The sequence below is a fragment of the Salmo trutta genome, chromosome 7, assembly GCF_901001165.1.
Source record: "Salmo trutta chromosome 7, fSalTru1.1, whole genome shotgun sequence".
Classification (NCBI taxonomy): Eukaryota; Metazoa; Chordata; class Actinopteri; order Salmoniformes; family Salmonidae; genus Salmo; species Salmo trutta.
In genome coordinates this window covers 56,865,979-56,926,926 of record NC_042963.1, presented here as the reverse complement: position 1 = coordinate 56,926,926, position 60,948 = coordinate 56,865,979, and the positions used below count along the sequence as shown (strand labels likewise).

The window sequence follows — 60,948 nt, the reverse complement described above, 5'->3', positions numbered from 1 at the left end:
ATTTTGACCTAGTTCGGCCAAAGGAACATCGATGAAGCCTTTGGCTCTGCATTCTACTTCCTTAGGTTGGCTACAAATATCAGTTCTATTTTTCCTTATATTTTCGATGGTTTCATAATCTCCTCCTGTTTCTATAGTAGGATAGTGACTGTCAATCCAGCCTGACCAATCACAGACAGTCTTGATCAGGCAGTGTGGAGTAGTAGTGGGTGAAGTGGTTGTTGGTGAAGTAGGAGTTGTTGTGGGGGTAGTGGTAGGGGTTGTTGTGGGGGTAGTGGTAGGAGTTGTTGTGGGGGTAGTGGTAGGGGTTGTTGTGGGGGTAGGGGTTGTTGTGGGGGTAGTGGTAGGGGTTGTTGTGGGGGTAGGGGTTGTTGTGGGGGTAGTGGTAGGGGTTGTTGTGGGGGTAGTGGTTGTTGTGGGGGTAGTGGTAGGGGTTGTTGTGGGGGTAGGGGTTGTTGTGGGGGTAGTGGTAGGGGTTGTTGTGGGGGTAGTGGTAGGGGTTGTGTAGGTGGTAGGGGTTGTTGTGGGGGTAGTGGTAGGAGTTGAGAAAACAAATACTGTTGTGCTCGGTGCTTGGGTGGATATCTGTTTTGTTGTAACACTTGGTGTAGTTGGTGGAGTTGTGGTGCTGGGACAGTGGTTCATAATCCGGACAATGGTTCCGTTCTCTTTGCAGGTGGCAGTAATACAGGTTTCATCACCGTCAGATGTGTGATATATGGTCGCTCCATACGGGTATGTTCTGCCGTTGAATGAACAATAGCAAGCTGCAATAGGATTTTCACACGGAACACAAGTTATTATCATGTAATCATCTTGTCATGTTACCTTCTTGGTAATAATGTAGGCTAATGTTTCAGTTTGTAGTGGTTTTCCTTACCTTGGACATCATAGCTGCATCTGACCTTAGTTGATGAGCAACGACTAGAAAAAGAAAGAAGGTTACAGTACCTTTCAAAGTCAAATAAAATATTAAGAGCTATTTGTTATGAAGTACATAACAATGTTATATGTTATATTCACAATTAGGTATTAACAGGTCAAATCCCAATAAGGTTTTAACAGGTCAAATCCCAATAAGGTTTTAACAGGTCAAATCCCAATAAGGTTTTAACAGGTCAAATCCCAATAAGGTATTAACAGGTCAAATCCCAATAAGGTATAAACAGGTCAAATCCCAATAAGGTTTTAACAGGTCAAATCACAATCTTTGAAAAGCAAAATGAATTGAATGGTAGGAAAACCTCTTTGTAAGGGGACTATTGACTTTGCCTTATCTCACCAGAAATACAGGCTACCTTAAGGCTTATACCAACCATATTAAATCCTATGTAATGTAAATACAGTATCTATGTATATATCAAAATGTTGATCTGAAAACATACCATCTCTGACAGTTCTCCTTGGAAGGTATAACCTCTCCCTCGCTGTAATGAGTTCCATCTCCATCGTAGCAACCACAGTCCACGATAGGGACACACGTCATGGAACTTTCTTCCAAATAAGGCTTGGCCGAAGGACATTTTGGATAGCAACCTTTAAGATATAAACAGTCAATTTAATCCAGAACACCTGCACAGATTAGATCATCCTCATGGTATCTAGTTCACCAAAGCTGTAATGGATATGATATTTCAATATTTGTATTTAGTTTTCAGTATAGATGGACAAGGGAGGTCATTACATATTTTATACTGTACATTTGTTTAACAACTTGGAATGTAAATTGTCTAAATCAAATGGCCAAGCTGTTACAAAGTGAGGGGGTGGCAGGGTAGCCTTATGGTTAGAGCGTTAGACTAGCAACCGAAAGGTTGCAAGATCGAATCCCTGAGCTGACAAATTAAAAATCTGTTGCTCTGCCCCTGAACAAGACAGTTAAACCACTGTTCCTAGGCTATCATTGTAAATAAGATTTGTTCTTAGTTGCCTAGTTAAATCAAGGTAAAAAAAGGGCTATTAGTTACCTTCCAGTGCAGGGATCTGACTGGAGCATGTTCCTGAGGGATTCTTGCAGGTCTTCATACAGGGATATCCACACGGATTATAATGCCACTCACACTCACCAATAGGGTTGTAGAAATCACAGAACAGAGCTGGTGAAATTAAAACAAGTCACATTTTAACCGGGGTCCCAAAAGAGGATTGATTGAACAGTTACACATACAAATCATAAATTGGTATTTTGTCCCTATAGCAAAACAATCCCATCAATCAATTGTCCCACTCAAAGCAAATGACTCACGGCAGATATCTGGTGTTCTCCACTTGATACAAGCCCCTGCCTCGTTACAGGCCTGGGCGTAGGCTGCTACAGCTGTACAGAAACACTCGCAGTCTCCCCCAGTGTCACAGGCACACGAGTCCCTCACACAGGCATCATGGAATGGCGTGGGGTCCACCTTTTAGGAAGATGCATTAAGCCATCATTTCATTATTTCTCAGCTTGTTGAACAGACTACAGATGAACTATTGACGATGATTATTATTGGGTTGGATGGTTGACTTTATGTTCTTGTTATCAGTTAATTATTACTTTTGTTGTTGGTTGTTTTTGGTGACATTCACATGATTATTGACAAACCAATTTTATTAGAAAGTTTGCCATGTACCATCATGCAACTCTGCTTGTCATTGTGTGACCTTATAGAAAACCTGTTAGCCCAAGCTGTGAGGTAAATTAACTCTTGTTGAAGCATTAACCTTACTGACCCTGAGTTAACTATTGTTGAAGCCTTGACCATATTATTGTACTCATGCAGTGGCACTTTGGCTGCGTTTACACAGGCAGTCCAATTCAGATCATTCACCAATTTTTTGCATATTTGATACCAATTGATCTTGTCCTTAATGTGTAAACAGCAAAAAAAAAAAAAAAAATGGAATCTGATCTTTTGAGCTCTGATTTATACACCTTCCATATCTGGATCTCAATCCTCATTCAAACCCAATTCTTCATGCGACCTCTGTATGGACGCTCAGATCTGATGTTTTTGCTCTAAAGTGTGTTTTTTGCACATTGCCTGCTATTACCATGACAACCTGCCATCACCATGACAATCACCCAAAAATGTAAAGGACAGGAAATGAACATTGCATCTGTGTGTTACTTCAGAGCCTACATCAGTGTTAATGTGCCAATCTGATATAGGCTACATGTAAAACTACAGTCAGGCCCATAAATATTTGCACATTGACCAAGTTATTATTATTTTAGCTGTCTACCACAGCATATTGGAGTTGACATTAAATAATAAATATGAGCTGAAAGTGCAGACTTCAGCTTTAATTTGAGGGTATTTACATCCAAATTGGGTGAACGGTGTAGGAATTACAGTACCTTTTATATGTGGTCCCCCACCCTTTTTTTAAGGGACCAAAAGTAATTGGACAACTGTCTGCTCAGCTGTTCCAAGGCCAGATGTGTGCTATTCCCTCATTAGTTCATTTACAGGTAAGCAGATAAAATGTCTAGAATTAATTTCAAGTGTGGCATTTGCATTTTGGAATCTGTTGCTGTTAACCCTGAATATGAAGTCCAAAGAGCTGAAACTGCCAGTGAAGCAAGCCATCATCATCTTTCTTAACTTGTTATGGATAGGGGGCAGTATTTTCACGGCCGGATAAAAAACGTACCCGATTTAATTTGATTATTACTCCTGCCCAGAAACTACAATATGCATATAATTATTAGCTTTGGATAGAAAACACTCCAAAGTTTCTAAAACTGTTTGAATGGTGTCTGTGAGTATAACAGAACTCATTTGGCAGGCCAAAACCTGAGAAGTTTCCAAACAGGAAGCGCCCTCTCTGACCATTTCTTGGCCTTCTTGATCATCTCTATCCAAAACAGGGGATCTCTGTTATATAAAAATTGATTTTAAACAGCGTTTGACATGCTTCGAAGTACGGTAATGGAATATTTAAATAAAAATTGTCACGAAACGCGCCGGGCGCATCACCCTTCGTTACCCTTCGGATAGTGTCTTGAACGCACAACAAAACACCGCTATTTGGATATAATGGATTATTTGGAACCAAAACAACATTTATTATTGAAGTAGAAGTCCTGGGAGTGCATTCTGATGAAGAACAGCAAAGGTAATCCAATTTTTCTTATAGTAAATCTGAGTTTGGTGAGTACCAAACTTGGTGGGTGTCAAAATAGCTAGCCATGATGGCCGGGCTATCTACTCAGAATATTGCAAAATGTGCTTTCACCGAAAAGCTATTTTAAAATCGGACACTGCTCTTGAATAAAGGAGTTCTGTATCTATAATTCTTAAAACAATTGTTATGTTTTTTGTGAACGTTTATCGTGAGTAATTTAGTAAATTCACCGGAAGTGTTCGGTGGGAATGCTAGTTCTTAACGTCACATGCTAATATAAAAAGCTGTTTTTTGATATAAATATGAACTTGATTGAACAAAATATGCATGTATTGTATAACATAATGTCCTAGGAGTGTCATCTGATGAAGATCATCAAAGGTTAGTGCTGCATTTAGCTGTGGTTTTGTTTTTTGTGACATTATATGCTAGCTTGAAAAATGGGTGTCTGATTATTTCTGGCTGGGTACTCTGCTGACATAATCTAATGTTTTGCTTTCGCTGTAAAGCCTTTTTGAAATCAGACAGTGTGGTTAGATAAAGGAGAGTCTTGTCTTTAAAATGCTGTAAAATAGTCATATGTTTGTAAAATGGAAGTTTTCGGATTTTCGAGGACTTTGTATTTCGCGCCACGCCCATCATTGGATATTGGAGCAGGTGTTCCGCTAGCGGAACGTCTAGATGTAAGAGGTTTTAAATCTCCTAGATATACGACAGACACTTCGAAACCTTATTCCTTATGATTTATTTTTGTTGTTATGGGCTATAGTAGTAAAGGCCAAATTCAATATTTTATCAAATATTTTTTGGGGATATATTTTTGAAACCTAAAGGGGTCCTAAAATTCCAAATTAAAAAGCTAAATGTTCAATGATAGCTTGTTTTAACCTGCCTACCCTGACCGCATGTATCTGCTGTACTGTCTATTGAATGTATAGGCTATTCAAATTAATGTATCTGCTGTACTGTCTTTTGAATGTATCTGCTGTATATGTGTGTCTTTCTGTCTTTGATTATATCAGCTGCACTACGTCAACTTCCTAACAACGTCGGTTGGTATGGCAATAAAGTATTGAATCTATCTTGAATAGTATCTGCTGTGTACTGTACCTGTGAGTGGCAGGCTGAGAAAACCTTACTGGTGATGATGCTGCAGCGTTTTAGAGACCAGGACTGCCTGTATGATTTTAAAGTGCATGGGTTTGTTATGACATCAGCGTTGGGGCAACTGGGTGACACTTTCCAGCTGTTCCCAAACTCCAGAGCTTCAACAACCACTTCCTGGTTTCTGGACGTGAAGTCGTTCTTTCCATTACCGTCGTAGTTTCCACACAGACCACACACTTTGCCCTGGAAGAAAATTAACAATTAAAAATAATAACTTGAAGTAGCTAATAAAACATCAAATTGTTTTGTATGCAATTGCTAAACAAAGATACAGTGCAATCACTGGTTCAAAATGTCCTATTCTAGTCACTCACCTGGAAGGTAGAGCTGAGTTTGATGAACAGGCTTTTCTTCTTATCCCACATGAGGATCAGGCCATTTTCAGCCTCAACAACAACATAGAGACCGATAGAGTGGACCTGGTATGGCACGTCTACCCCTTTCTCTTGTTTGATCACTTTTACAGATTCATCTGCTAGTATGATCTCATTTCTCTGAAAGAAAGAAACAGAAAGTGTTCATTGCTAATGTAGTACTAGTAGACAGGTTTACACTGTGGTGGTGCTGGGTTTTACACTGTGGTGGTGCTGGGTTTATACTGTGGTGGTGCTGGGTGTTACACTGTGGTGGTGCTGGGTTTATACTGTGGTGGTGCTGGGTTTTACACTGTGGTGGTGCTGGGTTTTACACTATTCAGTTTGTACACAGATACAACATGTCGATTTGAAATTCTACTGTCCAAGTACATAGCTAACCCTAACCCTAATACATAGCTAACCCTAACCCTAATACATAGCTAACCCTAACCCTAATACATAGCTAACCCTAACCCAAATACATAGCTAACCCTAACCCTAATACATAGCTAACCCAAATACATAGCTAACGCTAACCCTAACCCAAATACATAGCTAACGCTAACCCAAATACATATCTAACGCTAACCCTAACCCAAATACATAGCTAACCCTAACCCAAATACATAGCTAACCCTAACCCAAATACATAGCTAACGCTAACCCTAACCCAAATACATAGCTAACGCTAACCCTAACCCAAATACATAGCTAACGCTAACCCAAATACATATCTAACGCTAACCCTAACCCAAATACATAGCTAACCCTAACCCAAATACATAGCTAACCCTAACCCTAATACATAGCTAACCCTAACCATAATACATAGCTTACCCTAACCCTAATACATAGCTAACACTAACCCTAATACATAGCTAACCCTAACCCTAATACATAGCTAACCCTAACCCTAATACATACCTAACACTAACCCTAATACATAGCTAACACTAACCCTAATACATAGCTAACCCTAACCCTAATACAAAGCTAACCCTAACCCTAATACATAGCTAACCCTAACCCTAATACATAGCTAACCCTAACCCTAATACATACCTAACACTAACCCTAATACATAGCTAACACTAACCCTAATACATAGCTAACCCTAACCCTAATACAAAGCTAACCCTAACCCTAATACATAGCTAACCCTAACCCTAACCCTAACCCAAATACATAGCTAACCCTAACCCTAATACATAGCTAACCCTAACCCAAATACATAACTAATCCTAACCAAAATACATAGCTAACGCTAACCCTAACCCTAATACATAGCTAACACTAACCCTAACACATAGCTAACCCTAACCCAAATACATATCTAACGCTAACCCTAATACATAACTAACCCTAGCCCAAATACATAGCTAACCCTAACCCAAATACATAGCTAACCCTAACCCTAATACATTTAAGCCAGCAGCATACCACCCTGCATCCAACTGCTGGCTTGCTTCTGATGCTGAGCAGGGTTGGTCCTGGTCAGTCCCTGGATGGGAGACCAGATGCTGCTGGAAGTGGTATTGGAGGGCCAGTAGGAGGCACTCTTTCCTCTGGTCTAAAAAATATCCCAATGCCCCAGGACACTGCCCTGTGTAGGGTGCCGTCTTTCGGATGGGACGTTAAACGGGTGTCCTGACTCTCTGAGGTCATTAAAGATCCCATGGTGCTTATTGTAAGAGTAGGGGTGTTAACCCTGGTGTCCTGGCTAAATTCCCAATCTGCCCCTCATACCATCATGGCTGTCTAATCATCCCCAGTTTACAATTGGCTCATTCATCCCCCTCATCTCCCCTGTAACTATTCCCCAGGTTGTTGCTGTAAATGAGAATGTATTCTCAGTCAACTTACCTGGTAAAATAACGGTAAAAAAAATAAATAAAAACATAGCTAACCCTAATACATAGCTAACACTAACCCAAAAGAGAATTCTAAGCAGGCATTCCATCAGACATTACTGTTAATCTAGCTACAGTGGTTGCTCCACTTAAGGTTTTGCGATTATACTGCATGACTTAGAGGTAATTTGTTGTTTAGTACGGTACCCTGTGTCACCACTTCATTGCTCCAGACCAGCGCAAGGGGGAGTTAGAGCACTGATTATGCTTTTAGGTCCTACTGTGTCTCTAACTGACAATGAATGGGCAACATAAACTTAAATAGAAACTGATAATTGTGAACAACTTCAGTATTACTTACTAAAACTGTTGTTTCACTAAGGTTTTTATTATTTTATTTTGTTAGGATTATTTTGGTCTTACTGTAGTACTGTAGGCCACTCTCGATCATGTTATAGTGGTGGCGCAACGGTCTAAGACTACTGCTTAGCAGTGCAAGCTACAGATGCTGGTTCAATACCCGTAGCAGTCTCTACTGGGTGACCCATGAGATGCTTCTAGGATTTATAGCTAAATGCATAGGGGGACGAGATAAGCGCATTCCAGAATTCAGCATGCAATTGCACTCACAGCCACCGGCGTCGACATTGAGTCAAATGTCCAGACTTGTCCATTGTACCTTTAATGCATTTATGAAGCCGTTTATGAACAGTAGTTCCTACCCCCAAGAAGAGCTTGATGGCCTTGGAACAGGTGGTGCCAGTGGTTCCACAGGGAATGTTCTCTGTGATCACTCTAAAGGTACCGTTTGGATTGTTGCTGCAGTAGTCCTGCAGGATGTATTAAAATACACAGTCAGAAAACCTTGGCCTCTTAGTTGTCTTTACTTCATCTTAAATCATAAATAGAAAATATGTGCATCATACTTAAAGTAGGGGTTTTATTAAAATACAAATAAAATCATAAATACAAATGATTATTTCCCTACCTGAGTAAGAGTGTATTCACAATCTCCATTGAAAGTGAACCTTTCCTCATCAAAAGTGATGAAATGCCCATCTCCATATATGGCACACCTCCCATCACACTCCTTATTGGTACACTGCCATTTTCTGCCTTCGCAGGTGCTACAATGATGCAAACATAATCACATGGCAAGATTTTAGAAGGAAGCATTTGACATATCCAAAGAAGAAGAAGAGTGATAGAAGTTGATTTTACCAGGTATTGCAGTCTACTTTGAGCACATGTCCAGGTTGGTAGTAGACTCCATTGTGAGAACAGGGACATAGGTCTTCCTTGATGCATCCTCCGTTTCCATCAGACAGCAGACCATCAGGACATACACAGCCCGACACACACTCTGCACTGATCTATAAAACACAATGAAATAGGGAAGGACTGACATGAATTTATTAAGTTGGGCATTATGTGCCTGTATGTCCCTCCACCCTCCAGGGTATAAGGTGTGGACATTAATTGTCAAATGGATCAATTGATCAAGTGTTTGAAAAGACACAAGGACGACTTTTAACGATGATCTCCTTGAGGTTCATGGAGATCAGGTTCTCTGTAAACGTTACAGATGTCTGCTCAAACAGAAACCCTCTAAAAAGTCAATCTCATCGGAGGACATCATTTGGATCCTGGGCCTAGCTATGTCTAAGGTAATAAACAATTTAAAAACGTGATGTAAGGCATGTTTTTATTAACGTGTTATAAGGCATGTTTTAATCAACGTGTTGTAAGGCATGTTTTTATTAACGTGATGTAAGGCATGTTTTTATTAACGTGTTGTAAGGCATGTTTTTATTAACGTGTTGTAAGGCATGTTTTTATTAACGTGATGTAAGGCATGTTTTTATTAGCGTGTTGTAAGGCATGTTTTTATTAACGTGTTGTAAGGCATGTTTTTATTAGCATGTTGTAAGGCATGTTTTTATTAACGTGTTGTAATGCATGTTTTTATTAACGTGTTGTAAGGCATGTTTTTATTAACGTGATGTAAGGCATGTTTTTATTAACGTGATGTAAGGCATGTTTTTATTAACGTGTTGTAAAGCATGTTTTTATTAACATGTTGTAAGGCATGTTTTTATTAGCGTGTTGTAAGGCATGTTTTTATTAACGTGTTGTAAGGCATGTTTTTATTAACGTGTTGTAAGGCATGTTTTTATTAACGTGTTGTAAGGCATGTTTTTATTAACGTGTTGTAAAGCATGTTTTTATTAACATGTTGTAAGGCATGTTCCATTGTAGACTTACACAGTGACTGTCTAGTGTTTGACAGCTCTTCTGACACTCTGAGCCCTTGGCTCCGGGCCCTGCACTTGAACAGTTGAAGAAACCCATTGGTTTTTCACAGGCTGTAGGGAACAAAAGTAGGCTTTATAGGTTTGTAGGGACTAAAGTACAGAGTCTTGGTTATGAAGTGATTTGCTGTATTTAGCAAATAAAGATGTATTCTGAATTTCAGAGTACTCACATAAATGTTTTGGATCTCCAGCACAGCTTAATTTCCCTTGTCTGCATGAGCTGGGTGGTTAAGAGGGGTACAAGAGGAAGGGGTTAAGGATGGTTTAGCAGGCCTCTTGCAGTAAACCAAGACTTCAGAAGAAGACAGACAATTTTTAAGTATTTTAATAGAGCCACAACAAAGAAGACAATCAGATTTTAAGAGATTTTCTTTCACATGCCAACAGAGTCCTCACCAAGTAGCCCCATAGATCCTGGTGACCTCTCCAGGGGGTACTACTGTGCCTCCATGGTAGCAGGAGCAGCGTGAGGCAGGGACACACTCTCCCTGGTCGTTCAGGTAGGTTCCCTCGGCACAGCCACAGCCGTCCACAGACACATGGTCTAACTGTTCAATTAAATTAAAAATGTTTTATCCATGATGGGAAATTACTTTGGGCTTGCCTCCAACAACAGAAACATCCACAACAAGACAACGACAACAGCAAGACAACAACAATATATTGGGGTGGCATGTTGCCTAGTGGTTAGAGCGTTGTGCCAGTAACCGAAAGGTTGATGGATCGAATGCCTGCGCTGACAACATAAAAATATGTCGTTCTGCCCCTGAGCAAGGCAGTTAACCCACTGTTCCCAGGGCGCCGAAGACGTGAATGTCGATTATTATTATTATCTCTGATTCAGAGGGCTTGGGTTAAACACGGAAGACACATTTCAGTTTTAGGCATTCAGTTTTACAACTCTCTAGGTATCCCCCTTACACAACAACAAGACAACAACAAAACACACAACCATATCACAATGACAATACCACACACAACCATTCACGTCATCATAAACTCGTCATAGACCACAAGACATTGATAAAACTAATAATAATAACAATAATAAATAAATAACATTAATAGAAATGAGATGTCCATGTAAATGTACCTGGCAGGTAAAGTCTGTCTGGCTCAGTGAACGACAGGTGCGGTCACAGCTGGTCATGGTGTAGTCATAGACCATCGTGTCAGGGCAGCTAGAGGAGTACTTCCCTGTGGAAAACAGTATGGTGATTCAACATTTAATTACATGTTTGGGGTTTTTTGTTTTTAAATAAGAGGGTAAACCCTGAACACCATGGGTAAATAGGAGGGTAAACCCTGAACACCATGGGTTAATAGGAGGGTAAACCCTGGACACCGTGGGTAAATAGGAGGGTAAACCCTGAACACCATGGGTTAATAGGAGGGTAAACCCTGGACACCGTGGGTAAATAGGAGGGTAAACCCTGAACACCATGGGTTAATAGGAGGGTAAACCCTGGACACCGTGGGTTAATAGGAGGGTAAACCCTGGACACCGTGGGTAAATAGGAGGGTAAACCCTGGACACCGTGGGTTAATAGGAGGGTAAACCCTGAACACCGTGGGTTAATAGGAGGGTAAACCCTGGACACCGTGGGTTAATAGGAGGGTAAACCCTGGACACCGTGGGTAAATAGGAGGGCGAACCCTGAACACCGTGGGTTAATAGAAGGGGAAACCCTGGAGACTGTGGGTTAATAGGAGGGTAAACCCTTCTTTAATTAATAAATAAATAAATATATTCAGTATCTGATGTTTATCTTACCACAGGTGGTGTTTCTCCATCCACTGAGCAGGACGCCTGCAGCAGCACATGCATGGACGTAGGAGGAGACCGCAGCACACATGCACTCCTCGCTCTTCTCACAGTTACAGCTGTCAAATAGGCAGATCTATAGGGAGAGAAGAAGAAACAGAAGAAGAAGAAGGTTCAGTTATGAGATGTGTTAATGAAGAAAACTACTGTTTTCTGAAATCACACACAAGCACAGGACAATAGTATTTGAAAAATCTGATTAGATAAATAGATAATTTTGATATAGAACTTCTTAAATTATTGTTTAAATATATATTCTTAGAGCTTTTGGAAAACACTGTAATTAACTTTTTACGGTATAGGGTGCAGTATTTTCGATTTCGGATGAAAAGCGTGTCCAGAGTAAACTGCCTAATACTCGGGCCCAGAGTCAAATATTTGCATATTATTAGTCGATTTGGATAGAAAACACTCTGTTTGAATGATGTCTGTGAGTATAACAGAACTCATATGGCAGGCAAAAACCTGAGACAAATCCAACCAGGAAGTGGGAAATCTGATGCTTGTAGTCTTTTCAAGTCATTGCCTATCTAACACACAGTGACTTAGGGTTAATTTTGCACATCCTAAGGCTTCCACTAGTTGTCAACAGTCTTTAGAACCTTGTTTCAGGCTTTTGCAGTGAACAGAGAGCGAACAAGAAGGCCGGGAAGTTGGTGAATAAGAAATGACATGAGATCAGTGGCGCGCATTCACGTGATGAGGTAGCTGTGTTCCATAATGTTTTTCAAGACATTGGAATCGTCCGATTGGAATATTATTGAACTTTTATGTTAAAAAGGCCCTAAAGATAGATTGATGCTATACAACGTTTGACATGTTTCTACGAACGTAAATCAAACTTTTTTTGACTTTTTGTCGTGAAATTTTCGGCGCGCTTCCTACAGCTTACTGAACGCGCAAACAACAAGGAGGTATTTGGAAATAAATTATGGACTTTATCGAACAACAACAACATTTATTGTGGACCTGGATTCCTGGAAGTGCCTTCTGATGGTCATCAAAGGTAAGTGAATATTTATAATGCTATTTATGATTTTAGATGACTCCAAAATGGCGGGTATCTGTATTGCCTGATAAATTTTTCTGAGCGTCGTACTCAGATTATTGCAAAGTGTGCTTTCCCCGTGAAGCTTTTTTGAAATCTGTCACAGCGGTTGCATTAAGGAGAAGCTTATCTATAATTCTTTGAATAACAGTTTAATATTTTATCAACGTTTATGATGAGTATTTTTGTAAATTGTTGTGCTGATTCACCGACAGTTTTGGAGGCAAAATATTTTCTGAACATCATGCGCCAATGTAAAATGGGGTTTTTGTATATAAGTATGAACTTTATCGAACAAAACATACATGTATTGTGTAACATTGAGTCCTAGGAGTGTCATCTGATGAAGATCTTCAAAGGTTAGTGCTTAATTTTAGCTGTATTTCTGTTTTTTGTGACGCCTCTCCTGCTTGGAAAATGGCTGTGTGGTTTTTCTTGTGTTGGCACTGTCCTAACATAATCTAACTTTATGCTTTCGCCGTAAAGCCTTTTTGAAATAGGACAATGTGGCTGGATTAAGGAGAGGTGTATCTTTAAAATGGTGTAAAATAGTTGTATGCTTGAGAAATTTGAATTATGACATTTTGTTGTTTTGAATTTGCCTCCCTGATAATTCACAGGCTGTGTCCGCTAGTGTCCCACATAGCCCATAGAAGTTAAAGAGCATTTGACTAATTAACATCATCATACTTACTTCCTTGTAGGAATTTGGGTTGATCTCAGTGTGGCATTGGGAAAATATTCCTGCATGATCTGACAGCATCGAGCACCAGTGCTTGGCATATCTCTCTGTAAAACATATGGGATATTAGCAACATTTCACAAAGTACAAAGAGTTTTTATCTAGGCTTTATTGTGCATCTCAGTAGACATACGTAAATGTAATCTCCAAAAAGTATTCAAAGGCTCTGATAAAGGCTCTCTACACCGAAACATAATGAAACAGTTTAAATGGTTAGTTAGAAAATCAACTCAGATCTATGCACAGAGTGATCCTTTATCTACGACTAGTAAGGAATCCTTTTGTATTATCAAGTCCCTCAGTTGAGCACCTGATTCCCTTTTTGTTCAAGCTGGGCTTAAGCGCATTTGGGTATTGTTTTATTAGACTAGGGGTTCCCAAACCTTTTTGGCCCACGACCCCATTTTGACTAGAGTGAAGAGGCCTGCCCGCTGTCCCACCATAGATTTTCCACATTTGTGCAAGAGTCCACCTTTCAATCACATGGAATCTGTTTTTGTCAATATAGTCATGCAGCACACAGAACATCCCCTGTGCCATGTCATGCTCAGAAATTGTGAGACAGATCAATATGAATAGCATCCCCTGACATGTATAGTGAACAAAATTCAATGCATGGGCATCTCGGCCCTCACAGCTAACGTCCATTTGGAGAGCATAAGCTGGGGAGTTTGTGATTCGTTTAATCAGAGTTTCCTCTTGATTGCGAGAAATAAATTATTTGTTTAACATGTGCCTCTATCCCCGACATCGATTGCAGACGGTAATATCAAAGTCTCTGCAATAGTGTGTGGTTTCATACCGTAGTGGAACTAGCATTTCAACGTGGGAATGATTCAAGTGCAACGGTGCAGCCATGGAAGAACTGGGCCATTTTCAGGTTCCAGGAATTGTTTACAGATCCTTGCGACATGGGGCCGTACATTATCATGTTGAAACATGAGGTGATGGTGGTGGATGAATGGCACGACAATAGGCCTCAGGATCTCGTCACGGTATCTCTGTGTATTCAAATTGCCATTGATAAAATGCAAGAGTGTCACCATGGGGCATTTTGTTCACAACACTGACATCAGCAGTGGTTGTGAGGCCGGATGGATGTACTGCCAAATTCTCTAAAATTACGTTGAAGGCGGCTTATGGTAGAGAAATGAACATTCAATTATCTGGCCACAGCTCTGGTGGATCCTGCAGTCAGCATGCCAATTGCACGCTCCCTCAAAACTTAAGACATCTGTGGCATTGAGTTGTGTGACAAAAACCTCACATTTTAGAGTGGCCTTTTTTTCCCTAGCACCTGTGTAATTGTCATGCTGTTTAATCAGCTTCTTGATCTGCCACACCTGTCAGATAGATGGATTGTCTTGGCAAAGGAGAAATGCTCACTGACAGGGATGTAAATAAATTTGTATAAATATTATTTGGTATTTTGGAAATTCTGCTGTGACCTCATTTTCATATAAAGTGACCCCACATGGGGTCGTGACCCCTAGTTTGAGAACCGCTGCATTAGACACATGTTAGTGTTTATAAAGAGGTCGAAGGAGTACCGTTCTCTACACTCAGACTGCATGGGATCTCAAAGCTCTGTGTCACATCAGGACAGCTTGCTTTGGTCTTCCACGTGTTGGCGAATGTCACAGCGGTTCCTTCCACCAGTCCATTGATGGTTCTGAAGTCATCAGCTTGGACGCTGTTAAAGTCTCCGCAAAGACCTGGATAAGAGGTACAAAACATTATAACAGGTGGTTTGAACTAACATTGACTGAAGATGCAATGCATCAAGTATCATTAGTTTATTAATAATTGTTTCAGGTGAGGTTTGACCGAACCCCTCAAACAAGTGGTATAGTGACATATGTTACAATAACAATAGTTTGATAACCAATCTGCTTTTATAATAATAATAATAATAATAATAATGCATGAGATTTATATAGCGCTTTTCAAAGACCAAAAAACGCTATTCTTTTCACAAAGACGTTAAATGAACAGAGAGAAACATACCCTGGGTTTTTTCTTTGTGTGAACTGCTAGCTACGATGTAGACCTGCATTATAGGTGTTATCTGCACCTCTAGTCGGAGCCCATAAGAGGTATGCACAACGATGTAGAACGTAGAGGGCTGAAAGATCTTTACATCCGCTGTGAAAATATACACAAGTTCTAGTCACAATCTAGTTTAGCATGAACTTTTAGCTCCCACTTCCCTATTGTGGGATGCTTATGGTGTTACATGCTGCTAGACAAGGAAAGAAAGACGATAAAAAGAGACAACTTCTGGTACAGTACGTTCTACACGGGAAGGGTTACAAACATACGTTTATACTGATTATTAACTACAAAAAAATAGACAGATATCACATTTCTGTATCCCTTTTCTCAAGCAGCCATCAATCAGTCACTCACCCATGAAAAGCGGCAACTGAGAAAACATCTTGTCGACAAAGACCCTTCCACTGGCCTCGATGACGATAATCTGCAAGTGACAAATTACAACTTGAATAAAAGCGACTCCCCAGGTGATAAGGAGTGTGGAACAGGTTTGCAGTCAATTCCAGTCAATTCAGAGAGTAAACCTAATTCCAATTCCAAATGTTCCTCACTGAAAAAACAATGAAGAGCATTGGAATTGGAATTTCAGTGGACTGCCTGAACTGACTGGAATTTAAATGGAATTTACTCCAACCCTGAAGTGGTGATACGAGTCACTGACAGCAGCAGAAGTCTCAACATTGAGCTTTTTTCCCCTGAACATATACAACATGGTTTGATGTTGATATATTTTAATATGACACTATCAGGTGGGTGTGTCACTGCAGAAAGGCTAACTTACCATGGACTCTGGAGTCACCAGGGTTACAGATCTTAGGCAGGTCTCAATGTCTGTCTTCCCACATTTCACTATGTCACCCAGGACTGTGAAAGCAGTCTTGTTGGTTTGCTGGGGACAATTGGTACACGGTATGACAGAAAAAGTTATGGAATGATAGTAAAGTTAAGGCATGATAGTAAGGATAAGGGAACACGTTTTTTGTAACACACTACTTACTACTTGCCTACTTTCGGTTCTAGGGAATTACAGTTCCTTCAGGAAGTATTCACACCCCTTTACTTATTCCACATGTTGTTGTGTTACAGCCTGAATTTAAAATGTATTAAATATATGTTTTTTCACCCACCTACACACAGTACCCAATAATGACAGTGAAAACATGTTTTTAGAAATGTTTGCTAATTTATTGAAATTGAAGTTCACACCCCTGAGTCAATACATGTTTCTGTATTTATTTATCTGTACATGTTATGCATGTATTAATGATGTGTGTAAATACAGTGTGTGTGTATGTTTGTATATTATTGTACTGCTCTAGGAATGTATGTATATTATTGTACTGCTCTAGGGATATATGTATATTATTGTACTGCTCTAGCAATGTATGTATATTATTGTACTGCTCTAGGGATGTATATATATTATTGTACTGCTCTAGGGATGTATATATATTATTGTACTGCTCTAGGGATGTATATATATTATTGTACTGCTCTAGGGATGTATATATATTATTGTACTGCTCTAGGGATGTATGTATATATATATTATTGTACTGCTCTAGGGATGTATATATATATATATATATTATTGTACTGCTCTAGGGATGTATGTATATTATTGTACTGCTCTAGGGATGTATATATATTATTGTACTGCTCTAGAGATGTATATATATTTTTGTAATGCTCTAGGGATGTATATATATATATTATTGTACTCCTCCAGGGATGTATATATATTATTGTACTGCTCTAGGGATGTATATATATTTTTGTACTGCTCTAGGGATGTATATATATATATATATATTAGTGTACTGCTCTAGGGATGTATATATATATATATATATATATATATATATTATTGTACTGCTCTAGGGATGTATATATATTATTGTACTGCTCTAGGGATGTATATATATATTATTGTACTGCTCTAGGGATGTATATATATATATATATATATATATATATATTATTGTACTGCTCTAGGGATGTATATATGTACATTACTGTATTGCAATGTTTGTTTATGTGTCAATTAACCCCATAAGGGATAGGTTGCCAATTGACGATTTGACACAAATATTCAATTTTATTCATTCATTCATTTTCATTCAATTTTAGAATCAACTTTGGCAGTGATTACAGCTGTGAGTCTTTCTGGGTAAGTCTCTAAGAGCTGTGAGTCTTTCTGGGTAAATCTCTAAGAGCTGTGAGTCTTTCTGGGTAAATCTCTAAGAGCTGTGAGTCTTTCTGGGTAAATCTCTAAGAGCTGTGAGTCTTTCTGGGTAAATCTCTAAGAGCTGTGAGTCTTTCTGGGTAAATATCTAAGAGCTGTGAGTCTTTCTGGGTAAACCTCTAAGAGCTGTGAGTCTTTCTGGGTAAACCTCTAAGAGCTGTGAGTCTTTCTGGGTAAATCTCTAAGAACTGTGAGTCTTTCTGGGTAAGTCTCTAAGAGCTGTGAGTCTTTCTGGGTAAGTCTCTAAGAGCTGTGAGTCTTTCTGGGTAAGTTTTTAAGAGCTTTGCACATCTGGATTTATTTTTGTACATTCTTCAATCTCTGTCAAGTTGGTTGTTGATCATTGATAGACATCCATTTCGAAGTCTTGCCATAGATTTTAAGACTGATTTAAGTCAAAACTGTTACTTGGCTACTCAGGAACATTCAATGTCATCTTGGTAAGCAACTCCAGTGTATACTTGGCCGTGTGTTTTAGGTTACCGTCCAGATGAATGGTGAATTAATCTCCCAGTGTCTGATAGAAAGCAGACTGAACCAGGTTTTCCTCTAGGATTGTTTCTGTGCTTAAATCCATTCCATTTATCTTTTATACTGAAAAACTTCCCAGTCCTTAACGATGACAAGCATACCCATAACATGAGGCAGCCATAATATGATGCAGCCACCACAATGCTTGAAAATATGAAGAGTGGTACTCAGTAATGTCTTGTATTGTATTTGCCCCAAACATAACACTTTGTATTCAGAACAAAAAGTTATTTGCTTTGCCACATGTTTTGCAGTATCACTTTAGTGCCTTGCTGCGAACAGGATGCATGTTTAGAATGTTTTTATTCGGTACAGGCTTCCTTCTTTTCACTTGTCAATTAGGTTAGTATTGTCGAGTAACTGCAATGTTTTTGATCCATCCTCAGTTTTCTTTTATCACAGCCATTAAACTCTATAACTGTTTTAAAGTCACCATTGGCCTCATGTGAAATCCCTGATCAGTTTCCTTCCTCTCTGGCAACTGAGTTAGGAAGGACACTTGTATCTTTGTAGTGACTGGGTGTAATGACACCATCCAAAGTGTAATTTATAACTTCACCATGCTTAAAGTGGTATTCAATGTCTGCTTTTTTTCATTTTTACCCATCTACCAATAGGTACCCATCTTTGAGAGGTATTGGAAAACCTTTCTGGTCTTTGTGGTTGAATCTGTGTTTGAAATTCATTGCTCGACTGAGGGACCCAACAGATAATTGTATGTGTGAGATACAGAGATGAGGTAGTCATTCACAAATCATGTTAAACACTATTATTGGACACAGAGTGAGACAATGCAAAGTATTATGTGACTTGTTAAGCACATGTTTACTCCTGAATATAAAGCAATAACAAAGGGGTTGAAAACTTATTGACTTTCAGATTTTTCTTTTAAAGTAATTTGTAATTTTGAACAAATTAGAAAACAATTATTCCAGTTTGACATTATGTGATAATGTGTGTAGGCCAGGGACAATTTTCTTTCCTATTTAATAAATTTTTAATTCCGGCTGTTACACAACAAAAAAATAGGGAAAAAGTCAAGGGGTGTGAATACCTTCTGAAGGCGCTGTACATTATGATTCAACTTGATTGAAAAGTCTGATGTTATTTATGAGATTAATATGGATAGTGATAGCAATGGTATCTATAAGCACCTCCAATGCAAGTGGCTGTCAGCCGCAACCTATGCTTGATGTGGCCCGTTCGTGGGCCAGTACATGTTCGCTAGCGAGTTAGGAGTTAAATCTACTAAACATACAGTACGTGTCAGCATGGAGTCATATTACTGCCAACTGACATGGAATCTGAATTGAATCACTGTGAATTTGTATGAAAAAAATCCAATTTTTATTCAATATTTTCATTTGGCATTAATATCACGCCATACAGTAGGTTAGATCCCTACCTTGGACAGGACATATGAGCAGTCTCCATGGAAGTTGTAGGCATTCCCATCGTAGGTGGTGATGTGGGAACCTCCCACTATGGAGCAGGTAGCTGGGCAATCTAGATCCACACAACTCCACTGGCCTTGGATACAGGTACTAACAGAGAGAGACAGTCAGTTTAGCCTCAACACACCCGGCTCAACACATCCAGTTTAGCCTCAACACATCCGGCTCAACACATCCAGTTTAGCCTCAACACATCCGGCTCAACACATCCAGTTTAGCCTCAACACATCCGGCTCAACACATCCAGTTTAGCTTCAACACATCCGGCTCAACACATCCGTCTCAACACATCCAGTTTAGCATCACCACATCCGGCTCAACACATCCAGTTTAGCCTCAACACATCCGGCTCAACACAACCAGTTTAGCCTCAACACATCCGGCTCGACACATTCAGTTTAGCCTCAACACATCCGCCTCAACACACAATAATTCAGTGTATATAAACACAATGCAGCTCTTACCATTGATGGCATGTTCTTGAGAATGATTGTCCAGGCTGGTAAGACTGTCCGTTGTGGAGACAAGAGCACTGATTCACAGCTACACAGCCTTTATGAGTGATGTCATCAAACACAGTTCCTATGAGAAAGGCATTCAACACATTTAGTCACCTGATCCCATGAATTACATTCAATGCATTTAGTCAACTGATGCCGTAAATTAGATTAAATACATTACATTTAGTCAACTGATGCGGTAAATTAGATTAAATACATTACATTTAGTCAACTGATCCCATAAATTACATTCAATGCATTTAGTCAACTGATGCCGTAAATTAGATTAAATACATTACATTTAGTCAACTGATGCTGTAAATTAGATTAAATACATTACATTTAGTTAACTGATGCCGTAAATTAGATTCAATACATTACATTTAGTCAACTGATCCCATAAATGACATTCAAAACATTTAGTCACCTGATCCCATAACTGACACTAACTATTAAACTATTAAAGACTATTAAAGGCCCAGTGTACACTTTTTATATATATTGTTTTTATTATTATGAATTTTTTTTAATCATAATAATAAAAACAATATATATAAAAAATGTACACTGTACTTCCCGCAGCTATGCACATAACTGACATGAGGTTTTATTCAGTCTTCATGGTTTAAAATACAGGGACGTGTGACTTGGACTCTATAGTCCCAAGTTTTGCAATTTGAGACTTGACAAAAAGTAAAACACTTAACACTAGACTTCAACTTAATGACTCGTGACTTAACTTGGACTTGAGCATCTATGACTCGTCATTTAACTTGGACTTGAGCTGTATGACTCGATTTGTCATCTTGCGCATGCAAACCTGTCTGGTATTTTAAATCAGAGTGCTGCAGGTTCTGTGCGTTTTGTTCTGTGTCTTGACCAATCAGATTCACAGAAATCACAGGTTGCGCAGGCCGGACGCAAATCACATAATCTAGCAAAACGCTCACAGCTCCACTTTACTCCGGTATGTATTTAGCAAACATGATAACACATCACTCCAGATATACCCAAGCAAGAACTCTTCACAGAAATGTTGCAGCAGCCTACACCTGAACTGTATGGGAAGAAAGCGAGGGGATTTCTCAGTCTGACTATGCTATTGATAACAACCGCTGCCTGGAGCTGCATAGTCTACAGCCAATGTGCCCTGTCCCCTCTGGCCCTCTGGCCAGGGTAAACCACGTGGTAATGGTGTGTGCCCTGTCCCCTCTGGCCCTCTGGCCAGGGTAAACCACGCGGTAATGGTGTGTGCCCTGTCCCCTCTGGCCCTCTGGCCAGGGAAAACCACACGGTAATGTTGTGTGCCCTGTCCCTCTAAACCACGTGGTCATGTTGTCTAACCTATTTATAGCGCATTTATTTGTTTTAGGAGAAAATGTGAATGTGATTAAATTCAGTTTTCCTTGATCTTTTCAATCCAAAATGATTAACTGAAATTAATCAAACAACCCAATACTGATTACATAAATAGACCGTGTGAGTTACTTTTTAATTGCAGTTGTACCTGCATAAAGCAAGCTCAGCCCTGTGAGTTCTGTTGTCCAATCGCTGTGGTTGTGTCTACGTACAGGAAAGTTATGGCTGGGTGGCAGTATTGAGTAGCTTGGATGAATAAGGTGCCCAGAGTAAACTGCCTGCTACTCAGGCCCAGAAGCTAAGATATGCATATCATTAGTAGATTTGGATAGAAAACACTCTGAAGTTTCTAAAACTGTTTGAATGATGTCTGTGACTATAGCAGAACTCATATGGCAGGCAAAAACCTGAGAAAGAATCCAACCAGGAAGTGGGAAATCTGAGGTTTGTAGTTTTTCAAGTCTTGACCTATCCAATATACAGTGTCTGTGGGGTCATATTGTACTTCCTAAGGCTTCCACTAGATGTCAACAGTCTTTAGAACCTTGTTTGAGGCTTCTACTGTGAAGTGGGGGAGAATAAGAGCTGATTGAGTGAGAGGTCTGCCAGATGGGCATGAGCTTCAGTTTATGTGCACGCCCGTGAGAGGTAGCTGAGTTCCATTGCATTTCTAAAGACAAAGCAATTCTCAGGTTGAAATCTTATTGAAGATTTATGATAAAAACATCCTAAAGATTGTTTCTATACATCGTTTGACATGTTTCTATGAACTGTAATGGAATTTTCTGAGTTTTTGTCTGGCCTGCACGTCGTGAATTTGGATTTGTGAACTGAAGGCGCGGACATAAAGGAGGTATTTCGACATAAAGGATGGACTTTATCAACACAACAAACATTTATTGTGGATCTGGGATTCCTGGGAGTGCATTCTGATGAAGATCATCAAAGGTAAGTGAATATTTATAATGCTATTTCTGACTTCTGTCGACTCCAACATGGCGGATATATGTATGGATTGTTTTTGTGTCTGAGCGCCGTACTCAGATTATTGCATGGTGTTCTTTTTTCGGTAAAGCTTTTTTGAAATCTGACACAGCGGTTGCATTAAGGAGAAGATAATCTAAAGTTCCATGCATAACACTTGTATTTTCATCAACATTTATGATGAGTATTTCTGTAAATTGTTGTGGCTCTCTGCAAAATCACTGGCGGTTTTGGAGGCAAAACATTACTGAACATAATGCGCCAATGTAAACTGGGATGTTTGGATATAAATATGAACTTTATCGAACAAGGTTAGTTATTCATTTTATCTCTATTTCTGCTTTTTGTGACTCCTCTCTTTGGCTGGAAAATGGCAGAGTTTTTCTGTGACTAGGCGCTGACCTAACATAATCGTTTGGTGTGCTTTCGTAATAAAGCCTTTTTGAAATCGGACACTGTGGTGGGATTAACAACAAGTTTATCTTTAAAATGGTGTAAAATACTTGTATATTTGAGGAATTTTAATTATGAGATTTCTGTTGTTTGAATTTGGCGTCCTGCACTTTCACTGGCTGTTGTCATATCGATCCCGTTACCGGGATTCCAGCCATAAGAAGTTAAAATAGGTTGCTGAATTTTGGCAGAGTTTTTATCCACCCGAGGGTCAGGAGTTTTTCCAGAATTTCTTTAAAACCATGTGACCTGTTTCGAAAATATCTGAATTCCTTTGCGGCAGGTAGCCTTTTGGTTAAGAGCATTGGGCTAGTAACTGAAAGGTCAATGGTTTGAATCCCTGACCTGATTATGTGAAAATTCTGTCAGTGTGCCCTTGAGCAAGGCTCTTACCCTAACTATTCCTGTAAGTCGCTCTGGATAAGAGCATCTGCAACAACAACAACAACAAAAATCTGGTCCCACTCCCATCATTGCCCATAAAAATACCTTTTCACAAGTACTTATTAATCACTGTCAGACACTATAGGGTCCTGATGTATTCCTGGTTAGGCTACCAGATTAGGAAAAGTTTGGGGCCCCAGGGAAAACAATTTGCCCAACCAGTCTGAGACTTCTGGTGCTACCTCTGAATCAGGGCATCATCGGTCCCAAAAAAACATTTGGTTTCAAAGACTATGTGGCAGTGGGGGGGGGGATGCAGTTTGTAAAACATATGGGTCCAAAATCACTGATGTATTGCAGTTGCAATGAAATTGGCATAAAACACTTAACCATTGACTTGAGGACTCAAAACCCAAAATTAGGGACTTGTGACTTGACTCGACCTGAGCTGTGGAACTTTACTTGGGACTTACCCATTATTACTTTGGACTTGACTCAAAACTCAAAAGTTAAGACTTGAGACTTGCTTAGGCCTTGCAAAATTGTGACTTGGTCCCATCTCTGTTAAAATCAGTGAGTGTGCAGTACCGGCAGGGCAGAACCTCCGTCTGTGAGATTGCATTTCTATATTTTAAATGCTACTTTAAAATAGTTACATAGCTGACATATGATGTTGTATTCAGCTACTTTAAAATAGTTACATAGCTGACATATGATGTTGTATTCAGCTACTTTAAAATAGTTACATAGCTGACATTTAATGTTGTACTCAGATACTTTAAAATAGTTACATAGCAGACATATAATGTTGTGTTCAGTAAATGAGTGCATGTACCAGCAGGGCAGAAGCATCCGTCGGTGCAGTGTTCCTCACAATGCTGGTTCCTCTTTGGGTTGGAGCAGGTATCAGTGCAGGGACTACCACACTCCTGGTACTGCATGCTTAAAGGACACGTCTTCACTGCTCAACACAGACAAATAACCCTGGTCACAAATCTGTTTCTGAGTCTTCATTACTCTAAATTTTCACGTATTCTTCTATTGACATCATTGCAAGACTAAATGGAAATTGGGATTTGCTCCAGTTTTCAGTCACATAAATGTAAATACTAGCATGTCAAAGAAGAAGACACTATAGGTTACCAAAGGCAAAGCATTATTGCATGTCAAAAGTGTTTACTTTGAGTTACAACAAAGCTCTGGCTTTATACCCACATCCAATCTACCAACAGAGCAATAAAAACAAACAATCCAAAATAAAAACAAAAAGGATATGCAAAATAGATTCCCTTACTGCAGAACTGGTCGGTCTTCCACTCTTGGGGTTTCCCCCCTGCGTGAGCACACTGGCGGGAGTACTCTGACATGGTGGGGCAGGCGCAGGCACTGCTGCTGCTGTTGCCACAGTGACACATGTCTTCTGCACAGGCCTTGATGAAGGAGTCTGTGGCAATGAGGTCCTTACAGCTACTGAAGGCAAGACTGGTGAGAAGCTGCTCACAAAGTTCGGTCTGAAAGGATGAAGAAGAAGAAGAATTACTAAAGGCAACATAGAGGGATTATGTACTGATCAAATGTCAGCCATGATGATGTTGATATTGATATTTTAAACTAACAGTCATGTTTAAATGTAATGAATTAGAAATCTTAAATGTTCAGCTCAGCTCTAGACTTGTAAATACCTGGTCTTCACACTGTTCAGTGTGACCAGGGATTTCTGTACAGGTCTCTGTTGGGCCATTCATCATCCAAATATCACCATAGTCGATTGTCTTCAGATGATCATCTGTAGCAAAATAAACATAGTTTTATCTTACCTGTTATTTCCCCTAACAAACAGTCTCTGTAATCATGTGTTTCGTGTTTTTGATAACCCTTTCTTAAAATGCTACCTTGAAAAATACTTTATAACCCCTTCCTAACCCATAGATTGAACCTATACATTCATAAACAGAACAGGAGCGTAATCCGCCCCTCTAAGACATTTGGTGATTTTGTTTACCATTCCTAATGAACTCGTTGTAAATCTGGACTCCGTTGAAGTCTCCACACAGCCCACAAGTCTGATTCTGGAACTTTGAGTCCAGCTCCACCTATAAAACCAATGGAAGATAACTGAGGGTTAATGCATCGCAAATATGTACATTTCACATACAGCTAGCTGGCCATGCAGCTACAGCAGTTCATATGTATTGACATTTCACATGCTTCATCTGTTCTAGCCTGGGTACCAGTCTGTTTATGCTAACATTCCACTCCTTGTTCTAGCCTGGGTACCAGTCTCTTTATGCTAACATTCCACTCCTTGTTCTAGCCTGGGTACCAGTCTGTTTATGCTAACGTTCCACTACTTGTTCTAGCCTGGGTACCAGTCTGTTTATGCTAACATTCCACTCCTTGTTCTAGCCTGGGTACCAGTCTGTTTATGCTAACATTCCACTCCTTGTTCTAGCCTGGGTACCAGTCTGTTTATGCTAGCATTCCACTCCTTGTTCTAGCCTGGGTACCAGTCTGTTTATGCTAACATTCCACTCCTTGTTCTAGCCTGGGTACCAGTCTGTTTATGCTAACATTCCACTCCTTGTTCTAGCCTGGGTACCAGTCTGTTTATGCTAACATTCCACTCCTTGTTCTAACCTGGGTACCAGTCTGTTTATGCTAACATTCCACTCCTTGTTCTAGCCTGGGTACCAGTCTGTTTATGCTAACATTCCACTCCTTGTTCTAGCCTGGGTACCAGTCTGTTTATGCTAACATTCCACTCCTTGTTCTAGCCTGGGTACCAGTCTGTTTATGCTAACATTCCACTCCTTGTTCTAGCCTGGGTACCACTCTTTATATCCTAACATTCCACTCCTTGTTCTAGCCTGGGTACCAGTCTGTTTATGCTAACATTCCACTCCTTGTACCTGTGTTACAAGCATTTCGCTACTTCTGCAATAATATCTGTTAAATATGTGTATGCGACCAGTAGAATTTAATTTGATATACCTATGTTTGGCATATGATGCTGAGTACAAGGAGTGGGATGTTAGCACAAAACAGGCGCTGTGTTTCAGGTTAGGTGTGTACAGATAGAATCAATACAGAGCATTAGGCTACCTAAAACAAAATATAAAAGGGTACACATCACTTTTTTCCCACTCTTATCCCAACAGTTCCTCTATCACTGATGTTCCCAAAAGTTCCTCTAACACTGATGTTCCCAACAGTTCCTCTATCACTGATGTTCCCACTCTTATCCCAACAGTTCCTCTAACACTGATGTTCCCAACAGTTCCTCTAACACTGATGTTCCCAACAGTTCCTCTATCACTGATGTTCCCAACAGTTCCTCTAACACTGATGTTCCCAACAGTTCCTCTATCACTGATGTTCCCAACAGTTCCTCTAACACTGATGTTCCCAACAGTTCCTCTAACACTGATGTTCCCAACAGTTCCTCTATCACTGATATTCCCAACAGTTCCTCTAACACTGATGTTCCCAACAGTTCCACTAACACTGATGTTCCCAACAGTTCCACTAACACTGATGTTCCCAACAGTTCCTCTAACACTGATGTTCCCAACAGTTCCTCTAACACTGATGTTCCAAACAGTTCCTCTATCACTGATGTTCCCAACAGTTCCTCTAACACTGATGTTCCCAACAGTTCCACTAACACTGATGTTCCCAACAGTTCCACTAACACTGATGTTCCCAACAGTTCCTCTAACACTGATGTTCCCAACAGTTCCTCTAACACTGATGTTCCCAACAGTTCCTCTATCACTGATGTTCCCAACAGTTCCTCTATCACTGATGTTCCCAACAGTTCCTCTAACACTGATGTTCCCAACAGTTCCTCTATCACTGATGTTCCCAACAGTTCCTCTATCACTGATGTTCCCAACAGTTCCTCTAACACTGATGTTCCCAACAGTTCCTCTATCACTGATGTTCCCAACAGTTCCTCTTTCACTGATGTTCCCAACAGTCACTAGCTAACTACAGACCGTTTTCATCAGGCCAGAATATTGCAGAAAAGCATCACATTTACATTTGACATTTAGCAGACACTCTCATCCAGAAGGATTTATAATCAGTGTATTGAACCAAAGCAGGTGAAACAACCACATATCACTGTAGTGTAACAGAAGACGTATGGAAATGAGAAAGCATACTGAACACATACCCAGAGGGAATCATCTTCATTCCACATGACGACTAACCCCAGCTTGGCTGTGATCTTCACATAGGAAACAGTCCTCTCAATGAAGATGTTAAACTGACCAAATGGTATGGTGACCCTATGGGGACAAAACAATAAAGTGTTCATTAGAGAGGAGAGTCGGTATTTCAACAAGGGTCAAAATTGTCCTTTAAAGTATTTTCTTTGTATTTTTCTTCCTCCCCTATTGAGACTGTACTAGGTAAACATGTATGTATACAGTAGGATTTCATCAAATGGAATTTCAGCTTGGTAACTTTCATCTGTAAATGCACATCAACTAAACTTCAGAATAAGAGTTTTACCTCTGAATGCTGTACAATGAATGCTTTTAGATCGCTGATGCCCGTTGAAACTGACATTATGTAGATAATGTAGATAATGTTAAAACAGCAAAAAGTTGATCTCAAGATGAGTTAAATGTTGATGCAACACTGCATACGTTTTTTTAAACTCATGAATTTTACCTCAAGTCTTCGTACAAAAGTAACAACTGAATGCAAGTGAAGTGGAAAATAAAATACTTTCCATTCTTTTTTCCCCTTACATTTGATAAATGCAAGTGGACAAAACTAAAAAAAGATTGATCTCTGAATAAAATGAATCCCATTGGATGTAGTAAAGTGATAACAAACCCCCGTATCATTTACTTCCTGTATTACTATTTATTTTACACATCTAAGAGCCAATGGTTTTACACATCTGAGATCCATTGTTGACTAGACTGGGAACTCACTTTAATCCGTTGACGCTGATGTTACCGTTGGCCAGCTCCACGAAGGTTCCATCCAGCTTCAAAGAAACCTTAATAATAACAACAGTAGGACATTTTATTTGACAGACGCCTTTCAGGACCCTCAAGGTCACCTTACATTAAGATCATAGAGCAATAAACACAATTAATCAATAGTGAAATTTAAAACAATTAATCAATAGTGCAATTTAAAACAAACGACTGATCACAAAGGAATACCTTGGTGATGGTGGGCAGCCCATCTACTTCCCCGCGCTTCAGCTGAATGTTAAAGGCCTCGTAGCCGCTGCTGCTGCTCTTACACAACGACGACAGCACGTAGTTACAGGAGTAGGGCAGCTGGAAGAAGTCTCCATCGTAGGTTTTGTAGTGGTAGTTACCCCATGTGCTGCAAACCTGCCCATTATGAGCTGGACTCACTCCTGCTGCATGGGGGGAAATGTACAGTATAGTTGCACCATCCATCTCTGAATATAAGATGTATAGTATAACAGTACAGTAGAATATAGATTTTTGAATATTAGGTGACATTTATTCAACAACACAAATTACCTGATAAGATTTGCAGTTTGGAATCATATAGACTCCCAATGGAAGTCATATCTGGAATCATAACTGGAAATAGACAGGGAACAAGTCTTATTTTGCTTCTAATCCAGCTCTTCTTTAGTTCCTAAACTATGCTACATGGGTTAACCAAAAGTGATGTTAAATTGTATTTCATCATATCTTGTCTTGTCTTTTCTTACCAGTGTTAGAATGTGCAGCAGATAGTCCGAAGACGAGAGCGATCCATGGCTTCACCCATTGGAGTGCCATGATGGTTCTTCTAACGAGTCGTCCTGGTCCACCTGAACAGGTACTCTTCCTGTTCCTACTGATACTGTGAGGCACCAGTTGCCTGCTTTTAAACTGCTGCACTCAAGGAAGTACCTACACTCAAGGAAGTTCCTTGATGATTCTGTGATACTTGATTCTGTATCTAAGGAGGGTAATGTTTAACGTTTCTATCATAATAATCCTTAGATCACTATCAATATTCCTGAGAAGTAGGGTACGTCCCAAATGTGTTCTCTATAAAATGAGTGTACATAACATTAAGAATCCAGGTGAAGCCTTGTTGATCTCACCTGTTAAATCCACTTCAATCAGTGTAGATGAAGGGAAGGAGACAGGTTAAAGAAGGATGTTTAAGACATGAGACAATTAAGATTTGAGATATGGATTGTGTGTGTGCCATTCAGAGGTTAAATAGGCAAGACAAAACATTTATCTTAAGTGCCTTTGAACGGGGTATGGTGGTAGGTGCCAGACGCACCGGTTTGTGTCAAGAACTGCAACGCTGCTGGGTTTTTCACGCTTAACACTTTTGTCTGTATCAAAAATATTCCAACACCCAAAGGACATCTAGCCGACTTGACACAATTGTGGGAAGCATTGGAGTCAACATGGGCCAGCATCCCTGCTGAAAGCTTTCAACACCGTGTAGAGTCCATGCCGTGATGAATTGTATTTGTATTTATTATGGATCCTAACTATGTACAGGGGGGTACCAATACAGAGTCAATGTGCAGGGAGCACCGGTTAGTTGAGGTAATATGTACATGTAGGCAGAGTTATTAAAGTGACTATGCATAGATAATAACAACATAATATTTTGCCGACTTTGATTCTATTGCATCTATACCTGACCCACATTTAGCTCTGAACCACTTCACAAATGTTTTCAATTGAATTGTAGATAAACATGCTCCTTTTAAAAAACTGAGAATTAAAAATTGGTCTTACCCATGGTTCAGTCCAGAGCTATCTGAAGTCATACATAACAGAGATGCTGCCTGGGCCAAAACTCAATTCACAGACTCGGGGCCCAGACTTTCAGGCGATTGAGAAATCTGTGTGTAAAATTTGTTAAAAAAGCAAAATCAGATTATTATGTTAATACACTATCTGAATGTACAGGGAACCCAGCTTAAAATCTGGAAAGCTGTTAAATGACTGAAGGGCCTTCTCTTCCCTCCCCCAATACATTAATTTAGATTCTGGCCCTGATACTGACAAAATTGCATTAATCATTAATGCATTTAATCACCATTTATATTTGAATGTATTTCAAAGCCAGCTCTTGAAAAGAGTAGTTTGGATGTAGATTATGAAAATCTATTGAATGATACTGAAAATGCTGGTCTGGAGTTTTCTTTTTGAAATTCACTGATAAAGAGGTCCGGGGTGCTTTCATTAGACAAGAAAAATCCACAGGGGCTGATCATTTGGAGCCTGGTTTGCTTAAGTGTGCAGCCACCTCTTATTGCTGGCTCAGTAGCCCACATTTTATATTTAACATTGTTATCAGGAAGTATTCCAAAAGCATGGAAATCCGCGTATGTGCTGCCACTCCATAAGGGTGGGGATACAAATGATCTTGACAACTATCGCTGTCACGCCCTGATCTGTTTCACCTGTTCCTGTGATTGTCTCCACCCTCTCCAGGTGTTCCTTATTTTCCCCAGTGTATTTATCCTTGTGTTTCCTGTCTCCTCTGTGTTAGTTCATCTTGTATGTTTAGTCAAGTCAACCAGCGTGTTTTTCCCGTTCTCCTTTTTCTAGTCCTCCCGGTTTCTGGACTCTGTACCCGCCTGCCTGACCACTCTGCCTGCCTTGACCAGATGAGCCTGTCTGCGCTCTGCACCTCCCGGACTCTGATCTGGTTTTGACCTTTTTGCCTGTCCATGACCATTCCCTTGCCTACCCCTTTGGATTATTAAACATTGTAAGACTCCAACCATCTGCCTCCTGTGTCTGCATCTGGGTCTCACCTTGTGCCTTGATAATCACCCCATTTCAAGACTACCTTGTTCAACTAAGATTCTTAAATCCTTGGTTAATGTACAACTTTGTTCCTTTTTATCTGATAATTGTATTCTTAATATAAATCAGTCAGGGTTCAGGGCATAGTACTACCACAGCATTCACGCTAGTTGTTAATGATCATGTTAATGCCTTGGATGCTAAAAAGAGCTGTGCTGCCTTGTTCATTGACCTGTCAAAGGTGTTCGACACTGTTGATCATTCTGTTTTGTGGAAGAAATTATCAAGAGTAGGCCTGGGATATACAGCCTGTTTATGGTTTCAGAATTATCTTGGCGACAGAACTCAGGCCATCTTGGTAGATGGGGTTGAATCGGAATTTCTTGCGATTCAAAAAGGTGTTCCTTAGGGTTCGATTTTGGGTCCATTATTGTTCACTTTGTATATTAATGACATCGGAAACACTTAATACTTTTAACAATCATCTCTATCCAGATGACACAGTTTTGTATTCCTGTGCCACCTAAGTGCAGCAGGCCATTCGTGAACTCCAGCATGACTTAGATTCAATTCAGAAATCACTTACAGATCTTGATTTATTGTTAAATACAAGTAAAACCAAGCTCATGCTGAACTCTAGGTCACAAAATCTTGACCCTGAGGACCTGTATATTTGCGCTATAAATGTTTTTATTGTAATGTGTACAGGGCTGTCTTGTAAAATTTATTTTCATCTCAGTGTGACTCCCTGTTTAAATAAAGGTCCAAAAAATTAAAATGTTTCATGTTCTTGGAAAAGTTTGATTTGAAAAAAAATATTTTAGCGGGTAGATCAGCTTTAATACTGCAGATTGTAGCTTCCGTCAATGTAATTGTCTGCATCACTTCAAATCCCCCATAAATGTTTATATAGATACATATATATATATATATATATATATATATATATATACACACATATATATATATATATATATATATATATATATACACATTTATACACATTTATATATATACATATACATACTTTATATACATACATATACATTTACATACATATACATTTACATACATATACATATACATACATATACATACATATACATATACATTTATACATACATATACATACATATACATATATACATATAAATAGACACACACACATATATAAATACATACATTATTTCATCTTTATTAAACCAGGTAAGCTAGTTGAGAACAAGTTCTCATTTACAACTGCGACCTGGCCAAGATAAAGCAAAGCAGTGCAACACAAACAACAACACAGAGTTAAACATGGAATAAACAAGCGTACAGTCAATAACACAATAGAAAAAAAGGAAGTCTATATTCAGTGTGTGCAAATGGCGTGAGGAGGTAAGGCAATAAATAGGCCATAGTTTTGAAGTAATTACAATTTAGCAGATTAACACTGGAGTAGTGATACTGGTGTGCAAAAGAGCAGAAAAGTAAATAAAAACAATAAGAGGATGAGGTAGGTAGATTGGGTGGGCTATTTACAGATGGACTATGTACAGCTACAGCGATCGGTTAGCTGCTAAGATAGCTGATGTTTAAATTTAGTGAGGGAAATGTAAGTCTCCAGCTTCAGCGATTTTTGCAATTCGTTCCAGTCACTGGCAGCAGAGAACTGGAAGGAAAGGCGGCCAAAGGAGGTGTTGGCTTCGGGGATGACTAGTGAGATATACCTGTTGGAGCGCGTGCTACGTGTGGGTGTTGTTATCATGACCAGTGAGCTGAGATAAGGCGGAGCTTTACCCAGCAAAGACTTATAGATGACCTGGAGCCAGTGGGTCTGGCGACGAATATGTAGTGAGGGCCAGCCGACTAGAGCCTACAGGTCACAGTGGTGGGTGGTATAAGAGGCTTTGGTAACAAAATGGATGGCACTGTGATAGACTGCATCCATTTTACTGAGTAGAGTATTGGAAGATAGTTTGTAAATGACATGTCACAGGCCGGCTCATAGCCTGTGGCAAAAATGAGGGGACATGAACAACAGGTATAGGCCAAACAAAAGGTTATTTATTGTAAACCAAAAACTTAACTTTAAACAAAGAAAAAGGAATGAGATGTGGAAATGTCATAATGTAGGGTGTATGTAAAGTGCATGGATGCATGAATCTGTGTGTGTGAACATGACTGAGTGGAAACTAAGTAAACCTACAAAGGAACAAACAAAACAGGATCATACCTGGAGGAGCAGGGAGAGAGAGAGTGGTTAATGAAGCAGTTTTAAATACCCTGAGCCCAGGTGGCTCCAATCACGCCAGCTCCAATCACTAACGACCTTCCTCTGCCTGCAGGAAGAACCGCCCCTGCACTGAAGAGGAAGGGCCGTGACAGACATCACCGAAGTCGAGGATCGGTAGGATAGTCAGTTTTACGAGGGTACGTTTGGCGGCATGAGTGAAGGAGGTTTTGTTGCGAAATAGAAAGCCAATTCTAGATTTGATTTTGGATTGGAGATGTTTGAGTCTGGAAGGAGAGTTTACAGTCTAGCCAGACACCTAGGTATTTGTAGTTGTCCACTATTCTAGGTCAGAACCGTCCAGAGTAGTGATGCTAGTCGGGCGGGTGCGGGTAGCGAACGGTTGAAAGCATGCATTTAATTTTACTAGCGTTTAAAAGCAGTTGGAGGCCACGGAAGGAGTGTTGTATGGCGTCGAAGCTCGTTTGGAGGTTAGTTAACACAGTGTCCAAAGAAGAGCCAGATGTATACAGAATGGTGTCGTCTGTGTAGAGGTGGCTTAGGAAATCACCCGCAGCAAGAGCGACATCGTTGATATATACAGAGAAAAGAGTCAGCCCCAGAATTGAACCCTGTGGTACCCCATGGAGACTGCCAGAGGTCCAGACAACAGGCCCTCCAATTTGACACACTGAACTCTGTCTGCAAAGTAGTTGGTGAACCAGGCGAGGCAGGCATTTGAGAAACCAAGGCTATTGAGTCTGCCGATAAGAATACGGTGGTTGACAGAGTTGAAAGCCTTGGCCGGGCGGGTGAAGATGGCTGCACAGTATTGTCTTTTATCGATGGCGGATATGATATCTTTTAGTACCTTGAACGTGGCTGAGGTGCACCCATGACCAGCTCGGAAATCGGATTGCACAGCGGAGAAGGTACGGTGGGATTCGAAATAGTCAGTGATCTGTTTATTAACTTGGCTTTTGAAGACTTTAGAAATGCAGGGCAGGATGGATATAGGTCTATAACAGTTTGGGTCTTGAGTGTCACCCCCTTTGAAGAGGGGGATGACCGTGTGGAGCTGTGGAGTGTGGAGCTGTTAGCCGGGGTTGGGGTAGCCAGGAGAAAAGCATGGCTAGCCCTGTGGCTCAGTTGGTAGAGCATGGTGATTGCAACATCAGCTTGGTGTGTGCAACGCCAGGGTTGTGGGTTCAATTCCCACGAGGGGCCAGTGCAAAAAAATTATAAAATAGAAATCTATGAACTGTATGCATTCACTACTGTAAGTCGCTCTGGATAAGAGCATCTGCTAAATGACAAAAATGTAGAGAAATGCTTATTGCAATTTTTGATAATCATGGATTTATCGGTGGTGACTGTGTTACCTAGCCTCAGTGCACTGGGCAGCTGGGAGGAGGTGCTCTTGTTCTCCATGGACTTTACAGTGTCCCAAAACATTTTGGAGCTAAAGCAACAGGATGCAAATTTCTGTTTGTAAAAAGCTAGCCTTTGCTTTCCTGACTGACTCCGGTGTCGTTTTGCGTATCAGTTCATAAACCATATGCCATGCAATCGGTACGTCAAAAATCTCTTCCCGACTATTTTGCAATCTATATGGCACGGCTGTCAATTTTTTGGTCCTTAAATGAAACTGGTATAGTTTTTTATTTTCACAATTTTCATTAACAAATGTTGTTCTTTAATGCAGGGCCGACAGAAAAGTTCCTTGCTTTTTCCCCTTCCACTTTCTTCTTACATTTTTACGGTAATGCCGCAATTAGTTGGTTGTATTTTAGTTAGCTGCATGTATGGCATGTATGACATAACTCCACTTATTTATGATATCATTTACGAAGATTATACCTTTATTTTTTTTTACTTTTTTGTCTTTTCTGGTGGATTAAATTGAAATTGCAGCCAGCTTTCTATGGCTTGTTTTAAAAATAGTGATATTTGGGAGATGATTACCTTTTCAAATAACTGAAAGTGAGAGGTCGTAATCTGAATTCAGGGGAAAAGGCCTTTTTTGAACATAGGGTGAGATATACTTACTAATTTACTAGAGAAGCAGTTCGGATTTAAGTATACGTTTTGTATGACTGAGGCCTTTAGTGAGAGGTCTAATGCTTTAATATTAAATCATTTCTGCCCTCCGAATTCATATTCATTATATAAATAGGCCATTTAACTTTGTCTGGCTTGCCGTTCCAAATAAAATTGAATATTATTTTCTTATATAATTTAAAAAACTGTTCGCTAGGTGTAGTCAAGACCATCAGCAAATAGATAAACTGGGATATGACTAAAGAGGAGTCAGGGTGATTTTTCCACAAATAGACATGCATTTTCCTTTCCATGGTAGCAAGATCTTATCTATTTTTGCTAATTTTCTATTATAATTTATTGGAGTGAGATCATTTATTTATTTCGGGATATGTATACCGAGTATGTCCACATCTCCGTCAGGCCATTTCATTGGTAAACTACATGATAAAGTAAAAGTAGTATTTTTTTGTGATCCAATACGTAATATAGTACACTTATCATCATTTGGTTGTAATCCGGAGAGGTTATATAAAGTATCTAGATCATCTATGAGGCTGTGGAGGGATATAAGTTGTGGATTTAAAAGAAAACATAAATCATCAGCGTACAATGACACCTTTGTTTTTAAGCCCTGGATTTCTAATCCCTTGATATTATTGATGGATTTCATTCTAATAGCTGAAATTTCAATGGCCTTAATAGATATGCCGATAGTGGACAACCTTGTTTTACTCCTCTTTCGGAGAAGTAGCCATTATTTACTATTTTAAAACTAGCGTTACTATAGATGATTTTAACCCATTTTATAAGACATTTTCCAAAATTGAAATGTTCCAGGCATTTATATATAAACTCCAGTCGTACTTTATCAAAAGCCTTTTCATAGTCCGCTATGAATGGCAGGCCTGGGGTCCCAGATTTTTCATAGTGTTCTATTGTTTCCAGTAGTTGCCTAATATTATCTCCAATGTGTCTATGTAAAAAAAACTGTCTGATTAGAATGAATAATGTCCGACCTTTTTAAATCTATGCGCCATACATTTTGCTAGAATTTTTGCATCATAACACTGAAAAGTAAGGGCCTCCAATTTTTTAATGGACTGGATCTTTATATTTCGCACTTGTATCCTGTTTCAGTAATAATGAAATCAGACCTTCTTGTTTAGTGTCTGATAATCTGCCATTTACATAGGAGTGGTTAAAACATGCTAAGAACGGTCCCTTGAGTATTTCAAAAAAGGTTTGGTATACCTCAACTGCAGTCCAGCCCTGGAACATTTTGGCATTTGCTGTATGATTGACGAGAAACTCCATATTGCAAATGTATGGTGCCTTACTAGACGTCCACGAATGTTTCTAAAATTCGCGGATGGCGGCGGGCCGTGCACCGGGGCCAGATCTTCCGGGAAGTGATCGAACGAAGTCTCTCGGACATTCGGTTTCTGTTTTATAGAATTTTCAAATTTTGGTCATTTTTCCGCTGTCCTGGAAATTACCACCAGAGGGCGAATGGAATCATATTGCAAATGTACAAAACATCACCAATCACAACGTGGCCTTTTCTCCTAAACGGTAAAGACTTCGAAGACGAAACTTGGTGAGCATAGGTTTGGCATTATGGGCAGTTGGCCCCAAACAAGATGGAGTCGAGGCCTCAACACTTTTTAAGATAAGGCCATTTTTGTGGGATTAAAGGTCAAAAATGAAAATAGAGTGCTAATTTGACCGCTTCACGTCAAAGTACATGGACCTTCGGTGTCAGGAAAAAAGAACCAGATGTTTATCTACTGTAATTTAACCTCTCTGGGCTAGGTGGGACGCTTGCGTCCCACCTACTCAACAGCCAGTGGAATCCCATGGCGCGTTATTCAAATACCTTAGAAATGCTATTACTTCAATTTCTCAAACATATGACTATTTTACAGCATTTTAAAGACAAGACTCTCGTTAATCTAACCACACTGTCCGATTTCAAAAAGGCTTTACAACGAAAGCAAAACATTAGATTATATATGCAGAGTACCCAGCCAGAAATAATCAGACACCTATTTTTCAAGCTAGCATATAATGTCACATAAACCCAAACCACAGCTAAATGCAGCACTAACCTTTGATGATCTTCATCAGATGACAATCTTAGGACATTATGTTATACAATACATGCATGTTTTGTTCAATCAAGTTCATATTTATATCAAAAAACAGCTTTTTACATTAGCATGTGACTAGCATGTAACTAGCATTCCCACCGAACACCTCCGGTGAATTTACTAAATTACTCACGATAAACGTTCACAAAAAACATAACAATTATTTTAAGAATTATAGATACAGAACTCCTCTATGCACTCGCTATGTCCGATTTTAAAATAGCTTTTCGGTGAAAGCACATTTTGCAATATTCTAAGTACATTTATTACATTTACATTTAAGTCATTTAGCAGACGCTCTTATCCAGAGCGACTTACAAATCGGTGCATTCACCTTATGATATCCAGTGGAACAACCACTTTACAATAGTGCATCTAAATCTTTTAAGGGAGGGGGTTAGAAGGATTACTTTATCCTATCCCAGGTATTCCTTAAAGAGGTGGGGTTTCAGGTGTCTCCGGAAGGTGGTGATTGACTCCGCTGTCCTGGCGTTGTGAGGGAGCTTGTTCCACCATTGGGGTGCCAGAGCAGCGAACAGTTTGGACTGGGCTGAGCGGGAACCGTGCTTCCTCAGAGGTAGGGGGGCCAGCAGGCCAAAGGTGGATGAACGCAGTGCCCTTGTTTGGGTGTAGGGCCTGATCAGAGCCTGAAGGTATGGAGGTGCCGTTCCCCTCACAGCTCCGTAAGTAGATAGCCCAGCCATCACAGGCTAGCTATATTGACACCAACCAAGTGTGGTACTCACCAAACTCCGATTTACTATTAGAAAAGTTTGATTACCTTTGGTGTTCTTCATCAGAATGCACTTCCAGGTCTTCTACTTCAATAACAAATGTTGGTTTGGTCCCAAATAATGCATAGTTATATCCAAATAGCGGTGTTTTGTTCGTGCATTCAAGACACTATCCGATGGGTAAATAAGGGTCACGCGCCCGACGCGTTTCGTGACAAAAAAATTCTAAATATTCCATTACCGTACTTCGGAGCATGTCAACCGCTGTTTAAAATCAATTTTTATGCCATTTTTCTCGTAAAAAAAGTGATAATATTCCGACCGGGAGTGGTGGTTTTCGTTCAAAGAGAGAGAAAGTAAACATGGAGTCGACTCGGGCATGCGCACCCCGACCCATTGTCCTCAGATCGACCACTATCAAAATGCGCTACAGTTTTTCAACTATGGCCTGCAAAGCCACGATTCAGCTTTCTGGCGCCTTCTGAGAGCCTATGGGAGCGTTAGAAAATGTCACGTCATGCCAGAGATCCCCTGTTTTTGTTAGAGATGATCAATAAGGCCATGAAATGATCAGAGAGAGCGCTTCCTGTTTGGAATCTTCTCAGGTTTTGGCCTGCCAAATGAGTTCTGTTATATTCACAGACACCATTCAAACAGTTTTAGAAACGTTAGGGTGTTTTCTATCCAAATCAAACAATTATATGCATATTTTAGTTACTGGGCAGGAGTAGTAACCAGATTAAATCGGGTACGTTTTTTATCCGGCCGTGCAAATACTGCCCCCTAGCCCCAACAGGTTAAGAGAAATCGTACAATGTACAATTAGTGATGTTCAAAAAAATGCAGCGTGTTCAAACGAATTTGTGAAGGTGGGTTTCGGAGCTGTGTGAGATTTCTGTGATTTTCTGTGATTTTCTGAAATAACACACACTCATTCAACCCTCTGTTATAAGTCAGTTCTTAACGTAAAGACTTAAAACTCAATATTCTATAAGAGCCTAACCCAAGGAGGATATGTGTTCACTTTAAGCTTCCTGTGTCAACCAGAAGTGCCTTAAAAGGGTGTCATAGGGGCTATTTCGAGGTTTGAAAAGGTCAGACCTTTCCACAACTTCATATGTGTGATTAGGCAACCCTCATGAACTGTAAATCAGTCATTTCTCCTAACAGATGTCAAATAAAAACTCTCTCACACACACACACACACACACACACACACACACACACACACACACACACACATAAAGGATGGAGTGACACAGTGCCGGGCTTAAAGACACACAGAGCCTGCAATGGCATTACCATTATCTCTAGGCTGTGCCGATTTCAACGAGATGCCCTGCTTGACCGTAGCTCACTCGGTCTGAGCACAGCGACCGTGAAAAAAAGTAGGCCCAAAATGAAGCCTGGACCTAAATTTCAAGTGCTTTTGTGTGACAGCGAGAGAACCGTAAGGGTTAGAAGCGCAATTCAACCTCAGGGACATTCCTGAGGTCCTCTCGGTCTGTGCAGGCATCACCTTGACCTGCATTAACCCTTAACAGTGAAAAGAAGGTGTTTACATCAAACAGTTTGCAATGACTTCTCTCCCCATAGGAATACATTGCCTATTCCTCTAAATTCAAACTAAAGCCTATGTGGGTTATGAATGCCTTATGAACTTGTCTTTGATGACAATCCATCAGGCTACTGTGAGGTCTACCTGTGTCGATTCTAAGCTTCCTGGAGCAACCGGAAGTTGTTAAAATCACCCTAAAGGTGTTTTGAAATAACCAACCTGCAGATTGTGTAAATCACTGCATTCAACCCTGTGTAAATCAGTCAGTTCTTAACCTGTTGAGTATAGGGGGCAGTATTTTCATGGCCGGATGAAAAACGTACCCAAATTAAACTGCCTCCTACTCAGATTCAGAAGGTAGGATATGAATATTATTAGTAGATTTCTATAGAAAACACTCTGACGTTTCTAAAACTGTTTGAATGATGTCTGTGAGTATAACAGAACTCATATGGCAGGCAAAAACCTGATACAAATCCAACCAGGAAGTTTGACCTCACATGGTTGTAGTCATTTCAAATGAGGTTCTATCTAAACTACAGTGTCTGTGATGTCATATTGCACTTCCTAAGGCTTCCACTAGATGTCAACAGTCATTAGAACCTTGTTTCAGGTTTCTACAATGCAATTTGATTGAAAAATATTCGGAACAGTAAGTGGTCGACCTGGTGTCATTGACTTACCTCGTGCGCACTCACATAGGGCTAGCCATTTTTATTTTTATTCTGTAATGAATCTGCTATTTCCGGTTGGAATATTATTGAAATTCTACGTTAGGGACAGACGTTCTGCTAGCGAAACGCCTCACCAATATCCAATGGTAGAGCGTGGCACGAAATACAAATACCTAAAAAATGCTGTAACTTTAATTTCTCAAACATATCACTATTTTACACCATTTTAAAGACAAGACTCTCGTTAATCTAACCACATTGTCAGATTTCAAAAAGGCTTTACAGCGAAAGCAAAACATTAGACTATGTCAGGAGAGTACCCTGCCAAAAATAATCACACAGCCATTTTCAAAGCAAGCATATATGTCACAAAAACCAAAACCACAGCTAAATGCAGCACTAACCTTTGATGATCTTCATCAGATGACACTCCTAGGACATTATGTTATACAATACATGCATGTTTTGTTCAATCAAGTTCATATTTATATCAAAAACCAGCTTTTTACATTAGCATGTGATGTTCAGAACTAGCATACCCACCGCAAACTTCCGGTGAATTTACTAAATTACTCACGATAAACGTTGACAAAATACATAACAATTATTTTAAGAATTATAGATGCAGAACTCCTTTATGCAATCGCGATGGCGAGGGACCACTATCACTGCCTGGCCATCCCGAGTTCATCGGGCCAGTCAATTATGCATTTCTGCAGTATTTTTGAGCATATAAAATTCGTGATGGTAAATGCCCATTGAAACATTTTGCAAATGGATCATTCTCCACTACTCCACCCACTAAAGCCCCTCCCCCTCCCTAGTTGAGTTTTCATCCCAGTAACCAGCAGACCCCTCCCCCGTCCCCTCTGGATTCCTGAGAGGCCAGGACCCATCTTTTGAAAGGAGCACATAGTGCCACCTACCCACAGAACAGAAGCAGATCAACCACTAAATGTATTTCCAATGCTCTCACCTCAATTTGCTTTATATTAAATATATATATATTTATTCAAATATCCTACGTATCTTAATTTACATAATTTACAATAATATGCGTAATAATGTCGACAGTTTGTGTAAAGGAATGTTACCGATTACCAGGATGGCCATTGCATTACATTACTTTTTTGTCAAGAAATTATTATTTTAGCAAACAATTATTGCGATTCCTCCTATGCTGTCCCTAACATCCTTACCTTCTTGCAACAGATGTGGGATACACACACACACACACACACACACACACACACACACACACACACACACACACACACACACACACACTCCCCCGTTGTGACCATTTTCCCAAGCATCTCTGTGCAGTCAGACCTTTGATTATTTTGTGCCACCAGGGTCCTCTCTGATTGTCCAAGTGTGACCCCCTCCCCATGGGTTAATGCAGCTAGTATTGCCAGCACTGCCACTACCTGGGTGGGGGCACCCCACCAGAATCCCCACCGGCTAGGTACAAGGTCGTCAAGGTTCTCATTAACAGCTTTGAGAATTTTATTTTATGCTCTCCCTTCAAGGGGCTTTGTAGATGACCAACCCTGCCAGGCAGGCTCAGAACCTTGAGGGGGCAGTGCTGCTCTAGTAGGTCTCTGACTGCATTTATCTTTCTGTTTTGGCTGCATATAGGCAGCTTACAGCAGGCCCATAAAACAGATAGGGACTTCTCTTTAGTGTATGGGTTGTTCAGGTGGGTGTATAGGGTACAGGATTGGGGACCGTTCCATCATGATAGGACAATAAATAAATACATTAGATGTATAATTCATTATAAAATGTATATCTCTCATCTGCACAAAATTGAAAGCTTTCTCAAAACCCCTGCACACAGACAAACATTGGTTCTGGAATATTTGCAACCATTTCCTTTCTCACCTATACGTAACACTTTTTCAAACACCAAAAACACACACCACAACTTCCATCACAGTATATCCACACATACCCACATACTGTGCTATATATGTCTTCTGTTTTTAACTCCACATTGCTGAATTAGTACTTTTGTGTTCCAATTAGTCATATATTTGAAGATGTGTTATTTTGCTAGTTATCCTTTCTTCTAATGCTGTCTTTTCCATTAATAAAATACTATTAATGGAAAATTGAATACTAGGAATTTTATTTCCCTATCTTGAAAGGTACAATGTAATTGTACTTTATTTATTTAACAATTATTTTATTTTATTGATTTTTCTATCTCCTGTTTAGTATTATTTCAATCCCTACCATGAAAGTTAGTCTTAGTCTTATTATGGACACAGTCTGCTTCACAGCCAAGCGTCAACACTGGACCACAAAGTTGTAAGATCAATCCTAAATAGCACCTTACTCTCTAGCCCCCATAGTGTTCTGGTCAGAAGTAGTGCACCATATAGGGAAAAGGGTGTCACTTGGGACGCATCATAGATGTCCTACAGTTGTTCAAGCGTTGGGTTGTGTCTACAGATTGTTTGATTTTGGTTGGAGGAAACATTGTAACATCAACTCCACCACTCAGTCATTTCCAAGTACTCAGATCTCTAATGAAGCATTAACAGGACATGACTAAATGTTGACTTAGCAACTTATCTACAATTCATCATCAGCTTTTGCTAAACACACTACACAGTCACGCAGTAGAAGATGAGGTGACAAGCTCAGCTCAATTATAATTCACTGACATATTTCAGAGCTATACTTGTACTAACAGGATGTCTGTTGTGTTAGAACACAGTAGTGATACTTCAGATAGAAAAGCGTAATGATACTTCGGATAGAACAGAGTAGTGATACTACAGATAGAACAGAGTAGTGATACTTCAGATAGAACAGAGTAGTAATACTACAGATAGAACAGAATAGTGATACTACAGATAGAACAGGGTAGTGATACTACAGATAGAACAGAGTAGTGATACTACAGATAGAACAGAGGAGTGATACTTCAGATAGAACAGAGTAGTGATACTACAGATAGAACAGAGTAGTGATACTTCAGATAGAACAGAGTAGTGATACTACAGATAGAACAGAATAGTGATACTACAGATAGAACAGAGTAGTGATACTACAGATAGAACAGAGTAGTGATACTACAGATAGAACAGAGGAGTGATACTTCAGATAGAACAGAGTAGTGATACTACAGATAGAACAGAATAGTGATACTACAGATAGAACAGAGTAGTGATACTACAGATAGAACAGAGTAGTGATACTACAGATAGAACAGAGTAGTGATACTACAGATAGAACAGAGTAGTGATACTACAGATAGAACAGAGGAGTGATACTTCAGATAGAACAGAGTAGTGATACTACAGATAGAACAGAATAGTGATACTACAGATAGAACAGAGTAGTGATACTACAGATAGAACAGAGTAGTGATACTACAGATAGAACAGAGTAGTGATACTACAGATAGAACAGAGTAGTGATACTACAGATAGAACAGAGTAGTGATACTACAGATAGAACAGAGTAGTGATACTACAGATAAAACAGAGTAGTGATACTACAGATAGAACAGAGTAGTGATACAACAGAACAGAGTAGTGATACTTCAGATAAAACAGAGTAGTGATACTTTAGATAAAACAGAGTAGTGATACTTCAGATAGAGTAGAGTAGAGATACTACAGATAGAACAGAGTAGTGATACTACAGATAGAACAGAGTAGTGATACTACAGATAGAACAGAGTAGTGATACTTCAGATAGAACAGAGTAGTGATACTACAGATAGAACAGAATAGTGATACTACAGATAGAACAGAGTAGTGATACTACAGATAGAACAGAGTAGTGATACTACAGATAGAACAGAGTAGTGATACTACAGATAGAACAGAGTAGTGATACTACAGATAAAACAGAGTAGTGATACTACAGATAGAACAGAGTAGTGATACAACAGAACAGAGTAGTGAAACTACAGATAAAACAGAGTAGTGATACTTCAGATAGAGTAGAGATACTACAGATAAAACAGAGTAGTGATACTACAGATAGAACAGAGTAGTGATACTACAGATAAAACAGAGTAGTGATACTACAGATAGAACAGAGTAGTGATACAACAGAACAGAGTAGTGATACTTCAGATAAAACAGAGTAGTGATACTTCAGATAAAACAGAGTAGTGATACTTCAGATAGAGTAGAGTAGAGATACTACAGATAGAACAGAGTAGTGATACTACAGATAGAACTGAGTAGTGATACTACAGATAGAACAGAGTAGTGATACTTCAGATAGAACAGAGTAGTGATACTACAGATATAACAGGGTAATGGGCAGGTGTTGATAATGTTTTGTACACTCATTGTATATTTCTGTATCATAATGTAATGCATCGCTGACTAACGACAACCAACAAAGCTCATAGGGGGCACATCTTATTAAAACTAAACTTTTCAAGACAAAAAATACATGCACTTCTACAGTAAAGCAAACAAGGGGCATTGGTTTTTGAAAGATCTATTTTAATAAGGTAAGCAAGCACAAGTTTATACATTTCTACATTTTATATCAGTTGTTTAAGCTGTTAGCTAAATAACAGCAATGCGATGCAAGTTACCAGCAACAATTACTCACTGGACGTCGATTAACCTTTTAGATTCTGCAAAACGTGCAGAAGACACTTTTTGGTTGAATCCATTCAGTTTTGCAACTGACTAGGTATCCCCTTCCCTTGCCTTTGTCCTTCTCCACACCTGCTATTGGAGGGAAACAGACCATTATACATTATCCTGTCAAGTCCTGACCCTTGTAAGATGTCATTTTCTATAGTAGAGTAGGTCAGGGCGTAACAGGGGGTGTTTTGTGTTTTTCTATGTTTTCTATTTGTATGTTTTAGTTCTAGTTTTTCTATTTCTATGTTGTTGTTTTTGGGTTGATCTCCAATTGGAGGCAGCTGGTCCTCGTTGCCTCTGATTGGAGATCATATTTAAGTAGGGGTTTTTCTTCCTGGGTTTGTGGGTGATTATATTTTGAGTAGTGTTTGTTTCTCTCTCTGCGTCACGGTTTTGTTTTGTAATTCAGTTATTTATGTTTTGCAAAGTTTCACAAATGTAATAAAATGTGGAACTACACCAACGCTGCATCTTGGTCCGCTCCTTCAGACAGCCGTGACAGATCCGTCTCAAAATACCATGAAAAAAAATACCTTCTATTGGAAGGAGACATACCATTATACATAATCCGGCTCAAAATACCACGAAAAAGAGCTGCTGCATCTGTTTGAGTTCACTGACGACAAGGTCGCTCTCCTTCTCATTCATTATCAATAATAATTGTTAGAGGTCTTAAAATGAATGAATCTAATCATATTTACATTTTAGTCATTTAGCAGACGCTCTTATCCAGAGCGACTTACAGTGGTGAATGCATACATTTCATTAAAAAAAATTCTCCGTACTGGTCCCCCGTGGGAACCGAACCCACAACCCTGGCGTTGCAAACAGCATGCTCTACTAACTGAGCCATTTAGATATTAATCCTGACATGGAACACTTCCCTCTCATACTTGCAGTGGTCTGAATTGAACCCTGTGGAGAAAAAAATAGGTGCCACAATTTAGAAAATGTTTTACAATTTTTATTGACATGATGTATTTCATAATAGGATAACTAAAGTAATTTTCCCGTCAAATGAAAACTGGTATGTTGTTTACTGTGCTGTCAACCTGACAAAAACCTGACAAAAATATTTCAATTAAGGTGGTCATTTGGGAGAATATAGAGTGTGCTGGCCTTTCTGTGTTGATATGTTGTGTATTGTACTGACAGATTGGCCTTTCTGTGTTGGTATGTTGAGTATTGTACTGACAGGCTGGTCTTTCTGTGCTGATATGTTGAGTACTGTACTGACAGGCTGGCAGTTAGCCTGCTGGAAGGGCGGGTAATGGATGTCGGAGCTCTGGGTCAGCTATCACTGTTCTTCACATAGCTGCAGTGGCGATTTTAGCATGTAATTTATTTTTTTTGCATGCCAGCAAAGCCACTATACAACACAACACTGAACAATACATGAATTGCACTATAACGGTGACATATGGTGTCCACAAACTGTTAGGGTCTACATAAAGCTGTTCCCAACCAGCAAAGCAGCGCTTTCTTTTCAGCACCATGGAGTGAATACTTACCACTTCTACACCTAGCTATCAGTGGAGCCTTGTCTGGCGGCGAAACAGTTCATTCAGGCTCAATTATCATTTACTGCTTTTTTACACAACATAGCTGATATGGCTGACTTGCTTAAACAAATGTGTTTTCTTCTGACAATTGAGATGTACAAACTATGGCATAAAGGGACGACAAGCGGATAAGAGGCAATCTGTAATTTAGATTAAGACATTATTGAGTGAGCTAGGATGTCAATATAACTATTTGTTCTGCACTTTTGAAATGTACAGCGATAGAATTCAGAACATGTTCTTACAGTATTCTTCCTGTACACCAAGTCAGAACCGTAGGATAAACAAAGGGGGCATATAAGCAGACAACGAAAGCTCTTACAATATTTCATGATGACATTTCTCTATAACAGGCTACAGGCTACATATGCACCACCAAGTCAAAACAGAAGGTTAAGTTATGAGGGGGAAAGGGACCAAATGATTAGGGTAATGCACATGGGCTACTAACAGCTTACTACGTAACATACTCTTAGTATTACTTTCTTAGCTACAGTATACATATCTCCCTGGCATATTACATCATTTATGCAGCAGCATACAATACATTTTTGGACTCACCTTGTTGTGTTGTGCTCACCTGAACCGGAAGATTGGCGCGGCGGTCCTTCTTGTGGGCAAATCTTGTCATCAAACTTTGTCATCATAGTCTTTCATTCTCTGGATGCTTTCAAGACAACTGGAATCTCATAATCATGACATCAGTGATCTTCAGGTTGGAGCTCTAGAAAGAGGCCAGAGTTCCCGACTTGGAATTCCGAGTTGGATGACTGTTCCAAATGCAAGTTTTTTAAGTTCTCAGATGTCTTGAACTCACTGAAGTCTGAGATTTCCCAGTTTGGAGTTTCCAGTTGTTTTTAACGCAGCAGAAGTTATGCACAACAAGAGGGCACGACAAAACCTATTCCCCCTCAGGAGACTGAAAAGATTTGGCATGGGTCCTCAGATGCTCAAAAGGTTTTACAGCTGCACCACCGAGAGCATCCTGACTGGTTGCATCACTGCCTGGTACGGCAACTGCTCGGCCTCTGACCACAAGGCATTACAGAGGGTAGTGCGTACGGTCCAGTATATCACCGGGGCCAAGCTTCCTGCCATCCAGGACCTCTATACCAGGCGGTGTCAGAGGAAGGCCCTAAAAATTGTCAAAGACTCCAGCCACCCTAGTCATAGACTGTTCTCTCTGCTACCGCACGGCAAGTGGTACCGGAGCGCCAAGTCTAGGTCCAAGAGGCTTCTAAACAGCTTCTACCCCAAGCCATGAGACTCCTGAACATCTAATCAAATGGCTACCCAGACTATTTGCATTGCCACCCCACCCTTCTATGCTGCTGCTACTCTCTGTTATTATCCATGCATAGTCACTTTAATAACTCTACCTACATGTACATATTACCTCAATTACCTCGACACCGGTGCCATCGCACATTGACCGGTAACCCCTGTATATAGACCCGCTATTGTTATTTACTGCTGCTCTCTAATTATTTGTTGTTCTTATCTCTTACTTTTTTTGTATTTTCATAAAACTGCATTGTTGGTTAAAACCTCTTAGGGCTTGGGGGCAGTGTTTGGAAGTTTAGATGAATGACATGCCCAAAGTAAACTGCCTGTTACTCAAAAAGCTAGGATATAATTGGAAGCATTGGATAGAAAACACTCTGACGTTTCAGGGCGTTTCAAAAAAGTTACTGATCCAATTGCAGCGTGTTCAGATTAATCCGTTAAGGTGGGTTTCGGAGCTCTGTGAGGTTTCTGTGATTTTCAGTGATTTTCTGAAATAACACACACTCATTCAATCCTCTGTAAATAAGTCAGTTCTTAACGTAAAGACTTAAAACGCAATATTCTATAAGAGCCTAACCCAAGGAGGATATGTGTTCACTTTAAGCTTCCTGTGTCAACCAGAAGTGCCTTAAAATGGTGTCATAGGGGCTGTTTCGAAGGGTTAAAATGGTCAGATCTTTTCAAAACTTCATATGTGTGATTAGGCAACCCTCAAGAACTGTAAATCAGTCATTTCTCCCAACTGATGTCAAAGAAAAGCTCTCTCACACACACACACACACAGCAAGGATGGAGTGACACAGTGCGGGGCTTAACCTCTATGGGCTAGCTGGGACGTTAGCGTCCCACTCTATTCAACAGCCAGTGGAATCGCGTGCCGCGAAATAAAAATACCTCAAAAACGCTATAACTTCAATTTCTCAAACATATGACTATTTTACACCATTTGAAAGATAAGACTCTCGTTAATCCAACCACTTTGTCATATTTCTAAATTATTTGGAACCAAACCAACATTTGTTGTTGAAGTAGAAGTCCTGGGAGTGCATTCTGACGAAGAACAGCAAAGGTAATCCAATTTTTCTTATAGTAAATCTGAGTTTGGTGAGTACCAAACTTGGTGGGTGTCAAAATAGCTAGCCTGTGATGGCGAGCTATCTACTCAGAATATTGCAAAATGTGCTTTCACCGAAAAGCTATTTTAAAATCGGACACCGCGATTGCATAAAGGAGTTCTGTATCTATAATTCTTAAAATAATTGTTGTGTTTTTTGTGAACGTTTATCGTGAGTAATTTAGTAAATTCACCGGAAGTGTTCGGTGGGAATGCTAGTTCTGAACATCACATGCTAATGTAAAAAGCTGTTTTTTGATATAAATATGTACTTGATTGAACAAAACATGCATGTATTGTATAACATAATGTCCTAGGAGTGTCATCTGATGAAGATCATCAAAGGTTAGTGCTGCATTTTGCTGTGGTTTTGGTTTTTGTGACATTATATGCTAGCTTGAAAAATGGGTGTCTGATTATTTCTGGCTGGGTACTCTGCTGACATAATCTAATGTTTTGCTTTCGTTGTAAAGCCTTTTTGAAATCAGACAGTGTGGTTAGATAAAGGAGAGTCTTGTCTTTAAAATGATGTAAAATAGTCATATGTTTGAAAAATTGAAGTTTTTGGATTTTTGAGGAGTTTGTATTTTGCGCCACACCCATCATTGGATATTGGAGCAGGTGTTCCGCTAGCGGAATGTCTAGATGCAAGAGGTTAACAATCAATAAGCCTTGACTAATTCCCAAGGTTTGTAAGACAATGGGTTAATAATTAGGCAAGGACTCAGCTTTCTGCAAAAGGTTCATTTGGCTTTATTCAGAGAACATTCTGCCCCACATGCACAACAATGTTCATTTTATCTTCTATCTCCACTTACTCACACACCTCCACACCAACAGTAGATAACCTATGCACACACATACGCACAAACAGTAGGTGAACAGTATCTCTTCCTTGACCTCCAACCACTGTTCCAGCACTGCCTGTTCCTTTCCCCATAGATTAGGAGAACCTTGAAGGCTCCTCCCGGTATGTCACACACATTTCTCTCCCTCTCCAGCCTCTACTAGACTTTATGGGACTAACGTTCAGTACATTGATTATTCATTATCCATGCTACATAACTACTAATTCATAATGGATTATTGATTCATTTCCCTTTATTAGATAATTATCTTGTCATTCCACCCTTAAATGACTAATAATACACATTGATTATCAAATGCTATATAGTAACATCATTGTGATACAAGGATTAACCAAACCAATACATGTATATACATCCGATACTCATCAATGACTGTCCTTGGCCTATTTCCAATTATGACACTTCGTTTACAGGATTTTCATCATAATTATCATTAAAGGAACAGTCGATCTAAACGTTGAAAATGGTTTCATCAAACATTGGCTCCTCATGGTTAAAAGAAACGGAGCCATCTTCCTGGCCTGGAGGCCCGTGTTCATCCTCCCACTGATCGGAGCTCGGAATAGGTCCATATCTCACCATCTGCTGCATCATCAATTTCTCTAGAGTCCTGGTGATTAAACCTCTCACACATGGGACGAAACAACATCCACACAACACAATTTCAACACACTCATACAGGTGAAAGCAGCCCATAATACAGTTCTTACGACACTTTTCCATTTCCTAAACATGAGCTGTGTTATCAGGAATGTACGTACAGCAATGAACCTAATCATTCCACCTACACCGCCCTCTTCTGCCAACTTCGGAATAGTTCAATAAGTCCATTTCCAAATGTTAGAATGGATATTCTACAAAAAAACATTTTGTTTAAGTAATTATCCTAACCTGTTCTATCACCTGCTCTACCATTCTTCCCCCCTATTGATACATGGCTCAGCCCATGTATCAATATTGCTGCATATCTAAACAATGTCTTTGGTAAGATTAGTAAATTATCCTTATGTCAGACCTTCTCTTGTAGGATGCCCCCTTTCATTTTCTACATGTCCAATTCTCCCTGGGTCCTTCATTCTTGGCTATCCTGTATCAATTCTCTGTCAAGTGTCTTATCTTCTTTAAGATTTATCTGTGCTGCTTTGTATGGTTTTAAATGCCTATGTGCTTGTCTGTGTAAATAGTAACTTTTCTCTTCTTTCTAATCTCTAGTCAATGCTACTATTTCAGCCTGCTATACAGAATAGTGTCTGGGCAATGGTTCAGTGTCTAACACCTTAGTTCCTGAAACCGCTTTCATTCCCCTTTTAGTTAGGGTAACAACTACTTTCAACAAAATCCTCATATCTTTTCCTAGCAAATTTACCCAACATAACTTAAAATCAAAACTAAAATACATGCCAATGGAGCCGATAGTCTCTCCATGAATTAATATCATAAAGCTAAGTGAACCAAATTCTCTTACTATCTTCTCCTGCTGGCCCCCCTCCTTTCTTCCTGCTACTCCCCAACCCTCAAGGTGTCAGCAGTGCAGGGGAGGACTTCTCCATCTGTCCTTCCTTCTATCTGTCTGTAGCTTTTTCTCATAACAGTCAGTCTAAATACTGGTTGTTTCCAAATATTAACTAAATGTCTCACTGTCTCCCTGGTTGCACTCCTGGATTTTAGAAAAATCAACCTGTCTTAATATCAAGATTATTGCATGGTTTAGTAAGTTTATCTGTTACTCTCAATGATCCTGGATCACCGATGTCATATTTCCCTGTCTTGTTGGTGTCACGCCCTGACCAGGTGAACTCTGCTATTTTGGTCAGGGTGTGGCATTTCTATGCTTTATTTTCTATGTTTTGGTTATAGCCTTTCTTTGTGTTTTATTTCTATGTTGGGCTCGGGGGTGATTTCCCAATCAGACAGCTGTCGCTTGTGAAGTCTGATTGGGAATCACATTTAAGTTCCTTTTCCCCCCACGATGTTTGTGGGTTGTTGTCTCGTTATTTGAGCACGTAACGTATTGGCAGTTTTTCCTTGATTTTGTGTACATGTTTAATTCTAGTGTGTTAAATAAACATGTATTCGCTCCCAGCTGCGTTTTGGTCCGCTTCCTCGTCTCCCGACGACAAACGTTACAGTTGGGTTAGGTTAAGTATTTAGGACATGTTCTAAGTCTACCATTATTAAACTTTTCTTGCTAACTCAATAACCTTGTTCAATAACAAAATATAATAATATTTATTATATCAATTCCACAGCCTTGTTGTGTTAAATCTCTTCCACTGAATACAACAACAGCTGACTACCTAAAGGAAAATACTTATCTAAATAATGTATAAAAATGCTACTACTGGTCAAAAGATATTCAAATAACATAATCAGATCAAAATGACTAATCTTAACTACTCCACAAAGGACAATTATTGTACCCTTATCGTTCTAGGAAAATAGACTTAAGGAAGCCTACCCTTAGTCTAAGGCTTTGTCCTTTCAGTCTTCTCATTGGTTCAAATTACAAATATGTCTAAGAACTTTAAACTCCATCATCATTATCAGTTATACAAATTAGCTTAAAATTAGTATTACAAATTACCTTAAATTCACTATCCAAATGGCTTTTCAATGAGGCTGATCAGACCACAAAGGAAAAGTCACCAGAGAAGTCAAAAGTCCCACCACCCTTTCAGAACCATGTTTCTTACTATATTAGACAAATGACAGCTAATAACTTTATCTACATTTTGTATCCCAGGTTCCCAGAACATTCCCTATGAAAATTATTTCAATTAAAACTCAGAAAACAAAACTTCCAAAATGCCATGTGTGTATACCCCTTTAAGATATCCTGTCCCTAGGAATTTTTCCAAAGGGAGCTAAGCGCTCCTTTTTCCATAAAATAACCATGAACATTTGGTCATCATTCCTTATACTACACCGATTCAGAAACCCAAACGTTAATTACAAACAAAACCTAATAATAACTCCACTGTACTTCCTCAAATCATTAATAATTTGTTTTAAACTTCCTCGATGGTTCTGTGTACTTTAATTGAAGATACACTACCCTTGGGACAATACTGTACTTCCAATCTATGAAACCCCCATATTTAACGTACTATTTGACTTATTTGACCCAAGCTTGCTTAAAACCTTAAAACCCCTTCAGTTTGTCTGCAAACCGGCCCATTCTGTTTGCTAGGAATACCCTGCCATTATACACACAACTGTGTTAATGTGCACCGTCCCTGTAAAAATAAAATTAACTCCACCTGCAATTCACTTTACTGACTTGACATTTTTCCATGCAAAGTTCAATTCACTGGTTACTAAACAATCAAACAACGAATCAATAACCAGAATTTATCACTAAACTTTTACAATTCCATTATTCAGACCAGAATCGCTTCCAGCCACATATAGTCCAGTGCTCACAACCAACTCTCCTCTTTTAACCCGTAGGGAAAAACATGACCTCTTTTCAAACAACTTTGCCTTACCTCTATCAGAAGAATAAAACCAATGTTACAACTTTTTTTTCACGGCCGGATAAAAAACGTACCCGATTTAATCTGGTTACTACTCCTGCCCAGAAACTAGAATATGCATATAATTACTAGATTTGGATAGAAAACACTCTAACGTTTCTAAAACTGTTTGAATGGTGTCTGTGAGTGTAACAGAACTCATATGGCAGGCCAAAACCTGAGAAGATTCCATACAGGAAGTGCCCTGTCTGACAATTTGTTGTCCTTCTGTTGCATCTCTATCGGACATACAGCATCTGTGCTGTAACGTCACATTTTCTAAGGCTTCCATTGGCTCTCTAAAGCCGCCAGAGAGTGGAATGTGGTGTCTGCTGTCTCTGGGCGAAGAATAGCAGGAGAATTTGTAAGTGGTCAGCCTGGGGACAGTGACACTGGAGATGCGCGGTAACGAGACTTCTCCATTTTTTTCTTTCAGCCTTTGAATGAATACAACGTTGCCCGGTTGGAATATTATCGTTATTTTACGAGAAAAATAGCATAAAAATTGATTTTAGACAGCGTTTGACATGCTTCTAAGTACGGTAATGGAATATTTTGAATTTTTTTGTCACGAAATGCGCTCGCACGTCACCCTTCGGATAGTGACCTGAACGCACAAACAAAACGGAGCTATTTGAATATAACTATGGATTATTTGGAACCAAAACAACATTTGTTGTTGAAGTAGAAGTCCTGGGAGTGCATTCTGACGAAGAACAGCAAATGTAATCCAATTTTTCTAATAGTAATTCTGAGTTATATCAAAATTCGTGTTGGTAAATGCCCATTGAAACATATTGCAAATGGACAGCCGTGTGCCTGGTGATTGGAACGGGTTCCAGGATATCATTTTTATAATGGTTTTAAATACCTTTAGGGGGTGCAAGGGATCCACGGTTGGGTAGGGAGCACCCCCCATCCGTGCCCATCCACTAGGGGGCGCCCCTGGTCATTTTGGAAGTTTTTCAAAAAATCGAGTCCCACTTCTCTACACGAGAGGTTGATTCGTGGGCTAATATAGGGCTATATATCATTTGGGCAGTATAAATGCCATTTGGACATGGTTCACTGACTTTTGGGTTTGGAAACCGACTTCCTATGATCGTAGATAGCAAATGGATATAACATCCTGATTCGGCACTTTCAATACTTTCATATTGCATTTGGACATGTCTTATGGCATTTGGCAAAAAAAAGTGACTTTTGACTTTGACTTTTGACTTCCTATGAAATCATATTGCAAATGGACAAAACATATGCCTTATGGACAAGTTAAATAAAAAATAAAAAAGAATTATGACAATAAAATATGACAAAAGTATGTTCATACAGTTCTTATACATGTGTAATTGTCAAAACAAATCGAAAGAATTTCAATAAACGGTCCAGAAAGCACTTTTTTAAGGGGGTGATGAGTTTTTGAACATTTTTCTAATTTTCTAAATTTTACTCTTGGGTCTTGACTTGTGTTACATTTGCAATAAGAACATTTACGGTGGAGCGCGCTCGCCATCTATTGGATTTTTGCTGTGTGACACTTGGCATTTGCAATGTGTTTCATTTGAAATCAGTTTTGAATGAAACAACGTCCATTTGAGTGGTATTGTACATCGTGTATATGTTTCATACGGTGCCAATAAGATCACATTCATTTTTGTCCATTTCAGGGGGGTCTTCCCTTACAAAAACAAAGGTGAGCGACATGCCTAAGCGGGCTGAGCGGGGTACCATGCGATGGATTCGTGAAGCCTGCTCTTTGTGAAGTGGATGGATACCAGAGAGGTGGTCATGTGCACAACTATCCACAAGTCCTTCAGTGGCGAAGCACGGTACCGGGCATGGACCTCAAAAAATGTCCCCATTTCAGCTGCTGTAAAGGACTACAACAAGGGCATGGGAGGTGTGGACCTGTCAGATGCACTGATAGGCTACTACAATGTTCTCCACAACATTTACATTTACATTTAAGTCATTTAGCAGACGCTCTTATCCAGAGCGACTTACAAATTGGTGCATTCACCTTAAGATATCCAGTGGAACAACCACTTTACAATAGTGCATCTAAATCTTTCGGGGGGGGGTAGAAGGATTACTTTATCCTATCCCAGGTATTCCTTAAAGAGGTGGGGTTTCAGGTGTCTCCGGAAGGTGGTGATTGACTCCGCTGTCCTGGCGTCGTGAGGGAGCTTGTTCCACCATTGGGGTGCCAGAGCAGCGAACAGTTTTGACTGGGCTGAGCGGGAGCTGTGCTTCCTCAGAGGTAGGGAGGCGAGCAGGCCAGAGGTGGATGAACGCAGTGCCCTTGTTTGGGTGTAGGGCCTGATCAGAGCCTGAAGGTACGGAGGTGCCGTTCCCCTCACAGCTCCGTAGGCAAGCACCATGGTCTTGTAGCGGATGCGAGCTTCAACTGGAAGCCAGTGGAGAGAGCGGAGGAGCGGGGTGACGTGAGAGAACTTGGGAAGGTTGAACACCAGACGGGCTGCGGCGTTCTGGATGAGTTGTAGGGGTTTAATGGCACAGGCAGGGAGCCCAGCCAACAGCGAGTTGCAGTAATCCAGACGGGAGATGACAAGTGCCTGGACTAGGACCTGCGCCGCTTCCTGTGTGAGGCAGGGTCTTACTCTGCGAATGTTGTAGAGCATGAACCTACAGGATCGGGTCACCGCCTTGATGTTAGTGGAGAACAACAGGGTGTTGTCCAGGGTCACGCCAAGGTTCTTAGCACTCTGGGGGGAGGACACAAGGGAGTTGTCAACCGTGATGGCGAGATCATGGAACGGGCAGTCCTTCCCTGGGAGGAGGAGCAGCTCCGTCTTGCCGAGGTTCAGCTTGAGGTGGTGAGCCGTCATCCACACTGATATGTCTGCCAGACATGCAGAGATGCGATTCGCCACCTGGTTATCAGAAGGGGGAAAGGAGAAGATTAATTGTGTGTCGTCTGCGTAGCAATGATAGGAGAGACCATGTGAGGATATGACCGAGCCAAGTGACTTGGTGTATAGTGAGAATAGGAGAGGGCCTAGAACAGAGCCCTGGGGGACACCAGTGGTGAGAGCACGTGGTGCGGAGACAGATTCTCGCCACGCCACCTGGTAGGAGCGACCTGTCAGGTAGGACGCAATCCAAGCGTGGGCCGCGCCGGAGATGCCCAGCTCGGAGAGGGTGGAGAGGAGGATCTGATGGTTCACGGTATCAAAGGCAGCAGATAGGTCTAGAAGGATGAGAGCAGAGGAGAGAGAGTTAGCTTTAGCAGTGCGGAGAGCCTCCGTGACACAGAGAAGAGCAGTCTCAGTTGAATGCCCAGTCTTGAAACCTGACTGATTAGGATCAAGAAGGTCATTCTGAGAGAGATAGCAGGAGAGCTGGCCAAGGACGGCACGTTCAAGAGTTTTGGAGAGAAAAGAAAGAAGGGATACTGGTCTGTAGTTGTTGATATCGGAGGGATCGAGTGTAGGTTTTTTCAGAAGGGGTGCAACTCTCCTTCTCTTGAAGACGGAAGGGACGTAGCCAGCGGTCAAGGATGAGTTGATGAGCGAGGTGAGGTAGGGGAGAAGGTCTCCGGAAATGGTCTGGAGAAGAGAGGAGGGGATAGGGTCAAGTGGGCAGGTTGTTGGGCGGCCGGCCGTCACAAGACGCGAGATTTCATCTGGAGAGAGAGGGGAGAAAGAGGTCAAAGCACAGGGTAGGGCAGTGTGAGCAGGACCAGCGGTGTCGTTTGGCTTAGCAAACGAGGATCGGATGTCATCAGCCTTCTTTTCAAAATGGTTGACGAAGTCATCCGCAGAGAGAGAGCAGGGGGGGGGAGGGGGAGGAGGATTCAGGAGGGAGGAGAAGGTAGCAAAGAGCTTCCTAGGGTTAGAGGCAGATGCTTGGAATTTAGAGTGGTAGAAAGTGGCTTTAGCAGCAGAGACAGAAGAGGAAAATGTAGAGAGGAGGGCGTGAAAGGATGCCAGGTCCACAGGGAGGCGAGTTTTCCTCAATTTCCGCTCGGCTGCCCGGAGCCCTGTTCTGTGAGCTCGCAGTGAGTCGTCGAGCCACGGCGCAGGAGTGGAGGACCGAGCCGGCCTGGAGGATAGGGGACAGAGAAAATCGAAGGATGCAGAAAGGGAGGAGAGGAGGGTTGAGGAGGCAGAATCAGGAGATAGGTTGGAGAAGGTTTGAGCAGAGGGAAGAGATGATAGGATGGAAGAGGAGAGAGTAGCGGGAGAGAGAGAGCGAAGGTTGGGACGGCGCAATACCATCCGAGTAGGGGCAGAGTGAGAAGTGTTGGATGAGAGCGAGAGGGAAAATGATACAAGGTAGTGGTCGGAGACTTGGAGGGGAGTTGCAATGAGATTAGTGGAAGAACAGCATCTAGTAAAGATGAGGTCAAGCATATTGCCTGCCTTGTGAGTAGGGGGGGAAGGTGAGAGGGTGAGGTCAAAAGAGGAGAGGAGTGGAAAGAAGGAGGCAGAGAGGAATGAGTCAAAGGTAGACGTGGGGAGGTTAAAGTCACCCAGAACTGTGAGAGGTGAGCCATCCTCAGGGAAGGAACTTATCAAGGCATCAAGCTCATTGATGAACTCTCCAAGGGAACCTGGAGGGCGATAAATGATAAGGATGTTAAGCTTGAAAGGGCTGGTAACTGTGACAGCATGGAATTCAAATGAGGAGATAGACAGATGGGTCAGGGGAGAAAGAGAGAATGTCCACTTGGGAGAGATGAGGATTCCAGTGCCACCACCCCGCTGGCTCGATGCTCTAGGTGTATGCGAGAACACGTAGGCAGACGAGGAGAGAGCAGTAGGAGTAGCAGTGTTATCTGTGGTAATCCATGTTTCCGTCAGCGCCAGGAAGTCTAGGGACTGGAGGGTAGCATAGGCTGAGATGAACTCAGCCTTGTTGGCCACAGACCGGCAGTTCCAGAGGCTGCCGGAGACCTGGAACTCCACGTGGGTCGTGTGCGCTGGGACCACCAGGTTAGAGTGGCAGCGGCCACGCGGTGTGAAGCGTTTGTATAGCCTGTGCAGAGGGGAGAGAACAGGGATAGCCAGACACATAGTTGACAAGCTACAGAAGAGGCTACGCTAATGCAAAGGAGATTGGAATGACAAGTGGACTACACGTCTCGAATGTTCAGAAAGTTAAGCTTACGTTGCGAAAATCTTATTGACTAAAGTGACGAAAATGCTAGCTAACTAACACAGCACTACACTAATCAAGTCGTTCCGTTGTAATGTAATAGTTTCTACAGTGCTGCTAGTCAGTAGAGGTTGGCTATTATACAAAAGCAACTTTGTAGCTAGCTAACATAACATAACACTAATCAAGACGTTCCTTTGTAATGTATTTAGTTTCTACAATGCTGCTCGTCGGTAATAGTTGGCTGGGTATGGAACAATGGCGTCGCGGGGGACGGAAATAGCTGGCTAGCTAACCTAGCTAACCTAGCTAGCCTCGATAATTACTAAACTACACAATTATCAAGCTATGACAAAGACAGCTATGTAGCTAGCTAGCTAACACTGCACTAGTCAAATCGTTCCGTTGTAATGTAATAGTTTCTACAGTGCTGCTAGTCGGTAGAGGTTGGCTATTATACAAAAGCAACTTTGTAGCTAGCTGACATAACATAACACTAATCAAGACGTTCCTTTGTAACGTATTTAGTTTCTACAATGCTGCTCGTCGGTAATAGTTGGCTGGGTATGGAACAATGGCGTCGCGGGGGACGGAAATAGCTGTCTAGCTAACCTAGCTATTACTAAACTACACAATTATCAAGCTATGACAAAGACAGCTATGTAGCTAGCTAGCTAACACTGCACTAGTCAAATCGTTCCGTTGTAATGTATTAGTAATTACAGCGCTGCTAGTCGGTAGCGGTTGGCTAGCTAGCGGTGTTGACTAGCTAGCAGCTAGCAGGCAGCAGTGTTGACTACGTTAGGAGGACGAAAAAATAGCTGGCCTCGAGACAATGAAGACAATTAAATGGTACAAGACATTTTTCTATCATTTCGACCCTGGGCAACTGTGGCCACTGCATAAAACTAAACTAAGTCTTATGGTGAGACCTGATAACGAAGTAAAAGGGTCAAGAGTCCATAGGGGGATAGTCGGTACCTAAATACGGCTTTGGGTCTGATATCTGTGGGTGAAGTGAGACCTAATATGGCGGAGTGAGATACAGGTATTGGTGTCAACAGTTACATGAAGCAACAGATAAATAGGCTGTTAACTAGGGCTTTACGACCCCTGGAAAGTAGTTTATAGTTGCATATGTATGCGACCTAATGTCTGATCGACAGTCCCCGCTGTAGATAAAGTTTCGAGAGAGATAGAGTAACTATGCTGGGATGAGGGATTGCGTGTGAGGAGAATTCTGTCAGGATATCGCGAGAAAAAGACAGACAGTAAAAACCTAAAAATAAAACGGGTTGCAGTGTTTGCCTATGAGCGAGATAAAGACCGGGTTAGGATAGATACGTATAATCATTCTAGCAGAACAACTCTATAATCTATCATTTCTTCGACATTGCTGTGGTGAATTCCTTCATCCTCCAGAAGGAAATGGCTAAGAGTTGTGGACAGCCCCCCATCTCACAGCTAGCCTTCAGGGAGCTGCTCATCCAGGAGCTTGCTAGCTACAGCAAGTCCACTGCATCACCTTCTGTCCCCTCTACCTCTGTCCCTTCTGCTCCTTCAACCAGTGGTGTTCACCTGCCCAAATTCATCTCTGCAGGCATGAATGTGCCTCAGGGCAAAAAGGGCACAGTGGGGAGGCGTCGTTGTGCGCTTTGTCACAGGAAATACCCCACCACCTGCACCACTTGTTCAGTAACCCTCTGCTTTACAGCAGAAAGAGATTGCTATGGGCTGTGGCATCAGCAGCACAATTTTGTGTAGAGGACTGAGGGTCTTCACAATATTGTAAATAGAAAGTGTGTAAATAGTTACCCTTGTTATTTTATTAAAAATTATTATTATTATTTTATTTTTATTTTTGGGGGGTTAGAATAGCATTTATGTATTTTGTATATAGTTATTTGCTTCAAAATGTATCACTGTACAAATTCAGCCACTTGGGTACATTTGGGTACATTTGTGTGGGACACCTGGGTGACTTCATGCTCAATGTCATGTAGCTCGCTCATTCTTGAAGTTATCTGTCTGAAACTTTGTTCAACTATTGTTGCCTTCTTACGTTCTTCATTCAAATTATCCCCAGCATCCTATCTGAATGTTCGGCTGTTCTTTTTCATTTGAAAGTTGATGCAACAACAATAAAAAACAGGAAATTATAAACAGGAAACGTATGTTTTTTCCTTGTATTTTCTTCTATCAGATCTATTGTGTTGTATTCTCCTACATTCAATTCACATTTCCACAAAATTCAGAGTGTTCCCTTTCAAATGATACCAAGAATATGCATATCCTTGCTTCTGGGCTTGAGCTACAGGCAGT

At 40.4% G+C, this 60,948-nt stretch overlaps 1 protein-coding gene across 1 annotated transcript; it reads right to left on the bottom strand.

The window, feature by feature from the left end:
* Positions 1 to 4,912: 4,912 nt before the first annotated feature.
* LOC115196568 (mucin-5AC) lies at positions 4,913 to 29,245 on the bottom strand. Its single transcript, XM_029757408.1, has 26 exons — positions 29,095 to 29,245; positions 28,898 to 28,960; positions 28,565 to 28,770; positions 28,328 to 28,395; positions 27,556 to 27,670; positions 25,381 to 25,471; positions 25,061 to 25,164; positions 24,673 to 24,889; positions 24,214 to 24,339; positions 20,163 to 20,280; positions 19,650 to 19,788; positions 16,250 to 16,357; positions 15,823 to 15,892; positions 15,421 to 15,558; positions 14,964 to 15,128; positions 13,366 to 13,460; positions 11,573 to 11,699; positions 10,892 to 10,995; positions 10,195 to 10,346; positions 9,969 to 10,018; positions 9,749 to 9,849; positions 8,705 to 8,856; positions 8,472 to 8,610; positions 8,206 to 8,313; positions 5,592 to 5,771; positions 4,913 to 5,460 (listed from the first exon to the last, which is right to left on the bottom strand). The coding sequence occupies exons 1-26, from the start codon at positions 29,162 to 29,164 to the stop codon at positions 5,143 to 5,145; spliced, it is 3,324 nt and encodes a 1,107-aa protein (XP_029613268.1). The 5' UTR covers positions 29,165 to 29,245; the 3' UTR covers positions 4,913 to 5,142.
* Positions 29,246 to 60,948: the final 31,703 nt, after the last annotated feature.

What these genes read in the sequence shown, in the direction of transcription:
- LOC115196568 (XM_029757408.1), bottom strand. Translation starts at nt 29,164, where the DNA reads ATGGCACTCCAATGGGTGAAGCCATGGATCGCTCTCGTCTTCGGACTA. An exon ending in AAACACTAGACAGTCACTGT is followed by an intron (nt 8,857 to 9,748) that starts GTAAGTCTACAA and finishes TGTGTTTTATAG; the next exon opens with ATCAGTGCAGAGTGTGTGTC. An exon ending in CCATCAAGCTCTTCTTGGGG is followed by an intron (nt 5,772 to 8,205) that starts GTAGGAACTACT and finishes TCTTTCTTTCAG; the next exon opens with AGAAATGAGATCATACTAGC.